The sequence below is a fragment of the Quercus robur genome, chromosome 9, assembly GCF_932294415.1.
Source record: "Quercus robur chromosome 9, dhQueRobu3.1, whole genome shotgun sequence".
Taxonomy (NCBI): Eukaryota; Viridiplantae; Streptophyta; class Magnoliopsida; order Fagales; family Fagaceae; genus Quercus; species Quercus robur.
The window spans coordinates 48,465,741-48,529,880 of NC_065542.1; the positions used below are offsets into that span (position 1 = coordinate 48,465,741).

Consider the following 64,140-nt stretch of genomic DNA (forward strand, 5'->3'; position numbering starts at 1 on the left):
ATTTTATGAGATTAAAACTAATGAGCTAAACATGTAGACACGAAGCCAAGAGAAACCAAGGGTGAAGATCAATTGAGAAGTGGCTTTGGAAGAATTTAATAAGTTAAAGATGTGTGGAAATAGAAAAGGAAAGAGAAAAATTCGTTTATGCCTAAGATGGAAAAAAATCATGACATGGAAATATTTTGACCAGTTTTGGTATTTTGGCCATATCTTTTTACTCCGATATCTTATGGACTTGATTCTTACAGCCACAGAAAGAGGACTTGAAGATCTAAAACTTTGTAGTTAACCAAAATTTCAGAATCTGGCTTTTCAAGGCCAAAACCAACTTGGAAGTTAACCCACTATTGAAAAACGGGAATTGGTATTTTTTATTTTCCTTTTTGGGAGCATGTGTTTCAAGGTTTTGAATGTTATACATATTAAAGGGATACAAGGGTGGCCACGTTTTTTATGGCTGAAAAATATTATTTTTCATCAATTTTTGAGATTTTTTATTTTCTATGGAAGCTTAAGAATATAAGCTAGGGTTAAGGGTGAATCCCCAATGTTGTAAGTTGTCTACTTATCAATCCAAGCATGTTTTTCATGTTTTGATTATTGAAATCAATTGTTCTCCTTTCATAATCATTTTGTTATATTGATATTTAACTTCTAATTCTTTTTTAAGTCTATTCTTGAATCTTCTTATTATTAGAATAGAGTTTTATAATCTCTCTAATAAAACATGATAATCTTGTTAGATAATACTTTTGCCATAGTATTGCCTCTAGGGTATGCAATGTTCTTGAGTTTTTCTAGCAAAGTTATTATTTTTTAGACTAAATTGTTGGAAAAATTGATGAGTATAATCAGCCAAAAAGAGTTTTATTAATAAAGCTTTCAAAATCTTCTAATCGGATAGTTTATATGTTTACTTACCTGATTGTGTACTGAATTGGATTGGTAGTGGACGCTTAACAATATTGGTGGACAAACCCTAATGCCCTAATTATTTTAATTATTGAATTTTACCAAATTTTCTTTGTCCTAATTTCTATATATTATTGGTGTTTTTGACGTGTTATTGTTTTCCTTTTCTCAGTGAAACGACAACCTAGCTACACTACAATTTCTGTTACAAAGTTTTTATTTAAAAAAAATGAAAAATTGTAGTGTAGTTAAGGTTGTAGTTCCACCAAGAAAAGGAAAACAAGAACACGTCAAAAGCACCAATAATATATAGAAAAATATGATTGAAACTAGGACAAGAGATTTTAGTAAAATTCAATAATTAAAATCACTAGGGCGTTAGGGTTTGTCCACCAATATTGTTAAGCATCCACTACCAATCCAATTTAGTACACAATCGCGTAAATAAGCACATAAACTATTCGATTGGAAGATTTAGAAATAATTTTTATTAAAAAAATTCTCTTTGGTTGATTATATTAATCAATTATTCCAACAATTTAGTCTAGAAAATAATAACTTTGCTAGAAAAATTCAAGAACATGGCATACCCTAGAGGCAATACTATGGCAAACGTAATATCTAACAAGATTATCACATTTTGATAGAGAGATTATAAAAACCTATTCTAACAATAAGAAAATTCAAGAATAAACTTATGAAAGAATTAGCAGTTAGACATTAATCTAACAAAAAAATTATAAAAAGAGAACAATTGATTTCAATAATTAAAATGTGAAAAACATGCTTGGATTGATAAGTAGACAACTTGCAGCATTGGGGATTCACCCCTAACCCTAGCATAGGTTCTTAAGTTTCCATAAAAAAATAAAAAATAAAAATCTCAAAAATTGATTAAAAAAAAAAAAGGTTTTCCAGCCACAAAAAACGTGGCTGCTCTTGTATCCCTTTAATATGTATAACATTCAAAGCCTTTAAACACATGCTCCCCAAAAAGGAAAATAAAAAATGTTAATTCCCATTTTTCAACAGTGGGTCAACTTCCAAGTCGTTTTTGGCCTTGGAAATGGCAGATTCTGAAGTTTTGGTAAACCACAAAGTTTTAGATCTTCAAGTCTTATTTCTGTGGCCACAAGAATCAAGCCAATCTAATATCATAGTAAAAAGATATGGCCAAAATACCAAAATTGGTTAGAATATTTCCATGTCATGATTTTTTTCCATCTTTGGCTTAAACTAATCTATCTCTTTCCTTTTATATTTTCACACATCTTTAACTCATTAAATTCTTCAAAAGACGCTTCCTAGTTAATCTTCACTCTTGGATTCTCTTGGCTTCATGTCTGTATGCTTAACTCATTAGTTTTAATCTCCTATAATAGAAAAATACACATAATGAGTATATTTTAGAAAAAACTTGCAAACTCTTATATTTATGTGTAAGTGAAGAATAAACACAAGATATCTGTGAATTACGCTTGCTTCAAATCATCCACCTAGTTGTGAAGAACACTTTCAGGTTGTTTAATCTATTTACAATTTGGTGTACCACATCCACAAATGATAGATTTGAACATTGGGATAGGATACCTTAAGCATGCAGAACTCCATACATCTTCAATATATGGGCAACATAGCAAGACATGGTCTGTTAACTCCTCCTTATCCTCAAAACATTACATCAAACACCTTACAAAATGTTCCTCCTAGTCAGATTACCTTTAGTTGGTGTGCAAACCCAAAATATATGGCTGTTGGGCCTAACTTCTATTTGGGGTCACAATCTATTTGTTTTATGGGCTTTTGGGTTTCCTACTGTGGGTGGTTTTATGCTTGGTAGACCTGAATACGCTCTTACCTCCTCAAGTATTCCTCATAGAGTCACTCCTTTACTATCTCTGAATGTTTCATTTCTTTCTTAGTATTCTCTCTAGAATTGCCCCCCCCCCCCCCTTCTTCTCATCCTTGTTTCTTATTTATAGCGTGAGATTAGTGGGAATGCCATGATTATCTCTATTTATAAGTGGAAATGATGGTCCAATTCCATCGTGTTCAAGTGGGCTGCTCGGCAGAGATATCACTTGTGGCAACACCGGGAAACCGAAATGCTGCTTTGCCGAGCAATCACACTCCCGACCAAGCTAAGATTGATTAGGTGTGTGATTCACTTTCGATGCTACGAGTGACATGATCCTGTTATGTTTATTGGGCTCATACCAGGTCTTGAGAAGTGCTTGGATCAAGGTCATGAGTCTGATGATGAGATGGCAAGGTGTTACATCCCAAGGACAAGGCCCAAGGCCCAAAGGGCCTGGGTCCCTGTCCCGTACAATGTTTCGGGGCTAGAGTCCAAGGCCTAATGACCCCGGGGCATCCCCATACAGTTGGCAATATGTCTTTGCAAGCTCACCAAATGAAAAATTTGATCTTATTACAAACCTTGACCACCCAGCCCAAATTGATTTCCATATATGGTTGTTTTGCAATTGGTTGGGTGATTAGTCGTGAAAGGAACTCACTTGTTGGGTTTGAATCATCTTATATGCACTTTTGACCAAAAATTGACTCCTGCTTGTGTATGCCCAAGTTTAGATGTCTTGCACCGGTCCATTACTCAACATGATGGATTTAATAACCTCAACTTCATTTGGGGGGGGGGGGGGGGGAGAGACATATCAATCAAGGATACTCACCGAGATCTTGTATTTGGATAAATGAGGTAATCCATTTTTTTTTGTTTTTGAGAATCGAGGTAATCCATTGTTGACATTGTTAGGCACAGGGACACCACCTTAAAAGATGATGGGGTTGGGAGCCATCAGTCTTGTCAAAATTTGAATCTTGTTTCCAGTCCCTACTCGCCATCTCACACCATTTTCTAAGACAAATCTTGTTGTCATTATGCTTTTCTATACCTAACTTCTAGATTTTGGTGATGGGGCTTCTAAGAAGGATGTATTAGGAAAGTACTTTGATTTGAAGACCTTGTAGAACAATGAGTGCCTACAAAGTTTAGGCCAACTCAATCAATGCACTTTCTTTTCTTGCGACCTTTGACCACCAAAATTTGCTCATTATGTACCTTAAAAGTTGGTCGTGTTGGATTGTTTGAATGAAATGCGATCCATAACTTGCTTAGGAGTTGTTTGGTACATATGTTTAAATATATGTTTTCAGTTTTTAAACAATATTACACGCATTTTCACACTTTTTTACCCACACGTATTTCTAAAAAAATTGAAAATTATTGTTTAAACAGACATACTAAATAGACCCTTAATCACTCAAATTCTTTAAAACCGTATACCTCTTGCCATTGGACCCACACTAGCCCTAATTTTTTTTTTTTTTTTTCAAATGGGAGGACTTTATTTATTATAGTCTTATTAACAACTAAATGATTCTCTATTTTGAAAAAATAATACACATTAAATAATATTAAACTCAATTATTAGTTGTGATTCACATTTTTAAAAGAAAAAAATATAAGAAAATACCTAATTTTACAACATGCTAAAGTGATTAATTGTAAATAGTCAACATGTTATGGCCACCATTTTTTTTACCATTTTTAATTGACTACTCCAACAAATTGTAAAATAGGGTGTGTCTATAATATCATTGTTTTTGGAAAAGAAAATCATATCTATATTGCACAATATGAGTTCTTCATGTTTTTCTTACTACTTATAAAATGTTATTTAAAAAAAAATAGAGTGTTAGATAAACGTTAAATGCTAATCAAATTCCCCCTAGCAAAATCCTTTTTTATTATTATTGTTCTTCTATAGGTACTTTTTCTGTCAAATGTATCATCCTATTTAATCTCAATTGTTTATTTATTATTATACAAAACATATATATTAAATAAGTCAATGCCCTATATTGATTGTGTTATTTTAATTTTTTATACATATTTCAATTATGGAAAATGCTAACGAGTGCGCATTGGTTAAGAATCCAGTTAAAAAAAGTTTTTATGAGAAAAGAAAAAAAAATTAATGTTTTGACAAATTTTTTCATTTCTCATAAAAGTGATGTCAAAATTTTCCTAAAATAGATTGTTAATGAGTGCCCTTAGACACTCGTTAGCATGACCCTTCAATTATTATAATAAATGAGGGGAACCGGCTTATCATAATCGGTAGACAAAACTCAAGATAAGAGATGAGATGGATTGGGGTCTTCAAGCAATATAAAAAGAAGCCCAACAGGCCACAATGTACACAGGGCTTTTACAAGATCTAGGAACGATGCATAATAAAAAAAAAAATTTGCAAAAACTACAAAGCAGTTAACAATTTAGTATAATGTAAATTGACTCAATTATGCAAGAAAGTCGACATTTGCCACAAAAATACCCTTAAAAGCACACCTTTCCACACATTGCAGAAGAAAAAAATACACAGATTTGTCTCTCAGGACCTTCACAACATTGAATACAAACCACTTTTTTTAGAAGACCAAGTAATTAACTTAACCAGTAGTACGATATAAATGCTTAAGCATGCAACACCATGTAGCAAATACAGAGATTCTAACGAACCTTTATTTCCACTTGCACGCACCTAAAACTTCAAGACTACCATCACACACACACAGACACACACCCTACACATCAATCAAACATCTTTTTGATTTTTTTGTTTTTTTAATCGTCAATCTCATCATCTTCTTCGACGTGACCTTCATGTTCAATATCATCTGTAAATTTTAAATCTTCATCATCAGTTGGAAACATTGCTGCTTTATTATCCTCTTCATGTTCTTCTTCAGCTAGTTTATAATCTTCGTCATCGGTCAAAACTGCTTCTTTAGGTTCAACTTTCTCGGATTCAGTTGGTGTACTAACTGCCTCTGTGGTGGGCAACTTTTTGTCACAACCACCGCAACACTCCTTTTTTGTTTCTTCTGTTTGGTTTGTCACCTCTGAGACTTTTGCATCATCAGCCTGCAATATCACCAGGTCATACAATCTGTTAGGAAGAATAATAATGGTCAATGCAAAGTTCATATATGTTAAGGAGATATATGTCTGAAAACTTTGGATCACGTCTGTGTATCATTCAAAGTTTTTGCTCAATGAATATGTATTAATTAGACATTAGTTACATTTTTCTACACTGATATAGCTAAATGATGATTTTCATGTTTTGCAATGAAGTATATATCATTGAGAACATTCCTCCTGAAGAGTTTTTGAGAAGATATTGATGCATAATATATTTCACACTTGTACGAATCCAAAAAGTGCTTTAAAATGAAGGTCATAATTTAGAATAGGGATCAAATCACATGATATTTTAGAGAATTGAATATGTTGTAAGAGTTACACCCTGATTATGCAACATGGTATGCAATGATTTAAATAATGGTTTCCCTTTTTATTAAAAAAAAAAAAAAACCTTTTTGGCTAAGTAATTAAGGGCTCTACTTCGGATCGATGTCTTTTACAAGTTGAGTGGCTTTTTGAAATAGCATATGAAATAGCCCTTCTTTTTATATGTTCTACATTTAAATTAAAGTAGATGTATCTTTTTCAATTGGGTTCACAAAAGAAAGTGTCTAATTCATCCAAGCACAACATGGATCCTATAAGTATTCACTTATAAAATGTATAAACCCAAAGAGTAATGCTTTAAAGTTTAAACGCAATATTTTTCGAAACATATTCATAATTATGAGTTTTTTTTTTTTTTTTTCCCTTTTCATAACTATTGAGTTAATAAATTATTATTGATTTATGTACAGAGATTCATTATTGTTTACCATTAATAATTTGTTATCTCAACAATTATGGAAAAAAAAACTTACTGGACTTTTTGAAACTAAAATTACTTTCAAGGATTATATTGATGGGTTTATAACAGCAAAATTAGGTGCCAATTCAGGATAAATTACGACCAGAATCCAGAAAACAACATTTAAAGCTTTATCAATCTCTTTCAGGGAACGTAGACGGAATTAAGAGAGAGAGAGAGAGAGAGAGAGATGTTAAATTACAATACTAATTAATATATATATATATATAATGATTATTAAGGTAAAAAAAATTATCAAAAAGAAAAAAAAAATTAGCGCCAAATTCTTTGTGTAGAGTCTGTAGACTAGATGGTGTATTGATCTTGTATTCTTGTTATCGCTTCTAATCGTTACTTTCTTGTTGCATGCACGGTAGAATAGATGGTTCCAAGATCTTCTTTGATGAAATTGCCGAGACTTACAATACAAATTATGTTTGTTCAACGTAAATCCAGATATATCCTTTCTTAATAGCCTTTGCTAAACTAATACATAAACAAGTATGTTAGGTAAAGCTTATGCTAGTCTTCTTACACAAAAATATGCTTATCAATTACAAAAATGAAAGAAGTTTATTAGTCCAACTTTACAATTGGTTTCCAAAGAAAAAAACCTTTAATTAATTATTAACGAAATTCTAGTTAAGAGAGACTCATAAATTGAGTGCTAGAAAGAGAGAGAGAGCACCTGAACGGAAGCCATGGAGAGAATTGAGCAAGAAATATAGCAAAGCAAGGGACAATGAGATGAGAGGCAAGTTGGATGTTGCTGAATGAAATGAAATGTGAAGAGTGATACGGCCTATATATAGTGCAGCTAAAAGGTTGATTCACAGAGTCAAACGGAAATGCCCAGTGTTCATTCCATGCTCTTTCTCTCATGCTTTCTTCAAACACACACCTTCTCTCTCCCCCAATATTTTTGGACTAAACATTGTTAGGAATCTCTTTTCCATTACTTAAACCTTGCTTTAGTAAATGTATGATTCGAAACATTTACTACAATTGAGTAATCACTTTTTACCAATTCCCTTGAATAGTTCATTTATGTTTGTATTGCAAACTTTTATTTTAAGTTTTTATAAGTAGATAGTGGAGGAGGGAATGTGGAGTTCATATTATAGACATAAAGTAATACAAATGATGCATATAGAGTGATAAATTAGAAAAAGTATTCCCTCCAAATTCCTTCAACGTACAATCCATATGTAAAATACCTGACATTTAAAATCAAGGTACGTAAACCACACAAATCCATTTAAACGAGTATTAGGATGAGAATAGAATGGTGCAATAAAAATTAATTTGTTTTTAACTGCAACAGGTGGAAAAGGTTGATTTAAACCTTGATTACTGGAAGAATCTAGGAATGCCACTTTGTTCTAAGTTTACAAGGCTCTTAACAATATAAAAATTAAATGTGAATCAAATTCAATGCTTCCTAAATTTGTAATACGTTTCAAATTAAGTAAAATTTATAGTGGTGTATATCCAAAAGAGTCTAACTCTTAAATACACAACACGGACTTTAAACCTCTTTAACTTAATCCTACATTGAAAAATGAGTGCGAGTTAAAGTGATTTAAAGCATGTGTTGTATATCCAAGAGTTAGGCCTTTTTGGATATACATCACTGTAAGTTTCTTTAAAAAGCCTTCTTTCCTTCTCCCGTGTGTGTTAAAAATACTTAGTATTCTAAATAAAATAAAATAAATTAAAAAAAAAAAAGTAAAACTTCCAAGAAAACCATATGAAAAGGAATTGTTGTCAAGCTATATCAATTATTTAAGTAGCATATATAGTGTGCTTCATCATGCCCTTCCTGCATGCCACGCTAAATTTAAGGAGAAAAGAAGTAAACTGATAATGCACATAATGTTGCTTAATTAACAAAACAAAGATACGATAATTACTTTCTTGAAAATACGTCAAGTGAAAGAACAGGATGAATAAAGAGGGGGTGGAAAAGCAACGGTAATCTTAGCTATACCCTCCATCATTGATCACTTTAATCACTTCAGGAACCAATGCTTATCCCACGTGTCAATAATATATTGGACACATTTGCTAGACTAGCAAAGATGGAAGAATATTTAGTGGGTCCTGATGCATTGAAAATGTTCAAAGAGGATCGGTGGTGGAGTTTTTGATGCATGCGAACCATTTACTAAAGTTCCAATGCTAAAGTGAATTATTCAGCAAAAACTAAAAATAATGCTAAAGTGATTTGTTCCCTCTTGTTGTAAGATGCATTTCCCAATTGAATTCTAACTTTTCCCAATGGGATTGCAACTTTTGCTGCTTTTTAATTTAAGTTCCTATATACGATCGGATGAGCTGGGCAAGCATGTTGTGCAAAGATATGGCCAAGGTTTCTCTTTTGCCTCGATCGTAGTTGGCTCTAAAAGGGACTATTAGTTAAAGGTTGATACTTTGCTATGATTTAGGAGAAGTTTGTGTTTGCAATGAGATGGCAAGTTTTATGCTCCGGATTGTAGGGATATATATATATATATATATATCAAAATAAGGATTAAAATAGATTTTTTTTTTTTTTTGGTAAAAATATGACATTCATAAACTAACCAGCAGGTCCAGCACCAACAGATGTTCTTCTCTCATAGTACAAACCAAAATTCAAAATAAAAGCGTGCAATGTCCACAAGTGGGCTCAAAAATAACAAAGTCATGGTGAATTGTTGATTATTTCCTAGCCAAGGAATATGTGCATTTATTAGCTTTATGGTAGCAATGATTCATCTTCACTTGAGAAATTTGGCCGATAAGAATCCTACAATCTATAATAAGAGATGCATTATGTAAATTACAATTTTACTCATTAGAAATCCAGTCAAACACAGCTTTAACATCAATTTCAATCTCCATGGCCAAAATGTTAAGGATAACACATAACTTTAGCCCATCCCTAAGAGCCCAGAGTTCCGCATATACATTGGAAGTCTAGAAATAGGAGTGTGCAACGAACTTGCCAACCCGTCAAAATTAACCCGACCCGACCCAACCCAACCCACCAGGTTAGGTCGATTTTTGTGGGTTGTGTTTGGTCAAGAAATTTTTATTTTTATTTTTATTTTTTATAATTTTTACAGTGGGTTGAGTTGGGTTCAGGTCATGAGATTTACAATCCGCCTAACCTGACCCGACACACCTATATTTAATATCTTGTTAAAATTAAAAAAATAAATTATATAATTTGTTATTTAGTTTTATTCCCCTCTTCCTAAATAAAACACAAACCCTAAGTTTTTATCATATAATTTGTGTTTGTTTGGTGTTATTGTAAACACTGCATTTTGTAACTCTTAGGACTTGGGTCCCGTTCTTTAATGATATTAGAATTCTTGTATGTTACGTGTACAATACACGTATGTCTAAAAAAAAAAAAAAAAAAAAAAAAAACCTCCAGTCTGATGTTTTCCTTTCAACAGTATGGACATATACGTGGTATTTTCAAATGAAAAGTACAATTCGTGTTATATTGATAACGTCTAACGTTTATTTGCTAAAAAACAGAAAAGATAAATGTTAAGAAAGAGTCCCAATAATTACAAATACTCAAAAGTGAACCTACAAGCTTCGGCAGTTTTACCCCTGCTCTTTTATTCCTTGGAAACTAGAAATTATCACATTTGTGCCTCACACCGGACGTCTCTACACAATACACTAGCAAGTTCTTTCTCCCAATTTAATGTATTTTTGGCATAAAATAATTAATGTATTTGATTTTCTCATTTAAATATTTTGTTTAATATACAATGTTTATGCTTGTAGTTTTAGTACTGGGAACCTTGGACTGGTTGGAATAGTAAAAATTGAAAGGCAAAAAAATGGTTTAAAAAAAAGTAAAAAAAGTTTATTATATTATATTATTGAATAAATATATTTTTACTTGTTCATGATTTAATTTTAATATGAACATATTTAACGGATTTATTTGCAAATGAATCCGTATTTTTAATCACGAAATTTTCAAAAATAAACATATCATACATGTCTTATACATGTATATTCTTTCTTCGTTTTTGTATTTTTATGCCGAATTTTTAAAACGTACTTTTTTAAAAAAAAATTGCCAAAACAAACACGTTTGTATATATTTACTATACTATATATATACATATATACCGTATTTTACTAACTACGAGCTTGTACCACTACCACCCAACACCAGGTTTATTCCATCTGACATTAATCACTTGAAGATTCCAGAGAAGAGTGGCATCCTTCCGAAAAGATGAGCTAGAATTCTTTTCCAACCAAAGACACAAGTCGATGCTAAAATAATCATGCATCTCAGAACAAATTGGAGTTCTTTCCCAAAAGGCCCTAGCATATGAGCAATCTCTAAGAACATGGAGGACGTTTTCCCTGCCATTGTTACAGATTTGGCAATGGACATCCTCGGTTAAACCTCTTCTTAAGAATTTCTTTCGTAGGGATACTTTGCAAGATACACTTCCAAATAAAAGTTTGGATTTTAGGCAGTGTGTCAAGCTTCCAAATCCACTTCCCAGTGAAAGTTGGAGGCTGGTTATAGTCATTTTTAGCAATACATAGGCAGCACACAATTTTGCCATCACAAGAATGAGGGGCAGGAAAAGGAATTGCCCTCTGCTCCTTTGTGTTTCCTGAAGATTAAAATAGATTTGGTTGTTACTTTTTAGGATGTGAGAAACAAGTTCTTTTGTAATGACATACTCCATTGAAGTTAGTGTTTCATTTTGTCCTCTGCTCCATTGAAGAGGAATTGCCCTCTGCTCCATTGAAGTTAGTGTTTCATTTTGTCTAGAAGCAAAAAAACGACAATATGTTGAATAAAATTTTGTTTATTACATTTCAGTTTCATCGGTTTTACCAAGAACCCAAAGAAGGTTTCTTGCTTTTGTTGTTGTCGATAATTTATTTTGTATTGATTGGTTTTGATCCAACATACGTGTCAAGTAACTGGGATTTGGCCGTTGGGTATGTGTCTGAAATGGCCTTCAAATTTGTTTTGGGTATTTTTTGGATGATGGATCTTGAAGTTCATAATGGTGAGCCCGTTTAAGCATCTTGTCGAGCATGTATCCAAAATATATTCAAGCATCTTGTCGAGCATGTATGCAAAAAATAAATTGATTACTCGTGAAAACGAAATTTTGAACTCTTCCTTGATTTGAAGATTTGATAACTCTAAAGTCTAAACTGACTGAACGGATAATGATTGGTGGACAATTTTTGTCCTTTGGTAACAATGTTCTATGTGTCTGTTTCAAGGGATGTGTCCCATTATAACAGAGTTTGTTCATGGGAATCTAGAGCCCACAGTCTATATGACTATATTCAATCTCTAAACATTTTGATATGTTTTGTTTATAAAAATAAGGAGTAATTAGTGGATTCTAATCAGCTCAACTAATAAAGTCTTTTGTCATTGAATTAGAAATTCATCTGAGGTGACCTTTGTTAGAGTTTCATAATCCATGTCTCCCTCTCTCCATTAGAACAATACTTTTAAGGCACAAAATATAAAAGAAAATTGATCAAACAGCCTCTCAAGAAAAACTCTCTCACCTAATGTTGTCAACCTATATATTGTTTTTGAAAAAAATGCTAAAATTAGTCAGCACCAAGATTCAAACCTAGCTTCTCTAGGCTGATATGCATGTCCAACATATCGAACATTATGGAAAATTATATAAACACAATTTATGAATTAAATTTAATAAAAATTTAAATTATGTAATGATTTCAAAATTAGAAAATTCGTAAAAGGAAATTGTAAGACTTTATGTATTTATATGTGTTTTTTTTTTCGTTAATATATGAAGTTTTTTTATATTAGATTTTGTATAATTTAAGTTTCTTAATGACTACCCTCAAAACAATTCCTAAAGCTGATACCACATGCTATTTATTTATTTAAGAGGCAACAACTATGGTAAAAGCTATATCCAAAAATTACTATCAAAAAGAAAAGAGTAATAACAAAGAAAACACATACTACATACATCGCACAAATTAACAGTGAAATTAGATATGAAAATGACTTTGTCTGTGGCGGATTGAGAATGAATTGAATGTAGTGACTATATTTCTTCGTGCTGTTCAACAGAAGATAAGAACCAATCTCGTGAACGTCCAACTTTTCCAATTAAGCATTGAAAAAAAAAAAAACATACTCATTACATTATTGAACCAACACAAAAACGACAAACCAAATTATTCCTTCAAAGTTGAAATCCAATAGAAGGCCACTTTACTTCTGCATGTTACTTCAGGCCACACAGACACGTAGAGTACAAAAACGATAGGATTGCAGACACACCTATTCTCACAATTTTACAATCTGCTCATTTGTGAAATTGTGAGTGGTTGAAGAAAAGTGGTGAGTGCCATCTCGACAAAAAGTGCCCTTTATCTAAAATTATTCCTACACAACCAATGGCCAAGGCATGTCTTCATTTTTCAGTATAAATTGATAGACAAAGAAGCACCCGTGAGTCAGTGGCCCTCTAATGCAGCCAATTCTCATTCACGGGCACCAAACATGTGGTTCATAATCATACACTCCATTCTCTATATAATTGAATCATTTGTGTCGCCATGAATATTGTGAGTACGCAGTGAAGTGACTAATTAAGTTTGTTGTAGCTAGGAATATAATAGTAAGCACGGAGATGGGAAAGAAGTTAGTGATGTTAATGTTGGTTGTTTTGTTGGTTGAAAGGTCGAGTGCAGTGACCTTGTGTAAGATGGATGATAATGGATTTGCAGCCTGCAAGCCAGCAGTGACTCAGCCCAACCCAGTTGATCCAACACCCGAGTGTTGCAAGGCTATCTCTGGGGCTGACTTGCCATGCCTTTGTTCATATAAGAACTCAATGGTTCTGCCTGCTCTTGGGATTGATCCAAATCTTGCCATGGGACTTCCTGCCAAGTGCAATATCACCCCTCCTGCCAATTGCTAAGGTCTTCTCTCTCTCACATATCTATTACTATTACCATTTGTTGGCCTTTTCGTTTAGCTGTTTAACTTATTTTGTTTATGTTGTTTTTAAAATCTTATTCATTAAAATTTAGGTATACTTTAACACAATTTTAGCAAAAAAAACCAAATAAACTACATATACCATCTTTTTGTGTAGTCCATGCTGCTAGAATAGCTTGATCCACCATACATGCTTCCAGCATGGGCATGGCCCATGGGCGGCCGTTACATTAAGGCTGGCATAAATTTTATATATATATATATATATATAATTTAAAATTTTTTTATTTTAACCCTATAAAATAAAAAATTTGAACACCCAATCCTAAATTTTGTTTAAACCCAACTGAAATAAGTTTGAATATGATCATTTTAATGTTATTTTTACAATATTGTAACAATAATATATGGGAAATGGTAATTGACTTTTATCTAGACCCACAATTGACACAATTGTTTTATCTACCTCTATCATATATTTTTATCTAATTGATATTACATATAAATATAATAAGTTATTATTAATTTGACAAAAAAGTATGATTAGTTATTTAATTATATTTGTTTACGCATTCAATAATTGTTGTCTTAATGATTTTTAAACTATTAATAACTTTTTTGGACTATATATTGGACAATTTAGTTGTATTGTACTAAATTGTATTTAGAATACTACTATAGATTATTGTATATAATATTGAAGTTGCATATATATAAAAAGAAAAAGATTAATCATTTTATTTTTTACTCACCCTGCATCACAAATGACAAATTCTTAGCTCCGCCATTACTGACCCTCCTAAAAAAAAATTCTTAGAACAGCCAGTGAGCTTGGGCTATAAATTTTACCTCTTATGATGACATCTTTTTCTATAGTCCATGCTAACGAAATTCAGCAATTAAAAATGTATTAACCAAGCTACGACGTGCCCTCTCTCCTTTCCAATTTGAGTGTGATGAGATTTGTCATAAGAAGAAAATGATTGTGATGTAGTAGCTATATTTCCACTCACAAATGTCTGATATGCTAATTAGTCGCGGGTGATGGGTGATGGGCACTTCCCGAGTTTGCGACGCCCCATGAAATTCATCTTATGATATAAGATCTCATGGGCATTCTCTCATCAACAATTGGTGTTAGGGATGTTCACGGTGCGATGCGATGCGGTGTGGTTTTTAGGCTATTTTTAGCACTGCACTTTGCGGTGCGGTTTAGCTAAAACCATAACTGGTGCGGTTTAGCTAAAACCATAACTGCACCGCACTTTGTTTTTGCGGTCATATGTGCGGTATGGTGCAGTATAGTGCGGTTTAGAGTTTAACCAAAACTATAACCGCACCGCACCTCATTTTTACGGTCATATGCGATACTATGTATAAGATGCGGTTTGAAGTCGGTATATTTTTCAAATTTTGGACTTTTCCTACTCAGTTCAAAACTAATTTTTCCTTTTTTTTGGGCCAAGTTTTTAATTATTGAGCTAGTTTTTCTTTATTTTGGATTGGTTTTTCTAGTCAACACTTGCTAGGGTTATTAAACTTTTTTTTTTTTAATGAAAACTAGGGTTATTAAACTATTAATAATATATTTAATATTAAAAATAAATAAATATATTAATATATAGAGAGGGTGCGGTGTGGTGTGGTGTGGTTTGTGCGGTTTTCTTATTATAAAACCGCAAACTACATTGCACCATGTGGTGTGGTGCGGTGCACTATTACTTGCAGTGCAGTGCAGTAGTTATACCATTTTACGGGCGGTTTTGGTGCGGTTTATGCAATTTGGTGAACACCCCTAATTGGTGTTTTGTTATATTCATTTATTCATAAAACAAGAGTCAACTGTAAATTCAGGTTTAAGTTAAATTCTTTCTCAAAAAAAAAAAAAAGGTTTAAGTTAAATTATTAAACAAATCATTTTTTTTTTTTTAATGTAGTAACGAGCGAGCTCATAAGTATGGAGCTCGATTTGATTATAATGTAGATTGTATATTTGTATACATATATATATATATATATATATATAAAATATGTTTATAGACTTGAGATTAGATTATTTAAGTTTGGAAATAAGTTTATAATATATGAAGGTATAATTTTTTTTTAATAAATTAAATAATCCATTTCATAGTAAGAGTTACAAATAATTTCTAGCCATACAAAAAATTGGTGAATCTAATTTTTATAAGTTAATTGAACAAAATTTTTCTATTTAATTAGTTAACTTAAATAATATAATCTTAACTATAACTTAGTTATTAATTATTATCCTATATTTGTGAAGAGATTAAAAAATTAATCATGAAATTTAATTTAAATAATAGAAAAATAAGTTAATCAAGTAACCCTCGACAAACTCAGGTTTATTAAAAAGAAGAAGAATCAAGCATAAATATATAATTTAGCTTAGTATTGCATATATATATATATATATATATATAGTTGTAGGAGGTCCTTAGAGCTTGCGAAACAGTAAAAGACCCCAATGCCTTTAGCCATTACATACTGTTCACGGGCCACTTAAGTTTGGTGACTCGTACAGTACTCCAATTACATTAATCTTAGTTAGGCCATCAGTTACTTATTTTGTGAACATTTTGTAGGCTTGCCCAATACTTTCCTTTTCGGCTGTCTTCTCCTTAAACCTATCTCTATTGCTCAGAATCTTTTTGAAACCAGAAGGGCCCATGGTTTAAGCCTTTAGCAAGATTTAAAAAAAAAAAGTGGGTTAAGGAAATAATGCATAATTTACTACAACAATATTTTTATTTTTTGCTGAGTACTACTACGATAATATTAATTTTTTTTTTTTTAAGAAGAAGGTTGTATCTTTATTACAAAAGAATAGTCAAATCAACTATGATTACAGTACTAAGATGTGGAGAAATACCCTTTATCCTTCAATCAGATAACCATAAGCAAAAAACAATTCATGGTCACTCTTCAAAGAGTTGATAATGATCTCCAAGTCTCCTTCCACAATGACGGAAGAGAGGCCAATATCTTGAGTAAAAGTAACAGCCTTAACTACAGCTAGAGCTTCCACAATAGCCACAAAGTTTAGAAGTGATACCTTCTCAGCCATTGCAGCTATAACTTGACCCTTCTCATCGCATATCACCACTCCCAGTCCTGCCATATTCTCCTCTTTGATAACTGCACCATCAAAGTTAACCCTAAGGCAAGGTCGAGTTGGGGGTTTCCATTTGACATGTTGGGGTACATGATACAATTAACTTGGTCGTTCTATTCCTAATTAATTCACATATATTTTTTATATAATATAAGCGTAAATTATTATATCATTTTTTCTATTTCCTCTTTGTCTTTTATCATTAACATTTATTAATGCTTAATTCTGCCAAACTAATAGGGTCCAAATTTGTTGTCTTTTTCATTCTTTCAGGTATTTTGAAGGAATCTACTACACATTCATGTTGTCAGAGTCACAATTGCAATTCTAGGGTTGCGAATTATCCAAACTATCTGCTGTCTTTACTAGCTTGTTTTACTCTTTATTTCCCCCAAAACATTGTCGTGTTGAATGTAGTCTGAGCAAGTTATTTGGATTATGTCATGTACTCTTTTGAATTGTGTTGTAAAATATTTGAATTTATGAAACAACTTTATCAGAAAATAGTGCAATAGTGAAAGACTCAAAGCCTACGCAAAAACCTATCCAAAAAAAAAAAAGCCTACGCAAAAAACAATGAAAACTATAAACATGTTTACACGGCATACAATTTAGTTGGATATTATATATAATTACTCATTTACCTTAGAGAGATTATTTTCCTAAATGGCAAATAATCCATACTTCATGAGTTCAAACTATTTTCTTTTCTTACATTTTCTCAAAATCCAATCACAAAAAATATAGAGTATGTATGCTTGTGATTTAGAACCATACCTAAAAACACTTAATAGTTAATACCCCCATCCCGAAAGAAGGGGAAAAAAAACTTCTCAATCAAAATGTTTTGAAAATTCATTAAAAAAAAATAAAAAAAAACTAAATTCACACAAAAATTGAAGACAATCTGATTCATCAATTCGAAAAAAAAAATGATTAAACTACAAGTGAAATGATTATGATTCTTAACTAATTTTGAACTCTATTGTTTACAAAACCTTGAGGAAGCTTTCAAATTCTTAGAATGTCCTAGAATATTAGATTAAGAACAACTTATACGACTAACAATGAAACGAAAAAAGAGAAAGAAGTTACAAAGTTCAATTGATTTTACCATTAAAAGACTCTCTCTCTCTCTAAAATGATTTTTTTTTTTCATTTTATGATTCTTTACTAGAAATTTTTTATATGACTGTTCTTTATTAATCTATATATATAATAATAGGTGAAATTGAGATAAACTCAAATTAGAACTCTAAATTAGAATTTTAATTTTGCGCCATGTGTCCTAAATTATTTATTCTTAAAAAGTTTTATTTCTTAATTTTAGAATTAAATGTGAGACCACATCATAAATATTCATCCAAGTGAGATTTTTCTTTTTTTTTTTTCATTTTATGATTCTTTACTAGAAATTTTTTATATGACTGTTTTTTATTAATCTATATATATAATAATAGGTGAAATTAAGATAAACTCAAATTAGAATTCTAAATTAGAGTTTTAATTTTGCGCTATGCGTCCTGAATTATTTATTCTTAAAGAGTTTTATTTCTTAATTTTAGAATTAAATGTGAGACCACATCATAAATATTCATCCAAGTGAGTTATTAAGTACAAAAACCAAAAAAGTCTAGAATAAATGAATCCTAAAAATAAAATAAAAAAATGCTTCACAATAATTATAAATAAATAAAAAAAAAGACAATTTACATTTTATACTTAATAATATCCTTACAAAATTTTTTAAAAAGTTAATAAAATATAAAAATGACTATCAATAGTATTTAAATTATATATATATTTATATATAAATTATATTATGCATCTTATTATATATCTTTAAATTTATCCATACATATGCATGAGGTTACAAACTAGTATCAATTAATGAAAGAAACTAAATTTTTTTTTAATAATTATTGATATGTTACATATGCATTATGTAGTTTTAAACACACAATCTCACCCTCCACTCACTTTTGTGAGAGAGAAGAGTACAATTTAAATAGAGCTTATTGGCAATCATCAGAAAAGTTGATATGTTGTTGATTTTGATTCTATAAAATCGAATAGCCCTACAAGAAATTTACACTTTTTTTTATATTTAGTTGAATGGATTTCCTCTGCCGATAATTTTGGCTAATCATATCATAACTAGATGAACAGATAACATAATTGGTCTTTGAGAAAGTGAGAAAAAAAAAATTAATTAAAAGCTATACGTGAACACACACTTTTTTTTTTTTTTTAAAAGCTAAAAACTAAAAGCAAAAGAAGTACACAAAACTTTTTTTTTTTTTTAATGCAATCTGATTGGTTGGCCATCTCAGATCACTTTTGGAAAGTTGGGTTGGGTTATGACCAACCCAATAAAATCAAAAACCCATTTTAAACCCACCAATCGATTCTATTAAAGCCCAAGATCTAAACTCTCCAAAAAAATACCCAAGTTCAACCCGGTTGCCCATTAACGTAAGGAGTATCGATTTGTGGCCATTGCCTTCCCGCCATTCTGCAATCACAGGCAATGGTGAAGACAAGAACAAACCCGGACTCTGCTGAAGCTCCAGCCCCAAATGCATCACCCAAATCGGTACTGAAGCATGTAAACCCGATAACCCAAACCCGCAACACCTCGATCGTCTCTTCCTCACTCTTCAAATCTGTAAGTGTATTTGTTTGTTTGTTTGTTTTTTTGGGCTTAAAAAAATTGTTGTACAGGTTTTATTGCATGATTGGTGGTTGAGGAAGCCTGCTAATGGCAAAGGTTTAGCTGTTGGAGGGTTTGCTTCTTCAGAGTAAGAATGCTTTTCACTCTACTCTTTTTTTTTTCTTTTTTTTTTGGTTTCCCATATAATAAAAATGCTATCTTTGTGTGATATTTGAAGAAATTTGAGAGAAATGAAGAGGACCCAGATGGGGATTTGGATGTTGTTTAAGTTGTTAGAGTAGTTTTGGTCTGAATTATGGATTATTATATAAAATCCTCACCATTGCCAGTGAGAAAATGACATTCTTATTGGATATTATATTAGGAAAGAACAAGAGGTTTATCTGTTTCCTATGATTGTTTTTTAATAATATCAATTGGGAAAAGAAATTATTAGTTTTTTCTTTTTTTCATTTTATGATTCTTTGTTCCCTTAGAAATGTTTTATATGACTGTTCTTTATTAATATCAATCAATGAAAAAAACAAGATTTAAAAAAAAAAAAAAATTATTGGTAAGTTACACGTGCATTATGTAGTCTTAAACACACAATCTTGTGGGGGAAGGAAGTACAATTTGTGTTAGTGCTTATTGGCAATTTTCATCAGAAAAGTAGATATGCTGTTGATACTATAAAATCGAACTGCCTCACAAGAAATTTATACTCTTTTTTTTTTTTTTCAAGTTTAGTTGAGTGGATTTACTCTGAATATGAATGCTGGCTAATCATATCATAATTGCACAATTACTATAATTTTTGAGATTGTTGCGCAAGCAATCCATTGTTTATTTGATTATTCTTAAATCCTAGTTCCTTTACAGGAGAGTAGGAACAAGAGTTTTTTGCTCTGCTGCAATTTCCAAGAGACATGATGCCATCACCCTTGAGACAGCAGATGGCGTCAACATTACAATCAGTAATTGTATAAATATGTCTCAAACGCATCAAAATTGCTTTGCTTCGGAGGTATGTAATTCCTTGTTGTTACATTACTGGCTGCATGATATGACTTTCGTCTTGGGTATAACTGCTGGTTGAAAATTGAGCATGACTCAAGTGAGATGAAGACCTACTTGGACTAGTATTATAGGCTGGTATGAAAGGTTTAATATTAAGTAAAAATGGAACCATGCTATTAAGAGTCAGATAGTAATTTTTTTTTTTCCCTTGTGGCTATATCTGTATTATTATTTATGTCTATAAATGTTCTTGTTAACATGTTCTTTTAACATAATTTCAAATTCTAAATTCTGATGTGAAAGGTATGCAATCATTTCCAGTGCGGATTTCCTTATAACTGGAAGGAGTACGCTGTTGGTTGTTCTGGTGACAAACATAGAGTTTTGGCTTGTAATGAGTTCAACATGTCTTCAGGTGAGTGCAAATAAAATGTTGCCATTTTCTTTAAATGATCTCCCAGTGACTAGGATACGTGATCTCTTACTGCCCTCCTTTGGAGACCCAGAAAATTGTTTGCTAACAAAGAGCATTTTTAATGATGTACTTGGAAAATTTAAGGGAAATAGTCCAATGAAAAATGTGGATTCCGGGTCAGATGAGACACCAGTTAATCAAATGGATACTAAGGTTGATTATAAGTTCGACAATGATAATACTATATTGAATTCAAGGGATTTGACAAAAGAAGAACATCAGAAAGCCAGTTGTCATTCTGAGATGGGCACAAATGTCCTCGCCCCAACTAGAGTTGCTTGTAAAAGAAGCCCAACTAGATTGAAGAATTCTGGAATGAAACATGAAGTTGTTTCATCAAACTCTCATGGTAAGAGTACATATAGTGATAGGGCCATTTCATCAGATGCCACTAGGAATGGGATTGGAGGGAGGGTGACAAAAAGTGCTTCAAATCCAACCAACTCATTTGGAGAGGATGATGTAACCTTGGTAACTGCTGATAAGCCTAAAGTCAGACGAAGACAAAGAAAGAGTCTGAGGTATCTGAACAAATGATCTGCAAGGCAAATTCTTAACCAGTAACTGAGAGCTATTAGTTGAATTACTTTGCAAAGAATGCTACACATGTATAAGAGAATCACACCTACATATCAGTTACTAATATGATGTTACAGTTAAGATATTATATTATGTTTTATTTGACTGCTGAGTTTTGTGCAGAAAATACTGCAAGCGGCTTATTTTTATTGTCTTTTCATCAGTTGTAGGATGGCAAAGACATGGAGGTTAGTCATTTTTTCTAGGATATCTTGAATGGTCTTAAAACTTCATATTTTAGCTCATAGGATGTCATTCTTTGTCATTTTATTGTAAAGGTTTCTATTATCTGGTTGATGAAGTTGTTCATCATTATTTTGATGGAAGTTCTGTCTTTGCCTTTCGTTTGTAATAATAGGCAAGTGTTGATGTGGCCAGGACATGAAATTCATTTTACCAGTTCTCTGTCAGCATTTAAGTCTTCTAAGAAGGAAACACCAACACATTTAGTAAAGACCTATGCCCCTAGGGAGGAATAGTAACTTCTTAGTATAATTCCCTAAACAAACTGTGGGGGAGGATTTTGTTCCTGGCCATCCGCAAGCTTGTTTGTTCGCTCTGGGGAGCCAAGCCCGCACAGTTTTTTTCTCAAGGAGGCATGAGAGGGGCGCTTCTCTTGCTGATGTGGGACTGCATCCAGAGTCTTCCCATACTCGTCCTTGAGAACAAAACCGTGCAGGTTTGGCTCCCCAAAGCGGACAAACAAGCTTGCGGGTGGCCAGAAACAAAATCCTCCCCCACACAAACATTTTGTGGAATCCCAATGTCAAAATGTAGCCTATGTAATGGTTTATTAGGTGTAATAAAGCATGAAAAATGTAATAAAGCATGAAAAATTATATCTTTTATTCGTTAGTGAACACAGTACACACAACTAATGGGTCTTGAATCCAAAGTTATGACCTTCACCTTGTTCATACAAGGGAAGAAATGCCACCTAAACTAGATTTTCATTGGAGTATGAGACAAAATAGGATATTATGACCTTCAAGTATCATGGACTGCCAACATAAATCCCTACCTAATAATCTTAGATGCATTTGAGTTAAATACATAGTTCACTCAAAATGAAAATGACTAAAACAACAAAACCAAAAAACTTTTGACTTCTTCCTTGTACTAAAACTTTCCGGCAGCCATTAAAATGAACCATCAGCAACAGAGTGAAACCATCATATCACATTAGAAGGAACTCAGTGTGAAATTCAAGATCAAAATCATAAAATGATTCATTAACCAATAAAGGACACATATCAATTCAATAGGAAGTCAATTCTCAAATTAGAATATCAAGATGCATATGCTTAACAGCTTCATTACCCAATTCACTGAAAAAAAAAAAACAGATAATAATAACAAACAAGTTTCATTAACCAATTCATAAATATACAGACCTTGAAACCCTTATAAAAAAGGCCCTTCTCAAAGGCTTGGCAAAGACCCACCACACACTCTCCATGAAGATCAAGTCCATGGACTTGTACCCATCCTTGTAGCCAATCCACTGCCCTATCCTCCACACTATCTTCTCCCACTCCTCCACATACCTAGCAATCCTATGATTAATTAATACGAATTAGAATATGTTCAAAATTCAAATAAAAAAATGCTGATTTAACACCAAAAAATATAACGTACAGACCTGGTGACAATGATCCTGCACTCTTCATGCGAATTGCCAAAACCAAAAACAAGCACATCAAACTGTATTACCATTAGCCTGCATTGTGATACCCCATCTCTTTCTTGGCACTTATATACTATCTTTTGTTACTTCATCAATTTATATTCTTTTACTAATATCTTTGATACCACAGTCAAATACAGATGGAAATAGGATTACTACAATTGAAGTAGAAACAGAACACAAGTTAAGCAAGGATATCAGTTGAAGTACAAGCATAACCAAGTTAAACAATGTTATAATTGAAGTAGATAGATTACTAATATCTTTAGGCTGCATCTCCCAGCTACCCTGCTTAGGGCTAAGGACACTATCATGTTTAGAAACTACCTCTACTAGTATATAAATGAGCAATGAAAATAAAAAACACTTAAAAACAGTAAACCTTGAAGAACCAGAAACGCAAAATCCTTTATATTTACTAATTCAATACTATACAACTTCTGAAACCAAAAAAAATTAATCAATTACAATGAAAAAATGATTTACAAATGCAAACAAAATGTTTGCTATGTCTCAATTCGCACGAACAGTAAAAGTGACGGGAGGTTGGCAACCCATGATTGCCACAGGATGGATCTGTCTGTAACATGCTCGCTTCGCTGCAGCAGGGATGTGCTCTTCTTCCTCCTCAGATGATGAAGAAGGAAGAGGTATAAAACTTGGCAAAGCTGAAGGACAACGTTGTGATTGAGGCTTTACTTCAAGACTCTTCTCATCTGAAACTTTAGCCTTTTCTTGAATGTATACTTCTTCACCCTCATCTGATTCTAGTAAAAAGATGTGACTCAATAGCTCCGTAGCCGTCAACCTCTTCACAGGATGCCTCACAAAGCAGCAACTCAAGAAGTTTTGGGCTGCTTTTGAGATATGGGGTGGAATCGTTGGTGACTCAGTAGCTATCCGAGACATAAGTTCGGATTTAGGGGTAGAAGCCCACGGTGGTTTTCCAGTCAACATCATCAGCACACTACACCCAAGTGCCCAAATATCTGAAGGCGCTTCCTGAATTCCATAACTCGCCATCTCAGGAGAAAAGAACAAAGGTGTGCCTCTGACACCACTAGCATCCCTCACATTCTGCCTCTTTGCCAACCCAAAGTCCGCAACTTTAGCAACATAACCATCCCCATTAGGTACTAACAGGACATTGTGAGGCTTGATATCACAATGTACAAATTCACGGTCATGAACTTGCTTCAATCCAATCAAAATAGACCGCGTACAATTCCTGACTAGAACCTCAGGCATCCCAGTACCAGAACCATATTTCTTGATGAAATCGGCCAAGCTTCCTGAAGCAAGCTCAAGAAAAACGTTGTGAATGATGTCACCAGAGTTGGTGGTTGTGATGTCTGATCCAAAGTATTGAACCACATTAGGACACCCTTTTAAAGCCTGAAGAAACTGTTGTTCAATTGAGAGTGAAGATGGACCAGAAGCAGCGTTTTCTGATTTCACAGCCATGATTGGAGGAAATCCCAAACAGGGTTTCTTCAGTTTGGCAACGAAAACAGAACCGAACCCTCCACGGCCAAGCAATTGGCCTCTGCTCCAGGACGGTACTCTGTAACCCAGAGAAACCTCACCACCGGCAATGTAGTCCTCTCTGCTTCGCTTCATTCCTCCCATGATACAACCAAAAGACTGAATTTCGATTGATTGGCAGAAATTTGTATCAAGCAGTGGGTTTGAAGAGAAACAAAGAGTGGGGTATACGAAACTTTGCTGATGGTGGAATAAGCAGTGGTTTTAAGAAAGGGTTTGAAGAGAAATAGAGAAGTGCGTTCTTGTTTCAGAACGGTTGAATAATTTTGATGCTTATTTTCGACGCTGACTATATATACGTCGGTTTAAGGGTTGGAGTTAACGGTCGGATAATTTCAAATTCGAACAACAAAAGTTTACGACTTCGTTTCGGAAAACCCTTTCTTTTTTTTTTTTTTGTTGGGAAAAAACCTTTATTTTGATTTTTAAATTTTTAACAGCGTTGCTTTTTCTATAAGCTAAAACTAACCAAAGTCGGTGGTAGGATAAAAAGACTTTATGAATTTCTTTAAGGAAAAAAAAAAGGCTTCTAATTTCAAAAATAAATAAATAAATGTAGGTACTTTTAAAGTTTTTATATTTTTTTTAATACATTAATTAATTAATTATAATATCATGAATATCTTTTTTTAATATTTTTTTTAATCTAGTGTATGAGTCCGGTTATTAGATCACTAATTGAACTAGTTGTCATTGATGAAATAGTAAGGACAAATAAATATTTTAAAATTTTTAAAACTTTTTTTGAAAAATTGGTAATTTTACCATTTTTATATTTAATTTTACTTTAATTAATAATAAAATTAAATCTCTTACTTTTCTTTTTTGGTTCTTTAAAAAAAAATAAAAGTAATTTTGAAAACCTATTTGTTAACCCCGTTAAGAGTCAGATTATTGGATCAATAGTTGAACAAATGATCACTTATCGAACAATATGGTCAAATATAAAAATAAGTATGAGAAATTTAAATTTTTTTAAAAAATATTATTTTTCCAATTTAATTAATGTAAAAAAAAAATTCAATGGGCTATATTAACTCAATTGCATAAATGGTCCAATTAAACAACCAAACCAACTTAGATATCGAATATGATGATGTTAATAGGTGAGAACAATAAATGTGAAGATGACGACTTCCTTTGTTTTTTTTAAATCACTATTCCACACGTCAAATGATCTTATTTGATGAGTGGAGTGCAGCTGCTATAGAAGCTTGGACCAATATAAATAATGAAATAGTAAACCCCTTTGGAACATACGTTGATATAAATCATGGAGTGTTCAAGGCATGATGCCACACGCCATGCTTAAGGATGCAAATTAAGTGCATAATTGTGAGTGTTACTTAACCTTGAGCTTTGGACTTTTTTATCCTAATAACAAATAATCATCATCCCTCCTAATCCTATTGTACCCCTCCTATATACCATTGGTATTTCTTGTTGCAAAAACCACTCACTCACATAATTAAAAATTATATTGATAGATTTTAAGCTAATGGACCAGCTTAAGTGGATTGAGTATATAGGCGTGGCAAGATCAAGCTTTAGACTTAGATCGTAACTCCAAGATAATATTTTGAATTGAACCTAAGATTGTGTCTTTAACATGAATCTTGTTGGTTCAAAAAAAATTATAAAAAAAATGTAAAGACTAATTATTATCTGTTTGAAAAAAAAAAAAAGGAAGAAGAAGAAGAAGAAAGAAGAAAAGCTTTTAACTTTTGTCTCTTTGTTTTAATACAAAATTTAACAAAATTAGCTTCTTCTTCTTTTTTTAACTTTTTGTAACACATTTAGAAAAAAGCGATATAAAATAAAATTAAAAAGTCTATCTTTGTATCATATTTAGCAAATAAGTGCCGAAACCTCGAGATACCTAAATGGACACTAACTCAAAACTACCAAAAAAAAAATGAATTCTTGCAACTTAGCTTTTTAGATTTTTTTTTTTTTTTTTTTTAGAGGAAGCTTTTTGGCTAATTTGATTATATGCTACCATTCTCACTTTTCTAATTACAATCGTATTTTAACTAGCTTTTAACAACATACTATACCCAAAAGCATGTAGAATATAAATTGACTTCTAGCTTGGGAAGTACATAAACTTCTTAATCAGGAATGAATTGTCTAGCCAAGTGTTCTGTAATTTAACTAGTTGAAACTTTTTAGTGTTTCCAACCAAGGTTCAAATCTTCTACCCCCAACTATCGAATAATTAAAATAAAATAAAAAGAATTGTCCAACTTTTTAACTGGATATGAACATAGAGGTTTATTAAACATATCAAGTTAAAAAAATACTAATTGGTGGGATCAAAACTGTAGGGACTCAATTCGTGGCCTGGGCCCAACAGTTATGGGATTCTGGCCCAAAGAGCCCTAGACAATAAATTTGTAGAGAGTGGGTTACAGAACTGGGCCCTAACGAAGTGTGTGCTAGTTAACTTTGGGCTATACAACAATCAAAAGTAAGAAAATCTCCTATATGGTCCGAGGAGACGTATGAGTTGCATCCTTGTCTCTGTTCAAAAGTTATGGTCTTTCTCTTCTTCTTCTCTTCTATCTTCCTCCATTTTTCCGATCCCCTTTCTCATAGGGATTCCCTTCTCTTATATAGCCCCCTTGAAGTCATCAGAACCTTACACTTGTTGATCATCTGGACTTTCACTTGAGTGCCCGTCCCATCAGACATCTCTCCCATCTTTCTGTGAGTTGTAGTAGCCAAGGTAACACTGTTCGCCAGTCCTCTCCACATTAATGTGGCCAGAAAAGTAGCTATCATGCATTTAATGTGGCAGCTGTAGTCTTTCCCTTGACATCCTATACTCTCTTCCCTCTCACAGGCTTGTGGGACTCATCCCTGCCACTAATACTCGTTGGAGTGATTCTTTATTGCTGGTAAGGTGCATGTTGGAGCCATACTTGGTACGTCCGAGGAGACATTTATCCTTGGACAACCTTTTAAACAAGTTTGGGCCCATAAGAATTGGGCCAGGAGTCTTTTTTGGCGCCCACACCCTCTCCTCGGACGTGGTCAAATTCTATATGGGGCCCAAGGCCCATTGTTTGATCTGGAGACTTTATCCCTACAAAAACTATAAGGGATAAAAGTAAACATTGACTCTTAAGGTTGGGAGCACTTATCTTATGCATTCATCAATTGCAAGCAGATGCCACATGCCTATAGATCGCACGAGAGACATCTGTTGCAAAAAGGGGTTTTCACAAGATACCACCTGCAATATTGGAGAGGATATTAGTTCATTTCAACCTTAGGGTTTGATGGTAGTTTAATACCAATTTTCATCCACATTTATTGATGGCATTCAGGATAAGCTGAGTTGTTGTAATTTTTCCTAAACGATATAAATTCCGCAACTTTATATGAATGGTATGAGAACTCACTTGAATGGAAACCTGATGAAAATTAAAAGTAATTTTGAAAAGCTATACGTAAATCCAGTCAAGAGTTGGATTATTGGATCATTAGTTGAAAAAACGATCACTTAACGAACAATATGGTCAAATATAAAGATGAGTATGAGAAATTTAAATAAATAAATAAATATATATATATATATATATCATTTTTCCAATTTAATTAATGAAAAAAAATCAGTGGGTTATATTAATTCATTTGCATAAATGGTTCAACTAAACAACCAAACCAACTTATAGATATCTTCCTAAAAAAATAATAATAAATAAAAAAAAAAAAAAAACCAACTTAGTTACCGAATGGGTGTTAATAGGCGAGAACAATAAATGCGAAGGTGACAACTTCCTTTCTTCGTTAGCCACTTTTCCTCAAGTCAAATGATCTCTTATCTATTAAGTGGCATGCAGCTATTATGGAAGCTCAGACTTTTATAAACAATGAAATAGTAAACCCCTTTGAAACATATTGATAGAAATAATGCAGTGTTCAAGGCATGATGCCAAATGACTCAAGCCTTAAGGATGCAAATTGTGTCCATAATTGTGATGTGAGTGAACCTTAAGCATTGGACTTTTTTTTTTATCCTAAACGAATCATCATTGTCCCTCCTAATTCTATTGTCACCCTCCTATATACCATTAGTATTTCTTGTTGCAAAAACCTCTCACACATAATTAAAAATTATATTGATAGATTTTGAGCTAATGGACCAACTTAAATGGATGAAGTACAGAGGCCTTGACAAGATCGAGCTTTAGACTTAGATTGTATCTCCAAGACAATATTTTGAATTGAACCTAAAATTGTGTTTTGTGCAGTGTAGGGAGTAAGGGTCGAGGTTCAAGTTTTCAAAAGGAAGCTTCACACACATATACACTTAGGCTAGAGTAAAATTTCTATCTTGTATAAATAAAAAATTAAATTAAAAATTAAAAAAAAAAAAACAACAACAACAACAACAATAACTTGAATCTTGTTGATTCCAAAAAAAAAAAAAAAAAGTGTAAAACTAATTGTTGTTTGTTTGTGGGAAAAAAAAGAGGGAATGTGCAGAACAGCTGTTAATAGGGATTCAAAGTAGTAAGTTAGACAACGTTTCAAAGTTTTAAGAAAAATAGCATCTCGAGTTTTAGAAACTCGAGATCCATATTAAAACTTGAGTTTTATAAACTCGCTTTGCGAGTGTTTGGCTAGACGATTTGGATTGAAAATGCCACATAGATCTCGAGTCTTTAAGACTCGAGTTCCATGAAAAAAAAAATTGTTTCCCCTATAGTGGAGTTTTTAAGTCCTATAGTGACGTTTTAAAGCCCTATAGCGGTGTTTTTCTGAAAAAAATTTTTATAAGTGTGATCACCCCCACAGGGAGTCCTATAGTGGCATTTTTAAGCCTTATAGGGACGTTTTAAAGCCCTATAGCAGCGTTTTCCTGCAAAAAAAAAATTTATAAGTCTGATCAGCCCTATAGTGGCATTTTTAAGTCCTATAGTGATGTTTTAATGCCCTATAGCGGCGTTTTTCTGCAATTTATAGAACTCGAGTCTTTAAAACTCGATTTCCACGTGGATTTTTTTCCCCATCGGCTTACAAATCGAGACTTAAAAACTTGAGTTTTATCTTGGAACTCGAGTTTTAGACATTCGAAATATTAATTTTCAGCATTGTTTTAAAACGTGACAACTAACTAAATTTTTTTATATTTATTGTTATTTGGAAAGGGTGTTCGAAAAAAAAAGCTTTTAACTTTTAGCTTTTTCCTCTTTATTTTAATACAAAATTAGTTTTTTTTTTTTTTTTTTTAATTTTTGTCACACATTTAGCATAAAAGCTATATAAAATAAAATTAAAAAATCAATCTTTGTATCATATTTAGCAAATAAGCGACCGAAACTTCGAGATACCTAAATTGACACTAACTCAAAACTATGAAAAATGAATTCTCACTACTTAACTTTTAAGATTTTTTTTTGAGAAGAAGCTTTTTGGCTTATTTGATTATATGCTACCTTTTAAAATCTTACTTTTTCTAGTTACAACCATATTTAAACTAGCTTTTAACAAAATACTATATCCAAAAGCACGTAGAATATAAATTGACTTCTAACTTGGGAAGTACGTAAACTTCTTAACCATGAATGAACTGTCCAATTATCAAATTATTGATAAAAATAACTGTCCTAACTTTTTAACTGGATACAAATATAGGGGTTTATCAAATATATCAACCTAAAATAATAGTAATTGGTGGGATCAAAACTATAAGGGATACAAGTAAACATTGACTCTAAGGTTGGGAGAACTTATCTTATGCATGCATCAGTTTCAAGCAGATGACACATGCCTATAGACCACACGAGAGAGATCTGTTGCAAAAAGGGTTTTCACAAGATACCACCTGCAATATTGGAGAGGATATTAGTTCATTTCAACCTTAGGGTTTAATGGTAATTTAATACCAACTTTCATCCACATTTATTGATGGCATTCAGGATAAGTTGAGTTGCTGTAATTTCAATAAATTTTCCTAAACGAAATAAATTCTGCAAAACTTTATATGAATGGTATGAGAACTCACTTGAATGGAAACCTGATGTGCAGAATATTATTGCTCATTTAAAATACCTAGTGTGGCCATACCACAAAGACATCTTGGTGTATAATAATTGTTACCAGGAAGATTATGCTCTTGCTAATTAAAAACGAGAAAAAGTAACTTAAGTGATTTGAGACTGTAAACTACAGAGTTGCTCATGGTATTACCGTATTAGAATAAGATAATTGATCACCTATCCTCCCCAACCCCATCCAAAAAAGAAAAATGCAGGAAAAAAAATATATTGCAGAAAACAATGAGATATGAACTGAGCAGATATACATTGTATACACATGAAAGAATTTATTCAAAAGAATTTAAAATTCAATGTGTTGCTACAAACATACTTATCATGTATACTTGCCTTCCTGTTCATCGCCAATACCTTCCTAAGAGGGCACCTACAAGGCTGAAGGTGAAAAAGATCAGAAATGTACACACGCACACAAGAAGAAAAAGAAGCTGCATATAGAAACTCTAAGAAGCCGCTTTTAGAAAATTTTAGAACTGCTGACTTTCCAAACTGGCAAAAGAAGAGTGATGATGATGCTGCTGAAGATATTAGTCAGTCATTCTCAAAAATGCTTCTAAGTATGCATTAAAATGCATTTTGTGCATTCATAGAATTTGGATTCGTATTTGAAACAAGTTTTGAAGATGAGTTCCATTTTCATTTCTGCCACCAGAGCGCCAAAAGTGTGGCAAATATCAAGTCATAGTATTTACAGAATTCTGAATGGAGGGTAGCATCTCTCTCTCCCTCTCTCCCCCTCCCTCCCCAGCCCCCTTTTCCCTATCAACTTCATTGGTTTTATGTTATTTGTGTTACTCCTGCCTCTATTTCTATTGAAAGACATTGTATTTTTATCCAAATAATTTAAGTTATACCAATAAAATACACGTTCCCCATAAGTTACAATTTGCTATTTGTTGAGAGAGATAAATATAAGGATGTACCAAACCAAGAGCTTCTATTGCACTTATATGACTCTCTTCAACCACAAACCCCAACAAGCATATTTAACAGAAATAACTTCTGTTCCACTTTCAAATGTTTCTCCAAGCCTCGAGTCACCATCTCCATATCAGGCTGCAGAAACACATTCAAAATGAATGACAAAGAAACCTAGAGGTGATTCCTCACAAAATCACTGCATGAAAAAATTAAGGGTAATTACAGTTGCCCACTTGTGGTTAGTCCTGTTTTCACCTTACCTACCTGTAGTTTGAAAAATGTCACTTCACCCACCTGAGATTCGCTCCGTTAGCCTTTTGTGGCCCAACTCAACTATTTCTCTGTTAAAAATAAATTTTTAGACAAAAACAAACATCACATGAATCAAAAACTAGGGTTTGAAGTTTTTACAAAAATGCATGAACACTACAAATGAAATTCAAAATTCTTACAAATCAACTTGTTTGAAAAAGAGAGGAAAAAGAGTTCGAACAATACCATTCCAAATCCACAGAATAATGTCCAAATGCATATTCAATTTAATCCATGTGCAAATATCTTGGCCCTTGTGACATGTTGATGTGAAAATCATCTCCAGCCCAAGTCATTTGGATTTTCAACCAAAGAATATGGCGGACAAACCAAGTAACGGAAAAGAGTCAAAAAATAGAATATAATCAATAGATTATGTGAAAGTGTGAAATTGAAACAAACAGAAACATCATTTTACTTTTTTACTTTTACATTTTCAAAGAAGCTGAAGCAGTATGTTGGTGGAAAAATCAAAGCCCCTGCATGGCTCCACTTTCTTAGTTCATCATATTAGGAGTATTTTCTATTGGACTTAAATTTGTTTTTTATTTACTGCCAATGCTGAGATTATACTTACATGCTTTGTCGCATTGCTAGTTCAAGTGAGAGACTAAGAGAGAGAATGGAAACTGGATATAGATCATGCTTGTTCTTAATTTTTACAAAACTTAACTTTTAGATTTTTTTTTCTCTTTTCTTTTCAAGTTTTTTCAGCTTTGGAGGAGAGAGACATAAAAATAGAGCAAAATTGGATATTTACTTTTGTTTTTAATAAAGGTGGGTTATAGAGCCCTAAAGAAGCGAACCTTAGGTGGGTAAAACGACACTTTTCAAATCATAGATAGGCAAAGTGAAAACGACCCTAACCACAACCGGATTTACTGCAATTATCCTTCAAATTAAATGAATCCTAAAGCAGTTATAACAAGATGACCATGAAATAATTTTATCTAGACTGCATTATTGTATACGGATTGATAATAAGCCATTAACCTATATAATTTACATTCATAAGCACACAAATTTGATTTTAGACAAATGTCCTGGAGTCCATATAAAGCAAATGTTTAAGAAAACATTCGCATAGAGAAAAATAGAAATAAAATCAGCCTTTTAAAAGTGCAGCCATGATGCTCACTGCTCTGTATTTGATTGGCCAACAATATGGCACAGCAAGCTCATGGACCACCATACAGACCATTAACGATATATTATATAGACCATTCAATAAGCTGTCCATACAACCAAGATTTCTACACCTATGCTCACTAAGTGTCCACACCAAAATAAGAAGCTTCAGTTTCATAGACTATATAGACCATTCAATAAGCTGTCCTTACAACCAAGATTTCCACACCTATGCTCACTTAGTGTCTACACTAAAATAAGAACCTTCAAGTTCAACCAATTAAAGACCAACAGATCAAAGTTGATACTACAGCTTCCAAGTGGGTTTTAGAACCACACCAAGCTACATAGCTGTGGACAGAAGCAGGTACAAGATATTGCAACTTGTTCCAGGAAGGAAACTAGTTAATATGATCTTATCATGTATATAGAAGAAAGGCCAGTTGAACAGCCACAAGTGAAGCTATATATAGCTGGAAACTGAGCTGAAATTGAGTGTTCATAACAATCAATGAAGTCAGAGGCATTTTCAACTCTGAACATACAATAAGAAGAATGCTTTTCAATATATCATCATGACAAATTCCACAAAAGCATTTGAAAAAGAAACAATTATAGAGTGAAATTTCTAAAATTCATAGAGTAAAAATAGGAAAACCAAATCACATACAGAGGATTCTTCGGGAGGAAATTTCCGCAGCATAAGGCATATCTTAAAGACAGTTCAAATTTTGCTTCAGCACGATTACCTTTAATTACCAAAGCCTGTGGTGAAATGGATATCATATAAAACATGAATATCACAAAGTAATAAAAGGACAAAAAAAAAAAAATTTAGTTATTATTAATTATAATAACGACAAAAGGAAAGCACAATTATATACATAGGAACTGCACTAAAGGACTAGAATATTGCGGTTAAAAAATGTAGGAATTACAGTGAAGCTACCACAGATACTTTAAGATTGACAGGGAGTATTGAAATTTAGGTTTCCAATCAAAAATCGATTCTTAAAAAACTTTCAAACCACAATAATTCAGGAAATTAATCACAGTGCTTCGGTCCATAATTTTTAAAACCTATCTTTTGTACCCCAAGCTTTTACAAACAATATGATCAATATATGGAAGACTTTAATAAGCCATTGCAATCATATCGAAAAATTCAAATAAAATATAGATAAAGTATACCATTGATTTCCCTCCAGTTCAATCAATCCCTCAAAGAACTTATCACGGTTGTGGTAACAACAAAGAGGAAACATGTTCTATGTTCAAAACTCAAAGCAACCAAGACTTGATCCCAATTAATTGGGACTGATTCTATGGTCCTCATAAACTAATTGAAGTCAACCACATGTGTTTCTTTCCCATCATTCAGCCTATCAACTAATAGAGATAGACCACATGATTTGCCTCTCTACCTCTTTTCACTCTTATATTAAATCACTCTCTCATATGCAATAATCAATCTCCCCGCACATGAACAAACCATCTATATGACATCTATTCCTTTGTCCATATTTCTGAATTCATTATCATATTTTTCCTAATATTCTTTAACAACCATGTCAACATTCTCATCCCAGCTCATTTTATGAGAATGTAACTTACTAAGAAAGAGCGAATTAATTCAAGTTGAGAGAACAAAAAAAGGTAAAGGAAGATCCCAAATAATAATAGTCTTAGTAAAAAAGGACATGTCAATAAAAGGAGTAACAAATACTATAAGTTCAAATAGATTAGAATTGAGGAAAACATTACACTTGGCCAAACATAACTAATGTGGTGAGGATCCACAGCCAACCCAAAAAAAAAAAATCAGGACTAAGGTATTGTTGTTGTTTAACCACAGATAATAACAGGCCATGAAATGATCTTATAGATATTTCACTCAAACTTTATACATGTGCTAGTCACATAATACCTTCAATATATTTCTTGACTTCCCCACCAGCTCTTATTCCATGACCATATATAAATTTGAATCATAAGAATGAGAGCTGAAAAATTACCCGCGCCTGTAAAAACTGTGAACGAGTGCATGCAGCAACAGCTGCCAACACAATTATTGCAGCACAAATGTTTGCCGAGCATCTTCACCATCAATTTGAACAGAAGTACAATGACTTGGGGCCCTGCAATATTCCTGAACAAGTTACAACACCAGTAAAAAACAAGTGCAGACAAATACTGGAAGTAGCATATATCTAAATTGTTTCATTTCTGCAGGACTAAAACATCCCTGCTGCAAACATTTAAAACAAAGTCAACAGAATCACGATAGAAGGAATCACATGTATTTGTTGTGTCAGAGGAGACCCGTACTCCAGATGTCCTGTATATTTGACGTAATTGCTCATCCATACAGCCACCTTTCACTCCCACTAGAGAAAAATACTGAAAAAAAAATTATTTTATTTTAATGATACGTGTGAAAAATGGAGAATCATTGAAATACAGGAGTCGATTTTGCAATCCGACAACAACCAACATAATCATTTGATGTAAAGGCCAAATTTGGATCATTTATATCATAATACTAAGTCTAGTTGTGTTAATAGTCTACAAATGAACTCAACATACAGGTTGACAAAACATATCTAACTGACTTTGTTTGCCTCAATACAAAGGGCAAGATTACTAGGAATGGTCCATGGAGTTATTTCCCAATCCATGGAAGCTGCATTATGTGGATCACTGTTTATTAGAAAAGTCACCATTATTTCATTGGCAGGGACATTAGGTGCACTCCAGGAAGTTAGACATCATTGAAATGATATGAAATTAAGGTTCTGGAATTGACATTATAAAATTATCATAAAATCATTTTAAATCAAAATGACGGTTCAGGCACAACAATACAGTGGCCAGAACATAGTTCACCAATCATGGATAAATGATTCTACCTCATACCAAGAAAAACTTGATAACAACACTGTATGATAATAGTTCAGCAACCCAACACCTGCATATGAATGGCAAACAGAAGTTTCGGAAAACAAACCCTCTATTTTTTACCATCTTCAAAATTAGACAGGTCTGGTGTCTTACAACCAGTGCAGTATGGCACAAGCAGCGAACATGCGACATCAAAGAAATTAATTTGAACCCACTTTAAAAATTAAAAAACCAACGTATCTTCAACATTCTCATCCCAGCTTTAGTTCAAGTGAATGTAACTTTTAAGAAAGAGTGAATTAATTAAAGTTGAGAGAATGAAAAAAAGGTAGAGAAGACACCAAATAATAATAGGCTTAGTAAAAAAGGACATGTCAAAATAAGGAGTAACTAATAGTATAACTTCAAATAAATTAGAATTGTAGAAAAGAATACACTTGGCCAAACCAAACTAATGTGGTGAGGACCCACAGCCAACCCAAAGAAAAAAAATTGGGACTAAGGTATTGTTGAACCACAGATCATAACAGGCCATGAAATGATCTTATAGATATTTCACTAAAACTTTATAATTATGCTAGTCACATAAAACCTTCAATAAATTTCTCCACTTCCCTACCATCTCTTATTCTATGACCGTATATAAATTTGAATCATAAGAATGCAAGCTGAAAAATTACCCATGACTGTAAAAACAGTGAACGAGTACGTGCGGCAACAGCTTCCAACACAATTATTGCAGCAAGAATATTTGCTGAGCATCTTCACCATCAATTTGAACAGAAGTACAATTACTTGGGGACAAGCAATATTCATGAACAAGTTACAGCACCAGGAGAAAACATGTGCAGACAAATACTGGAAGTAGCATATATCTAAATTGTTTCATTTATGCAGGATTAAAACACCCCTGCTGCGAACATTTAAAAAAAATCAACAGAAGCGCATTAGGAGGAATCACAGGTATTTGTTGAATCAAAGGAGACCCGTTCCCCAGATGTCCTGCATATTTGATGTAACTGCTCACCCACACAGCCACCCTTCAATCCCACTGGAGTAAAATACTGAAAATTATTTTATTTTTTTTTCTGATAAGTGTAAAAAATGGAGAATCATTGAAATACAGTAGTCTTTTTTGCAAACCAACAACAACCAACATAATCATTTGATGTAAAGGCCGAATTTGGATCATTTATATCATAATACAAAGTCTAGTTTTGTTAAAAGTCTACCAATGAACCCAACATACAGGTTGACAAAACATATCGAACTGACCTTATTTGCCTCAATACAAAGGGTAAGATTACTAGGAAGGGTCCATCAAGTTGTTTTCCAATCCACGGAAGCTGCATTATGTGGATCACTGATTATTGGAAAAGTCACTATTATTTCAGGGGCAGGGACATCCTGTGTCACTCAGGAATGTTAGACATCATTGAAATGCTATGAAATACAGTTTCTAGAATTAATATTATAAAATTATCATAAAAATCACTTTAAATCAAAATTATAGTTCATACCTATCAAAAAAAAAAAAATCAAAATGATAGTTCAGCCACTACACTACAGTGGTCAGAACCTAGTTCACCAATCATGGATAAATGAATACTACCTCATACCAAGAAAAAATTGATAACAACACTGTATGGTAATGGTTCAGCAACCCAACACCTACATATGAATGGCAAACAGAAGTTTCAGATAACAAACACTCTATTTTTTACCATCTTCAAAATTAGACAGGTCTGGTGTCTTGCAACCAGTGAAAGTATGGCACGACCAGTAAACACGCAACATCAAAGAAATTAATTTGAACCTGCTTTAAAAATTAAAAAACCAACGTATCTTCTCAACTTAAAATGTCTTCTTTAGACCCTAGAAAATGTAAGAAAGCATGAAAAAATTTATCTTTTATCGGTTAGTGAACACAGTACACACAACCGTCAAGTATCATGGACTGCCAACATAAATCTCTACCTAACAACCTTAGATGCATTTGAGTCGAATACATAGTTCGCTCAAATGAAAATGACTAAAACAACAAAACCAAAAAACTTTTGACCTCTTCCTTGTACTATAACATTCAGGCACCCACTAAAATGAACCATCCGCAACAGAGTGAAACCATCATATCACATTGAAAGGAACTCAGAATGAAATTCATGATTAAAATCATAAAATCATTTATTAACCAACAAAGGAACCGTATCAATTCAATAGGAAGTCAATTCTCAAATTAGAATATCAAGAAGCATATGCTTAACAGCTTCACTACCCAATATACTGAAAAAAAAAGAAATAATAATAACAAACTAGTTTCACTAACCAATTCACAAAAATAGAGACCTTGAAGCCCTTATAAACAAGGCCCTTCTCAAAGGCTTGGCAATGACCCACCAAACACTAACCATGAAGTCAAGTCCATGGGCTTGCACCCATCCTTGTAGTCAATCCACTAACACATCCTCCACACGATCTTCTCCCACTCCTTCACATACCTATCAATCCAATGATCCATTAATATGAATTAGAACATGTTCAAAATTAAAATCAAAGAAATGCTGATTTAACAATAAATAAATAAATAACGTACAGACCTGGTGACAATGATCCTGCACTTTTCATGCGAATTGCCAAAAGGCCCAAAACCAACAACAAGCACATCAAACTGTATTACCATTAGCCTGCATTTTGATAACCCCATCTCTTTCTTAGCACATATATACTATTTTTTGTTACTTCGTCAATTTATATCCTTTTACTAATATCTTTGATACCACAATCAAATACAGATGGAAACAGGATTACTACAATTGAAGTAGAAACAGAACACAAGTTAAACAAGGCTATCAATTGAAGTACAAGCATAACCAAGTTAAACAACGTTATAATTGAAGTAGAATACTAATATCTTTAGGCTGCATCTCCCAGCTACCCTGCTTAGGGCTAAGGACACTGCCATATTTAGAAACCACCTCTACTAGTATATAAATGAACAATGAAAATAAAAAACACTTAAAAACAGTAAACTTTGAGGAACCAGAAACGCAAAATTCTTTATATTTACTAATTCATTACTATACAACTTCTGAAACCAAAAAAAATTAATCAATTACAATGAAAAAATGATTTACAAATGCAAACAAAATGTTTGCTATGTCTCAATTTGCCCGAACAGTAAAAGTGACGGGAGGTTGGCAACCCATGATTGCCACAGGATGGATCTGTCTGTAACATGTTCGCTTCGCTGCAGCAGGGATGTGCTCTTCTTCCTCCTCAGATGATGAAGAAGGAAGAGGTATAAAACTCGGCAAAGCTGAAGGACAACGTTGTGATTGAGGCTTTACTTCAAGACTCTTCTCATCTGAAACTTTAGCCTTTTCTTGAATGTATACTTCACCCTCATCTGATTCTAGTAAAAATATGTGACTCAATAGCTCTGTAGCCGTCAACCTCTTCACAGGATGCCTCACAAAGCAGCAACTCAAGAAGTTCTGGGCTTCTTTTGAGATATGGGGTGGAATCGTCGGTGACTCAGTAGCTATCCGAGACATAAGTTCGGATTTAGAGGTAGAAGCCCACGGTGGTTTTCCAGTCAACATCATCACCACACTACACCCAAGTGCCCAAATATCTGAAGGCGCTTCCTGAATTCCATACCTCACCATCTCAGGAGAAAAGAACAAATGTGTGCCTCTGACACCACCAGCATCACTCACATTCTGCCTCTTTGCCAACCCAAAGTCCGCAACTTTAGCAACATAACCATCCCCATTAGGTACTAACAGGACATTGTGAGGCTTGATATCACAATGTACAAATTCACGGTCATGAACTTGCTTCAATCCAATCAAAATAGACCGCGTACAATTCCTGACTAGAACCTCAGGCATCCCAGTACCAGAACCGTATTTCTTGATGAAATCGGCCAAGCTTCCTGAAGCAAGCTCAAGAAAAACGTTGTGAATGATGTCACCAGAGTTGGTGGTTGTGATGTCTGATCCAAAGTATTGAACCACATTAGGACACCCTTTTAAAGCCTGAAGAAACCGTTGTTCAATTGAGAGTGAAGATGGACCAGAAGCAGCGTTTTCTGATTTCACAGCCATGATTGGAGGAAATCCCAAACAGGGTTTCTTCAGTTTGGCAACGAAAACAGAACCGAACCCTCCACGGCCAAGCAATTGGCCTCTGCTCCAGGACGGTACTCTGTAACCCAGAGAAACCTCACCACCGGCAATGTAGTCCTCTCTGCTTCGCTTCATTCCTCCCATGATACAACCAAAAGACTGAATTTCGATTGATTGGCAGAAATTTGTATCAAGCAGTGGGTTTGAAGAGAAACAAAGAGTGGGGTATACGAAACTTTGCTGATGGTGGAATAAGCAGTGGTTCAAGAAGGGTTTGAAGAGAAATAGAGAAGTGCGTTCTTGTTTCAGAACGGTTGAATAATTTTGATGCTTATTTTCGACGCTGACTATATATATACGTCGGTTTAAGGGTTGGAGTTAACGGTCGGATTATTTCAAATTCGAACAACAAAAGTTTACGACTTCGTTTCGGAAAACCTTTATTTTGATTTTTAAATTTTTAATAGCTAATAAAAATTAGTTTCGGAAAACAGCGTTGCTTTTTCTATAAGAAACTAACCAAAGTCGGTGGTAGGATAAAAAGACTTTATGAATTTCTTCAAGGAAAAAAAAAAAAGAAAAAAGGAAAAACCCTTCTAATTTCAAAAATAAATAAATAAATGCAGGTACTTTTAAAGCTTTTGTATTTATTTTTACATTAATTAATTAATTAATCAATTATAATATCATGAATCTCTTCTTTTTTAATATTTTTTTAATCTAGTGTATGACTTAGGTTATTAGGTCACTAATTGAACTGGTTGTCATTGATGAAATAGTAATGACAAATAAATATTTTTAAAAAATTTAAAACCTTTTTTAAAAAATTGGTAATTTTACAATTTTTATATTTAATTTTACTTTAATTAATTATAAAATTAAATCTCTTACTTTTCTTTTTTGGTTCTTTAAAAAAAATTAAAAGTAATTTTGAAAACCTATTTGTTAACCCTATTAAGAGTCAGATTATTGGATCAATAGTTAAACAAATGATCACTTATCGAACAATATGGTCAAATATAAAGATAAGTATGAGAAATTTAAATTTTTTTAAAAATATTATTTTTCCAATTTAATTAATGTAAAAAAAAATCAGTGGGCTATATTAATTCAATTGCATAAATGGTTAAATTAAACAACCAAACCAACTTAGATATTGAATATGATGTTGTTAATAGGTGAGAACAATAAATGTGAAGATGACAACTTCCTTTTTTTTTCTTTTCTTTTTTTTAACCACTATGCCGCACGTCAAATGATCTTATTTAATGAGTGGAGTGCAGCTGCTATGGAAGCTTGGACCGATATAAATAATGAAATAGTAAACCCCTTTGGAACATACATTGATATATATAATGGAGTGTTCGAGGCATGATGCCACACGCCATGCTTAAGAATGCAAATTAAGTGCATAATTGTGAGTGTTACTTAACCTTGAGCTTTGGACTTTTTTATCCTAATAACAAATAATCATTGTCCCTCCTAATCCTATTGTAACCCTCCTATATACCATTGGTATTTCTTGTTGCAAAAACCACTCACTCACATAATTAAAAATTATATTGATAGATTTTAAGCTAATGGACCAGCTTAGGTGGATGAAGTATAGAGGCCTTGGCAAGATCAAGCTTTAGACTTAGATCGTATCTCCAAGACAATATTTTGAATTGAACCTAAGATTGTGTCTTTAACATGAATCTTGTTGGTTCAAAAAAAAAAATGTAAAGACTAATTATTGTCTGTTTGAAAGGGAAAAAAAAAATTGTCTCTTTGTTTTAATACAAAATTTAACAAAATTAGCTTCTTTCTTTTTCTTTTTCTTTTTTAACTTTTTGTAACACATTTAGAAAAAAGCGATATAAAATAAAATTAAAAAGTCTATCTTTGTATCATATTTAGCAAATAAGCACCGAAACTTCGAGATACCTAAAAATGGACACTAACTCAAAACTACAAAAAAAAAAAAAAAAAAAAAAAAAAAAAAAAAAAAGAATTCTCGCAACTTAGCTTTTTATATATATATATATATATATATATTTTTTTTAGAGGAAGCTTTTTGGCTAATTGGATTATATGCAACCATTTAAAATCTCACTTTTCTAATTACAACCGTATTTTAACTAGCTTTTAACAACATACTATACCCAAAAGCATGTAGAATATAAATTGACTTCTAGTTTGGGAAGTACATAAACTTCTTAATCAAGAATGAATTGTCCAGCCAAGTGTTCTGTAATTTAACTAGTTGGTACTTTTTAATATTTCCAACCAAGGTTCAAATCTTCTACCCCCAACTATCGAATTATTAAAATAAAAAAAAAAATAAAAAAAAAAAAGAATTGTCCAACTTTTTAACTGGATATGAACATAGAGGTTTATTAAACATATCAAGTTAAACACTGTACAGCTGAAAACTGAAAACTGAAACTGAAAACTGAAAAACACTGTAGCGAAATAATTTTTAAATGTGTGAATAGTATCGTGGGACCCATTTTTAATGAAAAAGTTGCTGAAAAGTGAAATTTGTGGGTCCGTGAACAGTACACGATGTGCTGTGATTGGTCCAAAAAAATTTGAAAAGTCAAAGTTTGCGGCTACTGTTCATTGAACAGTGCATGAACAGTAGCCGCAACACCCAAAACGCGTGAAAAAAAAAAAAAAAAAAAAAAACGTAAACGCAGACGCAGAAGTTTTCATCCCAATCCCAACGCAACCTAAATGGTGGGATCAAAACTATAAGGAATAAAAGTAAACATTGACTCTTAAGGTTGGGAGCACTTATCTTATGCATTCATCAGTTGCAAGCAAATGCCACATGCCTATAGACCGCACGAGAGACATCTGTTGCAAAAGGGGGTTTTCACAAGATACCACCTGCAATATTGGAGAGGATATTAGTTCATTTCAACCTTAGGGTTTGATGGTAGTTTGATACCAACTTTCATCCACATTTATTGATAGCATTCAGGATAAGCTGAGTTGCTGTAATTTTTCCTATACGATATAAATTCCGCAACTTTATATGAATGGTATGAGAACTCACTTGAATGGAAACCTGATGTGCAGAATATTATTGCTCATTTAAAATACCTAGTGTGGCCATACCACAAAGACATCTTGGTGTATAATAATTGTTACCAGGAAGATTATGCTCTTGCTAATTAAAAAACGAGAGAAAATAACTAAAGTGATTTGAGACTGTAAACTACAGAGTTGCTCATGGTATTAGAATAAGATAATTGATCACCGATCCTCCCCAAACCCCTTCCAAAAAGAAAAATGCAGGAAAAAAAATATATTGCAGAAAACAATGAGATATGAACTGAGCAGATATACATTATATACACATGAAAGAATTTATTCAAAAGAATTTAAAATTCAGTGTGTTGCTGCAAACATACTTTTCGTGTATACTTGCTTTCCTGTCCATCGCCAATACCTTCTTAGGAGGGCACCTACAAAGCTGAAGGTGAAAAAGATCGGAAATGTACACAAGCGCACAAGAAGAAAAGGAAGCTGCATATAGAAACTCTAAGAAGCTGCTTTTAGAAAAATTTAAAACTGCTGACTTTCCAAACTGGCAAAAGAAGAGTGATGCTGCTGCTGAAGATATTAGTCAGTCATTCTCAAAAATGCTTACCTTAATCTCCTAAGTATGCATTAAAATGCATTTTGTGCATTCATAGAATTTGGATTCGTATTTGAAACAAGTTTTGAAGATAAGTTCCATTTTCATTTCTGCCACCAGAGCGCCAAAAGTGTGGCAAATATCAAGTCATAGTATTTACAGATTTCTGAATGGAGGGTAGCATCTCTCTCTCCCTCTCTCCCCCTCCCTCCCCAGCTCCCTTTTCCCTATCAACTTCATTGGTTTTATGTTATTTGTGTTACTCCTGCCTCTATTTCTATTGCAAGACATTGTATTTTTATCCAAATAATTTAAGTTATACCAATAAAATACATGTTCCCCATAAGTTAGAATTAGCTATTTGTTGAGAGAGATAAATATAAGGATGTACCAAACCGAGAGCTTCTATTGCACTTATATGACTCTCTTCAACCACAAACCCCAACAAGCATATTTAACAGAAATAACTTCTGTTCCGCTTTCAAATGTTTCTCCAAGCCTCGAGTAACCATCTCCATATCAGGCTGCAGAAACAGATTCAAAATGAATGACAAAGAAACCTAGAGGTGATTCCTCACAAAATCACTGCATGAACAAATTAAGGGTAATTACAATTGCCCACTTGTGGTAAGTCATGTTTTCACCTTGCCTACCCGTAATTTGAAAAATGTCACTTCACCCACCTGAGATTCGCTCCATTAGCCTTTTGTGGTCCAACTCAACCATTTCTCTATTAAAAATAAATTTTTATACAAAAACAAACATCACATGAATCAAAAACTAGGGTTTGAAGTTTTTACAAAAATGCATGAACATTACAAATGAAATCAAAATTCTTACAAATCAACCTGTTTGAAAAAGAGAGGAAAAAGAGTTCGAACAATACCATTCCAAATCCACAGAATAATGTTCAAATACATATTCAATTTAATCCATGTGCAAATATCTTGGCCCTTGTGACATGTTGATGTGAAAATCATCTCCAGCCCAAGTCATTTGGATTTTCAACCAAAGAATATGGCGGACAAACCAAGTAACGGAAAAGAGTCAAAAAATAGAATATAATCAATAGATTATGTGAAAGTGTGAAATTCAAACAAACAGAAACATAATTTTACTTTTTTACTTTTACATTTTCAAAGAAGCTGAAGCAGTATGTTGGCGGAAAAATCAAAGCCCCTTCATGGCTCCACTTTCTTAGTTCATCATATTAGGAGTATTTTCTATTGGACTTAAATTTGTTTTTTATTTACAGCCAATGCTGAGATTATAATTACATGCTTTGTCGCATTGCTAGTCCAAGTGAGAGACTAAGAGAGAGAATGGAAACTGGATATAGATCATGCTTGTTCTTAATTTTTACAAAACTCAACTTTTAGATTTTCTTTCTCTTTTCTTTTCAAGTTTTTTCAGCTTTGATAGAGAGAGACATAAAAATGGAGCAAAATTGGATATTTACCTTTGTTTTTAATAAAGGTGGGTTACAGAGCCCTAAAGAAGCGAACCTTAAGTGGGTAAAATGACACTTTTCAAATCACGGGTAGGCAAAGTGAAAACGACCCTAACCACAACCGGATTTACTGCAATTATCCCTTCAAATTAAATGAATCCTAAAGTAGTTATAACAAGATGACCATGAAATATTTTTATCTAGACTGCATTATTGTATACGGATTGATAATAAGCCATTAACCTATTTAATTTACATTCATAAGCACACAAATTTGATTTTAGACAAATGTCCTGGAGTCCATACAAAGCAAATGTTTAAGAAAAAATTCGCATACAAAAAAAGAGAAATAAAATCAGCATTTTAAAAGTGCAGCCATGATGATGCTCACTGCTCAGTATTTGATTGGCCAACAATATGGCACAGCAAGCTCATGGACCACCATACAGACCATTAACGATATATTATATAGACCATTCAATAAGCTGTCCATACAACCAAGATTTCTACACCTATGCTCACCAAGTGTCCGCACCAAAATAAGAAGCTTCAGTTTCATAGACTATATAGACCATTCAATAAGCTGTCCTTACAACCAAGATTTCCACACCTATGCTCACTTAGTGTCTACACTAAAATAAGAACCTTCAAGTTCAACCAATTAAAAACCAACAGATCAAAGTTGATACTACAGCTTCCAAGTGGGTTTTAGAACCACACCAAGCTACATAACTGTGGACAGAAGCAGGTACAAGATATTGGAACTTGTTCCAGGAAGGAAACTAGTTAATATGATCTAATCATGTGTATAGAAGAAAGGCCAGTTGAACAGCCACAAGTGAAGCTATATATAGCTGGAAACTGAGCAGAAATTGAGTGTTTGTGTTCCTAACAATCAATGAAGTCAGAGACATTTTCAACTCTGAACATACAATAAGAAGAATGCTTTTCAATATATCATCATGACAAATTCCACAAACAAGATTTCAAAAAGAAACAATTATAAAGTGAAATTTCTAAAATTCATAGAGTAAAAATAGGAAAACCAAATCACATACAGAGGACTCCTCGGGAGGAAATTTCCGCAGCATAAGGCATATCTTCAAGACAGTTCAAATTTTGCTTCAGCACGGTTACCTTTAATTACCAAAGCCTGTGGTGAAATGGATATCATATAAAACATGAATATCACTAAGTAATAAAAGGACAAGAAAAAAAATATTATTAGTTATTATTAATTATAATAACGACAAAAGGAAAGCACAATTATATACATAGGAACTGCACTACAGGACTAGAATATTGAGGTTAAAAAATGTAGGAATTACAGTGAAGCTACCACAAATACTTTAAGATTAACAGGGAATATTGAAATTTAGGTTTCCAATCAAAAATCGATTCTTAAAAAACTTTCAAACCACAATAATTTATAAATGACAGGATATTAATCACAGTGCTTCGGTCCATAATTTTTAAAACCTATCTTTCGTACCCCAAGCTTTTAAAAACAATATGATCAATATATGGAAGACTTTAATAAGCCATTGCAATCATATCGAAAAATTCAAATAAAATATAGATAAAGTATACCATTTATTTCCCTCCAGTTCAATCAATCCCTCAAAGAACTTATCACGGTTGTGGTAACAACAAAGAGGAAACATGTTCTCAGTTCAAAACTCAAAGCAACCAAGACTTGATCCCAATTAATTGGGACTGATTCTATGGTCCTCATAAACTAATTGAAGTCAACCACATGTGTTTCTTTCCCATCATTCAGCCTATCAACTAATAGAGATAGACCACATGATTTGCCTCTCTATCTCTTTTCACTCTTATATTAAATCACTCTCTCACATGCAATAATCAATCTCCCCGCACATGAACAAACCATCTATATGACATCTATTCCTTTGTCCATATTTCTGAATTCATTATCATATTTTTCCTAATATTCTTTAGCAACCATGTCAACATTCTCATCCCAGCTCATTTTATGAGAATGTAACTTACTAAGAAAGAGTGAATTAATTCAGTTGAGAGAACAAAAAAAAGGTAAAGAAAGATCCAAAATTATAATAGTCTTAGTAAAAAAGGACATGTCAATAAAAGGGGTAACAAATACTATAAGTTCAAATAGATTAGAATTGAGGAAAACATTACATTTGGCCAAACCTAACTAATGTGGTGAGGATCCACAGCCAACCCAAAAAAAAAAAAAAAAAAAAATTTGGGACTAAGGTATTGTTGTTGTTGAACCACAGATCATAACAGGCCATGAAATGATCTTATAGATATTTCACTCAAACTTTATACATGTGCTAGTCACATAATACCTTCAATATTTTTCTCGACTTCCCCACCAGCTTTTATTCTATGTCCATATATAAATTTGAATCATAAGAATGAGAGCTGAAAAATTACCCGCGCCTGTAAAAACTGTGAACGAGTGCATGCAGCAACAGCTGCCAGCACAATTATTGCAGCATGAATGTTTGCCGAGCATCTTCACCATCATTTGAACAGAAGTACAATGACTTGGGGCCCTGCAATATTCCTGAACAAGTTACAACACCAGTAGAAAACAAGTGCAGACAAATACTGGAAGTAGCATATATCTAAATTGTTTCATTTCTGCAGGACTAAGACATCCCTGCTGCAAACATTTAAAACAAAGTCAACAGAATCACGATAGAAGGAATCACATGTATTTGTTGTGTCAAAGGAGACCCATACTCCAGATGTCCTGTATATTTGACGTAATTGCTCATCCATACAGCCACCCTTCACTCCCACTAGAGAAAAATACTGAAAAAACATAATCATTGGCAGGGACATTAGGTGCACTCCAGGAAGTTAGACATCATTGAAATGATATGAAATACAGGTTCTGGAATTGACATTATAAAATTATCATAAAATCATTTTAAATCAAAATGACAGTTCAGGCACAACAATACAGTGGCCAGAACATAGTTCACCAATCATGGATAAATGATTCTACCTCATACCAAGAAAAACTTGATAACAACACTGTATGATAATAGTTCGGCAACCCAACACCTACATATGAATGGCAAACAGAAGTTTCGGATAACAAACCCTCTATTTGTTACCATCTTCAAAATTAGACAGGTCTGGTGTCTTGCAACCAGTGCAGTATGGCACAACCAGCGAACATGCAACATCAAAGAAATTAATTTGAACCTGCAATAAAAATTAAAAAACCAACATATCTTCTCAACTTAAAATATCTTCTTTAGACCCTAGAAAATGTAAGAAAGCATGAAAAAATTTATCTTTTATCGGTTGGTGAACACAGTACACACAACCGTCAAGTATCATGGACTGCCAACATAAATCTCTACCTAACAACCTTAGATGCATTTGAGTTGAATAAATAGTTCACTCAAATGAAAATGACTAAAACAACAAAACCAAAAAACTTTTGACCTCTTCCTTGTACTATAACATTCAGGCACCCACTAAAATGAACCATCCACAATAGAGTGAAACCATCATATCACATTGAAAGGAACTCAGAATGAAATTCATGATTAAAATCATAAAATCATTTATTAACCAACAAAGGAACCATATCAATTCAATAGGAAGTCAATTCTCAAATTAGAATATCAAGAAGCATATGCTTAACAGCTTCACTACCGAATATACTGAAAAAAAATAACTAATAATAATAACAAACTAGTTTCACTAACCAATTCACAAAAATAGAGACCTTGAAGCCCTTATAAACAAGTCCCTTCTCAAAGGCTTGGCAATGACCCACCAAACACTAACCATGAAGTCAAGTCCATGGGCCTGCACCCATCCTTGTAGTCAATCCACTAACACATCCTCCGCACTATCTTCTCCCACTCCTCCACGTACCTATCTATCCAATGATCCATTAATATGAATTAGAACATGTTCAAAATTAAAATCAAAGAAATGCTGATTTAACAAATAAATAAATAACGTACAGACCTGGTGACAATGATCCAGCACTTTTCATGCGAATTGCCAAAAGGCCCAAAACCAACAACAAGCACATCAAACTGTATTACCATTAGCCTGCATTTTGATAACCCCATCTCTTTCTTAGCACTTATATACTATTTTTTGTTACTTTATCAATTTATATCCTTTTACTAATATCTTTGATACCACAGTCAAATACAGATGGAAACAGGATTACTACAATTGAAGTAGAAACAGAACACAAGTTAAACAAGGCTATCAATTGAAGTACAAGCATAACCAAGTTAAACAACGTTATAATTGAAGTAGAATACTAATATCTTTAGGCTGCATCTCCCAGCTACCCTGTTTAGGGGTAAGGACACTGCCATATTTAGAAACTACCTCTACTAGTATATAAATGAACAATGAAAATAAAAAAACGCTTAAAACAGTAAACCTTGAAGAACCAGAAACGCAAAATTCTTTATATTTACTAATTGATTACTATACAACTTCTGAAAACAAAAAAAAAAAATAATCAATTACAATGAAAAAATGATTTACAAATGCAAACAAAATGTTTGCTGTCTCAATTCGCACGAACAGTAAAAGTGACGGGAGGTTGGCAACCCATGATTGCCACAGGATGGATCTGTCTGTAACATGCTCGCTTCGCTGCAGCAGGGATGTGCTCTTCTTCCTCCTCAGATGATGAAGAAGGAAGAGGTATAAAACTCGGCAAAGCTGAAGGACAACGTTGTGATTGAGGACTCTTCTCATCTGAAACCCTAGCCTTTTCTTGAATGTATACTTTGTCACCCTCATCTGATTCCAGTAAAAAGATGTGACTCAATAGCTCTGTAGCCGTCAACCTCTTCACAGGATGCCTCACAAAGCAGCAACTCAAGAAGTTCTGGGCTGCTTTTGAGATATGGGGTGGTCGTCGGTGACTCAGTAGCTATCCGAGACATAAGTTCGGATTTAGAGGTAGAAGCCCACGGTGGTTTTCCAGTCAACATCATCACCACACTACACCCAAGTGCCCAAATATCTGAAGGTGCTTCCTGAATTCCATCCCTCACCATCTCAGGAGAAAAGAACAAATGTGTGCCTCTGACACCACTAGCATCCCTCACATTCTGCCTCTTTGCCAACCCAAAGTCCGCAACTTTAGCAACATAACCATCCCCATTAGGTACTAACAGGACATTGTGAGGCTTAATATCACAATGTACAAATCCACGGTCATGAACTTGCTTCATTCCAATCAAAATAGACCGCGTACAATTCCTGACTAGAACCTCAGGCATTCCAGTACCAGAACCATATTTCTTGATGAAATCTGCCAAGCTTCCTGAAGCAAGTTCAAGAAAAACGTTGAGGATGATGTCACCAGAGTTGGTGGTTGTGATGTCTGATCCAAAGTATTGAACCACATTAGGACACCCTTTTAAAGCCTGAAGAAACCGTTGTTCAGTTGAGAGTGAAGATGGCCCAGAAGCCGCGTTTTCTGATTTCACAGCCATGATTGGAGGAAATCCCAAACAGGGTTTCTTCAGTTTGGCAACGAAAACAGAACCAAACCCTCCACGGCCAAGCAATTGGCCTCTGCTCCAAGACGGTGCTCTGTAACCCAGAGAAACCTCACCACCGGCAATGTAGTCCTCTCTGCTTCGCTTCATTCCTCCCATGATACAACCAGAAGACTGAATTTCGATTGATTAGTAGAAATTTGTATCAAGCAACGGGTTTGAAGAGAAACAAAGAGTGGGGTATACGAAACTTTGCTGCTAGTGGAATAAGCAGTGGTTTCAAGAAGGGTTTGATGAGAAACAGAGAAGTGTGTTCTTGTTTCAGAACGGTCGAATAATTTTTTTTTTTTTTTTTTTATAAAAACGGTCGAATAATTTTTATGCTTATTTTCGACGCTGACTATATATATAAGTCGGTGTAAGGGTTGGAGTTAACGGTCGGATAATTTCAAACTCGAACAACAAAAGTTTACGACTTCGTTTCGGAAAACCTTTATTTTGATTTTTAAATTTTTAATAGCTAATAAGAATTGCTTTTTCTATAAGCGAAAACTAACCAAGGTCGGTGGTAGGATAAAAAGACTTTATGAATTTCTTTAAGGAAAAAAACAAAGGCTTCTAATTTCAAAAATAAATAAATAATTTCAAAGTTGGTGGTACTTTTAAAATTTTTGTATTTTTTTTTACATTAATTAATTAGTTAATTATAATATCAAGAATCTTTTTTTTTAATATATTTTTTTTAATCTAGTGTATGAGTCAGGTTATTAGTCACTAATTGAACTAGTTGTCCTCGATGAAATAGTAACGACAAATAAATTTTTTTTAAAATTTAAAACCTTTTTTAAAAAAATTGGTAATTTTACAATTTTTATATTTAATTATAAATTATACTTTAATTAATTATAAAATTAAATCTCTTACTTTTCTTTTTTGGTTCTTTTAAAAAAAATTAAAAGTAATTTTGAAAACCTATTTGTTAACCCTATTAAGTGTCGGATTATTGGATCAATAGTTAAACAAATGATCACTTATCGAAAAATATGATCAAATATAAAGACAAGTATGAGAAATTTAAATTTTTTTAAAAACATTATTTTTCCAAATTAATTAATGTAAAAAAATATCAATGGGCAGTGGGCTATATTAATTCAATTGCATAAATGGTCCAATTAAACAACCAAACCAACTTAGATATCGAATCTGATGTTGTTAATGGGTGAGAACAATAAATGTGAAGATGACAACTTCCTTTTTTTTTTTTTAAACCACTATTCCTCACGTCGAATAATCTTATTTGATGAGTGGAGTGCAGCTGCTGTGGAAGATTGGACCGATATAAATAATGAAATAATAAACCCCTTTGGAACATACATTGATATAAATAATGGAGTGTTCAAGGCATGATGTCACACGCCATGCTTAAGGATGCAAATTGAGTGCATAATTGTGAGTGTTACTTAACCTTGAGCTTTAGACTTTTTTATCCTAATAACAAATAATCATCTTCCCTCCTAATCCTATTGTTACCCTTCTATATACCATTGGCATTTCTTGTTGCAAAAACCTCTCACTCACATAATCAAAAAATTATATTGATAGATTTTAAGCTAATGGACCAGCTTAAGTGGATGGAGTATAGAGGCCTTGGCAAGATCAAGCTTTAGACTTAGATCGTATCTCCAAGACAATATTTTGTATTGAACCTAAGATTGTGTCTTTAACATGAATCTTGTTGGTTAAAAAAAAATGTAAAGACTAATTATTGTTTGTTTTGGGGGAAAGAAAAAAAAAAAAAAAAGCTTTTAACTTTTAACTTTTGTCTCTTTGTTTTAATACAAAATTTAACAAAATTAGCTTCTTCTTTTTAACTTTTGAAACACATTTAGAAAAAAGCTATATAAAATAAAATTAAAAAAGTCTATCTTCATATCATATTTAGCAAATAAGCGCCGAAACTTCAAGATGACACTAACTCAAAACTACAAAAAAATGAATTCTCGCAACTTAGCCTTTTAGATTATTATTTTTTTTTTTTTTTTTTTTTTTGAAGAAGCTTTTTGGCTAATTTGATTATATGCAACCATTTAAAATCTCACTTTTCTAATTACAAACATATTTTAACTAGCTTTTAACAAAATACTATACCCAAAAGCATGTAGAATATAAATTAACTTCTAGCTTGGGAAGTACATACAATTCTTAATCAAGAATGAATTGTCCAGCCAAGTGCTCTGTAATTCAACTAATTGGTGCTCTTTAGTGTTTCCAACCAAGGTTCAAATCTCCTACCCCCAACTATCAAATTATTAAAAATAAAATAAAATAAAAAGAATTGTCCAACTTTTTAACTGGATATGAATATAGAGGTTTATTAAACATATCAAGTTAAAAAAATACTAATTGGAGGGATCAAAACTATAAGGGATGCAAGTAAACATTGACTCTAAGGTTGGGAGCACTTACCTTATGCATGCATCAGTTGCAAGCAGATGCCACATGCCTATAGACCGCACGAGAGACATCTGTTGCAAAAAGGGTTTTCACAAGATACCACCTGCAATGTTGGAGAGGATATTAGTTCATTTCAACCTTAGGGTTTGATGGCAGTTTAATACCAACTTTCATCCACATTTATTGATGGCATTCAGCATAAGCTGAGTTGCTGTAATTTTTCCTAAACGATATAAATTCCGCAACTTTATATGAATGGTATGAGAACTCACTTGAATAAAAACCAGATGTGCAGAATATTATTGCTCATTTAAAATACCTAGTGTGGCCATACCACAAAGACATCTTGGTGTATAATAATTATTACCAGGAAGATTATGCTCTTGCTAATTAAAAACGAGAAAAAAAAAAAACTAAAGTGATTTGAGACTGTAAACTTCAGAGTTGCTAATGGTATTAGAATAAGATAATTGATCACCTATCCTCCCCAACCCCATCCAAAAAAGAAAAACGCAGGAAAAAAAAATATATATATATATATATATATATTGCAGAAAACAATGAGATATGAACTGAGCAGATACACATTATATACACACGAAAGAATTTATTCAAAAGAATTTAAAATTCAATGTGTTGCTACAAACATACTTTTCATGTATACTTGCTTTCCTGTCCATCACCAATACCTTCTTGAGAGGGCACCTACAAAGCTGAAGGTGAAAAAGATCAGAAATGTACACACAAGTGCACAAGAAGAAAAAGATGCAGCATATAGAAACTCTAAGAAGCTGCTTTTAAAAAAATTTAGAACTGCTGACTTTCCAAACTGGCAAAAGAAGAGTGATGACACTGCTGCTGAAGATATTAATCAGTCATTCTCAAAAATGCTTACCCTAATCTCCTAAGCATGCATTAAAATGCATTTTTTCCATTCATAGAATTTGGATTCGTATTTGAAACAAGTTTTGAATATGAGTTCCCTTTTCATTTCTGCCACCAGAGTGCCAAAAGTGTGGCAAATATCAAGTCATAATATTTACAGAATTCTGAATGGAGGGTAGCATCTCTCTCTCCCCCTCCCTCCCCAGCTCCCTTTTCCCCATCAACTTCATTGGTTTTATGTTATTTGTGTTACTCCTGCCTCTATTTCTACCACAAGACATTGTATTTTTTGTCAAAATAATTTAAGTTATACAAATAAAATACATGCTCCCCATAAGTTAGAATTTGCTATTTGTTGAGGGAGAAATATAAGGATGTACCAAACCAAGAGCTTCTGTTGCACTTATACGACTCTCTTCATCACAAACCCCGACAAGCATATTTAACAGAAATAACCTCTGTTCCACTTTGAAATGTTTCTCCAAGCCTCGAGCTACCACTCCATCTCAGGCTGCAGAAACACATTCAAAATGAATGACACAGAAACCTAGAGAAAATCATTGCATGCACAAATTAAATGAATCCTAAAGCAGTTATACCAAGATAACTATGAATTATTTTTATCTAGACTGCATTGTTTATGGATTGGTCATAAGTCATTAACCTATATAATTATCATTCATAAGCACACAAATTTGATTTTAGACAAATGGCCTGGAGTCCATATAAAGCAAATGGTTAAGAAAACACTCGCAAACATTCCCAAAAGAAAAAATCAGCCTTTTAAAAGTGCAGCCATGATGCACACTGCTCTGTATTTGATTGGCCAACAGTATGGCACAGCAAGTTCAAGGACCACCATACAGACCATTAATGATAGAGAAAATAGACCATTCAAGAAGCTGTCCTTCTCCCATCAAAAAAAAAAAAAAACAAGGTGTCCTTACAACCAATATTTCTACACCTATGCTCACTAAGCGTCTACACTATAATATGAACCTTCAGGTTCAGTTCAACAAATAAAAGTTGCTACTACACCTTCCAACGCTGGGAAAGCTTAAGAATGGGCTTGTCTAAAACCATATCAAATTACATAACTGTGGACAGAAGCAAGTACAAGATACTGCAACTTGAACCAACTAGATAATATGATCTAATCAGGTGCATAGAAGACCTGCCACAGAACTATTATAAAGGCTGCTACCACAAAGGCCAGGTAAGCAGCCACAAGTGAAGCTATATATAACTGAAAACTGAGCAGAAATTGAGTGTGTTTGTGTTCCTAACTATCAATGAAGTCAGAGACACTTTCAACTCTGAAAATACAAGAAGAAGAATGCTTTCAAATATATGATCATGATAAATTCCACAAAAATATTTCAAAAAGAAACAATTATAGAGTGAAATTTCTAAAATTCATAGAGTAAATATAGGAAAACCAAATCACATACAGAAGACTCCTCGGGAGGAAATATCCACAGCATAAGGCATATCTTTGACAGTTCAAATTTTGCTTCAGCATGTTTACCTTGAATTTCCAAAGCCTGTGGTGAAATGGATATCATATAAAACATTAATTTAACTAAGTAATAAAAGGACTACAATTTTTTTTATTTGTTATTATTTATTATAATAAAGACAAAAGGAAAGCACAATTATTTACATAGGAAGGGCACTTAAGGACAAGAATATTGAGGTTATAAAATGTAGGAATTATAGTGAGGCAACCACAAATACTTTAAAATTGACAGGGAGTATTGAAATTTACGTTTCCAATGAAAAATCGCTTCTTAAAAAAAAATCAAATAACAATAATTCATAAATGATGGGATATTAATCACTGTGCTTCAGTCCCATAATTTTTAAAATCAATCTTTTGTACCCCAAGCTTTTAGAAACAATATGATCACCATATGGAAGACTTTAATAAGTGATTGCAATCATATAGAAAAATCCAAATAAATATAGAGATCAACCACATGATTTGCCTTCTACCTCTTTTCACTCTGTTAACTTATATTAAATTACTCTTTCTCATATGCATTAATCAATCTCCCCGCACATGAACAAACCATCAAAATCACATCTGTTCCTTTGTCCATATGACTGAATTCATTATCATATTTTTCCTATTATTCTTAAACAACTATGTCAACATTCTCATCCCAGCTTAGTTCAAGTGAATGTAACTTTTTAAGAAAGAGTGAATTAATTCAAGATAAGAGAACGAAAAAAGGTAAAGGAAGACCCCATATAATAATAGTAATAAAAAAAGACATGTCAATTAAAGAAGTAACAAAGAGTATAACTTAAAATAAAATAGAATGGAGAAAAAGAATACACGCAGCCAACCCTAACTAATCTAGTGAGGATCCACAGCCAACCCAAAAAAATTTGGGACTAAGGTATTGTTGTTGTTGTACCAGAGATCATAACAGGCCATGAAATGATCTTATAGACATTTCACTAAAACTTTATAGATATGCTAGTTATATAATACCTTCAATACATTTCTCCACTTCCCCACCAGCTTTTATTCTATGACCATATATAAAGCTGAATCATAAAAATGAGCTGAAAAATTACCCACACCTGTAAAAACCGTGAACGAGATCTTGCAGCAACAGCTGCTGACACAATTATTGCAGCACGAATGTTTTCAGCAAGCCCAGCAACAAATTTCCAAGCATCTTCACCATCAATCTGAACAGAAGTACAATGACTCGGGGCCCTGCAATATTCCTGAACAAGTTACAACACCAGGAGAAAACATGTGCAGATAAATACTGGAAGTAGCATATATTTAAATTGTTTTATTTATGCAGGTCTAAAAACACACCTGCTGCAAACATTTAAAACAAAGTCAACAGAAGCACGATAGAAGGAATCACATGTATTTGTTGTGTCAAAGGAGACCCGTACTCCAGATATCCTGCATATTTGACATAACTGCTCACCCATACAGGCAAAGAAGAGTCCAATGCATTATGGAAATATCAGTTACTAAAAAGAAAAAATTTTAATTACATGTTACAATAGTAGCAAAAAGGTTACCCCATTAATTAAGTGAATTTTATTATGTAGCGATTCATCTAGTACACTTCCTGTGTACCTGATGTTTCCAATTCAATAAAACTTATTGCTTTTTCTTTCTTTTTTTTTGGATAATTCAATAGTTGGGAATGAGGGGACTAGAACCCTTCAATAAAACTTATTTCTTATATAAAAATAATTTAAAAATCATGAACTTAGATAATATATATAAAGGTTGAATCAGATATATAAAATGCATCCAATATATTCATTAATTATCTTGTATACACACATTAGTTTTATTAAGAATACCTAATATTCACAAAGAAAACATGCATTCTACCACATCACTAAATTCGTCAAAAATTACGAAATCAACATGCAGCATCAGCTTTGCAAATGAAACAACCTTTTCTTGATCCTCATAAAGCACCATTGTATCCAATTATTTCCACTTCATCAATACTCAGACATGTAATCGCATTTATTTACTTAGGTGTTCACTGTCCATACATCCATGCATCTTTATCTCACATGTGTATGTCTTGCACTTGTATGAGGACAAACCAACCAGATAATCTCAATAAAAAAAAATTGAACTTTATAAACTCGAAACAAATTCACTGGTAAAAATAGATAAATTGTATGCCTCTAAAAGAATTTTTCAATCAAAAAACTGAGTGAAATTATATATGCATATATTTGACAATCAAAGATATCACATAAAAGAAGTACTGACTTGAATTATATCATCCTCCATTATGTCCCTCCCATTGATTCTATTGTCCGTCATCATTGGAAATCAAATGGATGAGTTGCAACTTGAAGAAATATAGAATGACCATAACAACATGAAAACTTGAGAAATGCATTTTTTTTTTACCTACAACAAAGGCAAAAGTCCAGCACTAGGACCAAGCTTGTGAAAACATTTATATACTGATAGACATAAAACCACAAGAGTTTTATCAAATAACAATCAGAAGGACAAAACACATTGGCAAGTTAGGAAAAGAAATTAGCATTACTTTGGCCTATTGTTGTAAGGTCTTTGAAGGAAAAAATGTAAACCAAGTTCATTCTTCAACCAAAGAAAGAAAAGCGAAAAGCTGATCATGGCCCCTTCTTAACACCAACTACCTCTTTCCCTTCCCAACCTAGTCAGATAAGAATCACTCTGCAAGCAATTGGTGGTAAGCCCTCAACAAAGCAGGAATGCCACATTCGAACTTCATCAAGAAATGGGACAACCACAATGGTCACAATGGTGGCTATAACCCAATACTTGTCATGAAGAGAAAAAATAAATAAATAAATAAACAGTGTCATGGTCCTTGTTTAAAAAATCCCAAGGATTGAGTTCAACAAGGTGCAATAATCTTCACACTAATATGAGTAGTTAGTTGTTTCTTAGAGATCAAACAGTAGTCAAAATTCATGTTTATGTTTTTTTTTTTTTTTTTTTTTTTTTAATAGCAGCACATTACTGGGCAAAATTCATGTTTATAGCACAGCATTACTCAGCACAAACAAGTAAGCAGTTTAAACAATTCAAAAATGGGTAAATTAGCAGTTGAACTAAAAATACATGCCAATCATAGCACTATATATATATATATATATATCCAAAAATCACCGCTAAGCACTGACCTTGAATCAACCAGTTGGCTTCCCTCTGATACTGCTCCGTATTCAGAACCAACCCGGCCACCATTTCGGCAAATTCTTCTCCCGGGGAGGAACCCGAGTCCCTAGAATCACTCTTCAAACTCTCACAAAAATCTTCTCCCTTTTTCCCTCTAACCAAAATCCTTCATATTTTTCCCTCCCCTCACAAATCCACCCAACCAAACACTACATAAGTTGTCTCCCAGGCAAAGAGTAAAATAGTTTAGTCAATAGAAGGGACACCACTTTCTTACTATAAAATAAATTTTTTTTAAAAAAAATTACTATTGTTACTTTTTTTTTTTTTTTTTTTGAGAAAATGTTATTTAAAATTTTAAATAACATGGTACTAAATATATTTTTTAATTTACAAGATCTAATTGGAAACAATTTCAAATAAAGTTTTAAGCAAAAGTGTAGTAATAATAACATCATTTAGAGGCACTATGTTTACTGTTAGAACCTTACCTCCAGTCCACTAATATCTATCTATTTGAAAAATAGTTCAAATAGGAATGATCCTTTTTATATACATGGAGGCTCATTTCATTCCAAACATCTTTAAATTTGTAATATTTAATTTGAATCATGAAATTGATTAATTTTAAATAAAGAGGTTCATTTTCTATGGTGCACGGGAAAATATTGTTTAGAAGCTATTTTTTTTGGGGGGGTGGGGAGAATCCATTAGATTGAGGTAGTCTTCGAATTATCAACTATCAAGATTCCTTCAAATTCTTGAGTAGATGCATAATTCTCATTTTGAGGAGAAATTATACGGTTTTTATGGTAGACCACGTCATTTGTTCACTTCTAGTAAAAGACTCTCATTTATTTAAAATTGTTGAGTCAGTATTTAGTTTTTATTTAAAACTTCACAATTTTAAACAAGTGGAAGTCTTTTACTGAAATAGTGGACCACATCACTTGTCCACCATAAGGACCATATAATTTTTCCATTTTGAGGGTTTGGTTCTCATTTAAAGGGAATGGGATTCCCCTTAAAACGTGGGTAAGTACATTCTAAGTACCTGTTTGGATACAGCTACTAGCTTCTGCGCTTTGGTTTTTTTTTTTTTTTTTTTTTTTTTTTTTTTTGAGAAGAGCGTTTCATGTGATTATGCACTGTTCAGTGTGTCCCATGCACTGTTTACAGGACCTACAAACCTCTTTTTTCGGCAAAACTTTCATTAAAAATGGGTCTCACTGTACTATTCACATATTTAAAAATTATTTTGCTACAGTATTTTTAGTTTTCAATTTTCAACAAAATAAACGATATCCAAACACACTCTAAGATATTGAAAGAAAAAATTCTTCTTTTACTATAAGTTTAGGAATACACTAATTTTCCCATTCAACAGTATTTAGTAGACATGTTTTGCTTCAAATTTTACAAAACGTCCAAAAACCAATGCTATCTCTGTTACATGAATATTGCAGAATCTCATAAAACCAAAAGGATTTAGTTTACATTAAACAGTATTTTGGCCAATTTGCTATTCCTTTTCCTCAGCTAACAACCTGATTATATATTTTCTTTTAAGAAACAAGAACCTATATATTTGTCAGAGAATATGCATTACCAAAAGAAAGAAAAAAAAATCATATGAAAGTATACTCGTGGAGAACATTAGGAGGCTATTTGGTATTAGATTTTAAACAACAGTTTTCTATATTTAAACATTAAAAACACGTATTTTCGTAACATTTTTCAACCCACTCATATTTTCACAATACTTAAACAATGATATTAAAAATCTCTAACCAAACGAGTCCTAAATTTCCTTGGCATATCTTAGTAATAGTAAGTCCCAATGGTTTGTATTTGAACATGGGAAAAAGCAGTAGTATTTCAATTGAATGTACGTACCCAGAGCATCCTCTACCTTATTATGCATGCTCATGCACCACACATTTCTTGTAACAATTATCAAAGTTTCTACAAGCGCCATGCCATGTTTTGCTTGGCATTGGACAAACCTTTGCATCATGTCCAAACACCAATGCTATCATTGTATGTTAAACAAAAGGGATATTAGTTTGCATTAAACAGTAAGTACAAAACTCATAAACGTTTTATATTAAAGCATAAAATTGCTTGACAACAATATACATCTTCACATTCAAAATGGATGGATTTAAAACCATACAATACAATAAGCTAATTTTGAGAACACCACAAATGTGTAAATCAACTCACCCATGTTTATTATTCTCAAAAAAAATCTCACCCATGTTTAAAAGAAGAACACCTAGAATGAAGACCAAAAAGATGTGAACAATTCTAGCCATGTTTTATTCACTAGTGCCAAAGACTTTTTTTTTCCATAATTTTAAATGCAAATGGCAAGACTATTAACAATGTATATAGCATAAGTTGTTGTATATATATATTGCGTTTATTCTTAAATCATTCTAGCGGTAAAAAGAACTACAAGTAACATTGAAGTAAGCCATTACAAGAGTACTCCTATTTGCTATTAATGTCAAAAAATAATCTAATTTTATGTAGTTTTAACAAAATTAAAACAAAACCGGCCTTAAATTATAAGGTTAAATTAGCAAAACGACATGAGCAACTTGAGCCATATTATTTTCACTAATGCCAAAGATTATCAATGATATTTATAGCATAAATAGTTTAAGTTTTAATTTTAAATGATACTAGTGGCAGAAATATGAGTAACACCAAAGTAAGCTATTAACGTTGCCTTTATATTATAATTTTTTTATAATTAAAAAAGAAAAAGTGGAATTTATGATTAAGAAACAGTCAAGTAAACTAACCTTCTAGTGAATAGACATTAGGTATAACCCTAGGACCCTTTTTTTTGGGGGGGGGGGGGGGGGGGGGTGTGAAAAAGAGCCATATCTTTCATGTAAAACATGAAGATGCATGGACTAAGAGTAAGATATTCAAATCGTGCTGGTATGACAAGAGACTCTTATACAGTAATTTTTTGAACCTCTTTAACAATCACATAATATGTTCAACGGTTGACAAAAAGGATTAAAGAAAAAAAATGTGCTAAAACCTCTTTTCCTATTATATTAAAGTTAATGAGAAAAAAAAAAAAAAAAAAAAAAAAAAAAAAAAAAAAAAAAAAAACCCAGTTTGGTAACAATATTGACAATAACATGCTTATATAGTTTCCTTGAAAAATGGGACCTTCAAATTTGTCAAACATTTGTGGATGAAATTCTAATTAATGTACCTTGCAAACATGTTTATTTATCTATAGAACATGTATGAAATATGAATTACAAAAGAAAAAACAAAATTAGGTTCACATGACACATTTTAGCTAGAAGTACCAATGGTTTGTATTCAACGTTTGAAAAGGCAGAAGCATTTCCGATGAATGAGCCCCCAACATCCTCCAGCTTCTGCGTGCTCACGATGAACACATGCGATGAAACAATTTGCAGTGCTCGATCCTACAAGCGCCATGCCATGTTCTGCTTTGCCTTGTACAAACTTTTTTATCAAGTCCAATCGCCAATGCTACCTCTGTAAGTTGCAAAATCTCATAAAATAAAAGGGATATTCGTATACATTGAACAATAACTTTTTTTTAGGAAACATTGAACAGTAACTATAATATAGATTAGTTACAAAATGTATAAATTAGCAAACGCCTTAAAGTGTAAAATTGATTGACAACAATTAATATATCTTCACATTAACAAAGGATGGATTAAAAATCATACAATACAATAAGCTAATTGTGAGAACACCACGAATGTGTAAATCAACTCACCCATGTTTATAAGAAGAACTAAGAGAATGAAGACCAAAAAGAGATGAACAATTCTAGCCATGTTTTTTTCACTAATGCCAACAAAAGACTGTTAATGACATTTATTGCATAAATTAATCTACAAAATTTTAACAACAAATTTTATATAGTAAGTTGTTATTGATTCTAATATGAGACCGTTACTGACAATATATTTTTATCCACTAATAACAATTTGACACCTATGATTTGTTGTGAAAATAATTTGGAAGTAGCATTACTCTTGTTCGTTACTTTTTATCTTTAAATTTCCCTATTAAAAAAATACTCTTATTCTTAAATCATTATAGTGGTAAAAAAAAAAAAAAAAAAAAAAAAAAAAAAAAAAAAAAAAAAAAAAACTACAACATTAAATTAAGCTATTAAAGTGGGCTTTATGATTTTTCTCAACAAAAAAATAAAGTGGCCTTTATGATTATAAAAATTGGTCAACTCTATCTTTAGAGTGTAATGAAGAGGCCAAAGACTATTAATTATATTTATAGCATAAATTGTTGTGCTTATTATTAAATCATTCTAGGCTTCTAGCAGTAGAAAGAACTACTACAATTAACATTAAAGTCAATTATTAAAGTGACCTTTATAATTTTTTTTTTTTTTTAAAGGATAAATTTTAGCTACAAAATTGATTGTAACCTTAGACTACAACCTTACTCAATAAAAATAAATATTACTACATATTTTGAAAATCTAACTATTGAATTGCACGTTCTTCACACTCTTAATACACATGTCAAATTTTGTGTCAATTGGATATTATATATTATATGATCTATAAGCTTATATTTTATACATAATTTTAAACTACAAAAACTAGCAATTTAAACAATTTATTAATGACACAGCTATTAGTCTTTAATTTTCTAGAAATTTTGCAAGTATAGAGGATATAAGAAAAAGATGTAATCTAATGGTGGAATTCTTAAAATTCAACTTTAATAAAAAGATATTGAGTAAGATTATAACCTTAGGCTACAACCAATTTTGTAACTAAATTTTGTCATTTAAAAATAGCCATATGATTATAAGAAAACGGTAAAGTTGGTTAAACTTGTATATTTTTAAGGTATAACATATCTATATCACTATTACTAGAGTAGCCCTCTTTCTAAGAATTAGATATTAAAATCTTGCTGGTATGACAAGGGACTCTTATAAAGTGATTTGTTGAACATTTGAAGTGGACAAAAAAGCACTAATCTTATTGAGATTGGATTTCTTGACTTTTCTTCAAATTGTAATGAAAGAGGCCAAAGAGAAATAATTTTAACATTGTGGTATGCATCAACGGAACTAGAATTTTAAGAGTGAGGAGGTTAAAGTAATAACAAACATAAAATTAGGGGGCATCCATATATTTTTGAAAATGTTAACTAAATTTAAGGGTAATTTTTAAATTATTGAAAATTTTGGGGACATAATTCGATTTTTAATAAGTGTGTGTGTGTTACAACTAATCCTAGAG

The 64,140-nt window shown here is 32.7% G+C and overlaps 4 protein-coding genes and 1 long non-coding RNA gene across 16 annotated transcripts; 2 read left to right on the top strand and 3 right to left on the bottom strand.

Moving 5' to 3' along the window:
- Nucleotides 1-5,273: 5,273 nt before the first annotated feature.
- LOC126698818 (uncharacterized) lies at nucleotides 5,274-7,571 on the bottom strand. Its single transcript, XM_050396283.1, has 2 exons — nucleotides 7,405-7,571; nucleotides 5,274-5,866 (listed from the first exon to the last, which is right to left on the bottom strand). The coding sequence occupies exons 1-2, from the start codon at nucleotides 7,417-7,419 to the stop codon at nucleotides 5,567-5,569; spliced, it is 315 nt and encodes a 104-aa protein (XP_050252240.1). The 5' UTR covers nucleotides 7,420-7,571; the 3' UTR covers nucleotides 5,274-5,566.
- A 5,467-nt stretch (nucleotides 7,572-13,038) lies between these two features.
- LOC126698819 (uncharacterized) lies at nucleotides 13,039-17,344 on the top strand. The gene is made up of 2 exons (XR_007646597.1): nucleotides 13,039-13,688; nucleotides 17,114-17,344. It is a non-coding gene; the product is annotated as an uncharacterized LOC126698819 (long non-coding RNA).
- A 1,988-nt stretch (nucleotides 17,345-19,332) lies between these two features.
- Nucleotides 19,333-21,748, top strand: LOC126700361 (uncharacterized). Its single transcript, XM_050398464.1, has 2 exons — nucleotides 19,333-19,641; nucleotides 20,376-21,748. The coding sequence occupies exon 2, from the start codon at nucleotides 20,908-20,910 to the stop codon at nucleotides 21,523-21,525; it is 618 nt and encodes a 205-aa protein (XP_050254421.1). The 5' UTR covers nucleotides 19,333-19,641; nucleotides 20,376-20,907; the 3' UTR covers nucleotides 21,526-21,748.
- A 1,946-nt stretch (nucleotides 21,749-23,694) lies between these two features.
- Nucleotides 23,695-51,744, bottom strand: LOC126698820 (mitogen-activated protein kinase kinase kinase 20-like). 3 transcript variants are annotated; one of them, XM_050396285.1, is made up of 3 exons: nucleotides 51,324-51,744; nucleotides 39,583-40,681; nucleotides 23,695-24,062 (listed from the first exon to the last, which is right to left on the bottom strand). In XM_050396285.1, exons 2-3 carry the CDS (start codon nucleotides 40,401-40,403, stop codon nucleotides 23,768-23,770), a joined length of 1,116 nt encoding a protein of 371 aa, XP_050252242.1. In that variant the 5' UTR covers nucleotides 40,404-40,681; nucleotides 51,324-51,744; the 3' UTR covers nucleotides 23,695-23,767. The 3 variants fall into 3 exon arrangements, with proteins under 3 accessions (XP_050252242.1, XP_050252241.1, XP_050252243.1); XM_050396284.1 differs by having other exon boundaries at nucleotides 23,695-24,269; nucleotides 39,790-40,681; nucleotides 51,324-51,742; XM_050396286.1 differs by lacking the exon at nucleotides 23,695-24,062 and having other exon boundaries at nucleotides 39,174-40,681; nucleotides 51,324-51,723.
- Nucleotides 30,550-59,071, bottom strand: LOC126698821 (mitogen-activated protein kinase kinase kinase 20-like). Of its 10 annotated transcripts, XR_007646599.1 has the most exons (8): nucleotides 57,944-58,632; nucleotides 57,011-57,120; nucleotides 56,764-56,902; nucleotides 55,623-55,715; nucleotides 54,552-54,682; nucleotides 53,976-53,999; nucleotides 43,661-43,698; nucleotides 30,550-30,635 (listed from the first exon to the last, which is right to left on the bottom strand). XR_007646599.1 is itself a non-coding variant. In XM_050396291.1 (7 exons), exons 1-6 carry the CDS (start codon nucleotides 57,998-58,000, stop codon nucleotides 53,311-53,313), a joined length of 540 nt encoding a protein of 179 aa, XP_050252248.1. In that variant the 5' UTR covers nucleotides 58,001-58,640; the 3' UTR covers nucleotides 42,981-43,041; nucleotides 53,299-53,310. The 10 variants fall into 10 exon arrangements, 7 of the variants coding, with proteins under 7 accessions (XP_050252248.1, XP_050252249.1, XP_050252245.1 ...); XM_050396291.1 differs by lacking the exons at nucleotides 30,550-30,635; nucleotides 43,661-43,698; nucleotides 54,552-54,682 and adding exons at nucleotides 42,981-43,041; nucleotides 53,299-53,389 and having other exon boundaries at nucleotides 53,938-53,999; nucleotides 57,944-58,640; XM_050396292.1 differs by lacking the exons at nucleotides 30,550-30,635; nucleotides 54,552-54,682 and adding an exon at nucleotides 43,048-43,133 and having other exon boundaries at nucleotides 57,944-58,640.
- Between the last annotated feature and the right edge of the window lie 5,069 nt (nucleotides 59,072-64,140).

Coding starts and splice junctions, on each gene's coding strand:
- LOC126700361 (XM_050398464.1), top strand. CDS start 20,908: ATGAGTTCAACATGTCTTCAGGTGAGTGCAAATAAAATGTTGCCATTT.
- LOC126698820 (XM_050396285.1), bottom strand. CDS start 40,403: ATGGGAGGAATGAAGCGAAGCAGAGAGGACTACATTGCCGGTGGTGAG. Junction 24,063..39,582: donor GTGAGGCATCCTGTGAAGAG/GTTGACGGCTAC, acceptor TCCTGTGAAGAG/GTTGACGGCTACGGAGCTAT.